The sequence below is a fragment of the Biomphalaria glabrata genome, chromosome 6, assembly GCF_947242115.1.
Source record: "Biomphalaria glabrata chromosome 6, xgBioGlab47.1, whole genome shotgun sequence".
In the NCBI taxonomy this organism is placed as follows: domain Eukaryota; kingdom Metazoa; phylum Mollusca; class Gastropoda; family Planorbidae; genus Biomphalaria; species Biomphalaria glabrata.
In genome coordinates this window covers 3,495,721-3,556,668 of record NC_074716.1, presented here as the reverse complement: position 1 = coordinate 3,556,668, position 60,948 = coordinate 3,495,721, and the positions used below count along the sequence as shown (strand labels likewise).

The following is a 60,948-nucleotide window of genomic DNA, read 5'->3' as shown; positions in this document are numbered from 1 at the left end:
TCTATAAGACAGCTACAATTTCTATAAAAGTATGAAATAAAAGAAACTTTTTTGGTCATTGTAAGCAATTTATTCAAATATAAAAAAAGCAAAATATTATGTAAAAAAATGTAGAAACAATTATGCTTAGATGAAAACCAACATTATGGTTGAATCAAATGATGTCATGTACAGGATGTTTCACATGAAATCAAAATCATCGTAATCCATGTATGTAAAGCACTAGCCAATATATTCAAATCAAATTTAAAAAGTTTTGTTTTAGAAGTTAAAACTGAAAGCAACTTGAGCTATTTGTATGAACTTTGTGTTTGAAATCGCAAAAGTTTTTTTTTAACATTATCTCTCATTTTTGTTTTCCTTTTGTAAATGCTAATAATAATAGAATCATAATCCAAATTAAAAAAAAAAACATTACTCAAAACAATTTTTAAAAAGGCACAATCTGCAACAACATTGTGATATTGAAAAAGTGTATAATTGATCATGTAACTGCTCTTCGACAAAAAAAAAAAAGAAAGACAAATTGCCAACTTCAATTTGACTTAGAAGAACAGCTGCACACTTCCTATTCATATTAAAAAGAAATTCTGTTATCAAGAAACATATTTATTCGCTTACCAAAGAATAAAACATTGTTTTAAAACAAAACATTCAGAATTTCAAACTCATTTAGCACCTGGCCAAAAGGAATGCTGGAGAATAACGAAACATTAACATGGCTACATTTTGAGACCCAAAGAGAGAATTCTTTCAAAGACAGACAACCCAAAGAAAGAATTCTTTCAAAGACAGACAAAGATGATGAAAAAATGACATAAATTGATCTCCATTGAACTCTAAAAAAAACAATTATAAAAGATGATGTACAACAATTGATCTATGTAGAATGTGGTAAGATATGTAGGTCACTAAAGGGTCCTTACAGCTAGATACAATTAAACAATCTTCTTTGATCTTCAGACTTAAAGATAGCGCAAATGATAACAAGTACAAAAAACTTCACTACAACTTTTGTGACTGAAGTCCTCAGGCTGCAAGCACGATGACACTGTAAGTTTAGGAATGGACATTAAGGTAACATTAATATTATGAATAACTTTTTAGATGCACAAGACAAACTCCAGTATAACTGGCCATTTATCTGCTGGTAGTACCAAGGGTATTATCAAGAATACAGGTAGGTCACGGCTCATGTTTACAGTTGAAGACATTCCTTCAGATATGAAGATGAATACACCCAAGCCCAAACCTACTGCAGGCAAACTGGATGACAGTGGGCAGGTTTTATATTCAGAAAAGAAAACAGTAGAATTGTTTTACTCAAGACATCACTTAAACTTTAATTGTATGAAAATATTATTGCAACAATAGTGCCTACATTTATCTTTAACTTGGCCTAATGTTGACTTAAAGTGCCTTAGAATGTGGAAATAACCAGCCTATAGGGAATGAGCTATTTAAAAAATAAATAATACAGAAAATACAATATCGTGCTTGTCTTTTAAAGTCTAAAACAAAAAAATAAAGTCCCCAGATACCCTTAAACAAATGAAAACTATGTACTTTAAAAAGGTAAAAAGAAGTCTGTAATGAAAATGAACAGCAAGAACTGACTTTATAAAAAGCAATGCATAATGTCCTCTTTCCTTTCACACTCTTTACTCTGCAGCCGCCTCATCAAGACAACGAAGGAACAGAAAGTTCATTTACCAAAGCAGCTTGTTGTTCAATATACTGAATATCAGTTTCGACATCCTGTAGCCCATCACTACATGATATTTTAGGAGCTTGTATGGTGGTGTTTGTTGTTTTTTACCTTCCCAAAGTGTTGCTAAGTTATCTGGACTGCTGGAATTTAGAGTGTTTTCAGGACTCTAGTGTACATTTAACAATTTATTTTTAAAATTTAGATAAACTTGTTTTTTTCTCAATGTCTTAAAGATACTTAATTAATAATAAGCAGGTAAAAAGCAGAAACAATTTTAAAAGAAATAAACAAAATGGCCCTAATAAAAAGGAGAAAAAAAAATGCACCAACAACATAACGATATTTGTAGGAGATCTGGTGGCTGAATTGTAGAGCACTAGGCACTCACCCATAATAATTGGTTTGGAATCTTGATGTAGACTGAAGTTGAAGTTATTTCAGCTTTATTGGGTGCCTGACATCTTTGGGGGAAAGTAAAACAGATCGATTATTGTGCTGGTCACATAATACCCTAGTAAACTGTTGGCCAAAAAAACTGATAAACTCCCCATAGACTAGTACATTGTAATGAGAAAATTACTAAGCAGGAACCATTGTATTATTATTTTTGCTAGCGTGATGTCCAAAATATGGCCTGTGGGCAGCATCCGGCCCACGACATGGTGCTATCTGGCCTGTTGAAACATCATTTCATATCTTTCTCTAGGGATCTAATTCTTCTTCAATTGATTTCTTTCTATGGCATTCTATATTTCATATTAATTTCTTTGTTCTTGTAAGAAAAAAAACGTTTACGATTTCGGTGAAATGAATTAACATATTATTTTTAATTGATGGAAATTTCCCCTGTGGTTTTAAGTACATGGGTTTCTAATAAAAGTGCTTTATAATCTATTTAATCTTTTTGTATTATTTCGGTAATATGGATTGGAAGACAAATGTCGGAAATAAAAATAACCTGAAAGTCTAATAAGGTTAGTTTTTTTACAATTGTGCATAGATATCGACAATAATTAACCGTAATAAAATACTATACAAAATACAATAAGAAAACACGTTAAAAAAAATTTCACATAGAAAATATTGTTGTGAAATAAAATATAGGAAGAAATGTCACTGGATTGTGAGACAAATGTCTTAAAATATGTAGAAATATTGAATCGTAAATAATATATCACAGGTAATGGCACTTATGATTTAGAAATTAAGCATGAAAGTACAATAACAAAGACTAGATTGGTTTAGCCAAGTAACTAATACTAAATTACAAAACAAAACTTATCTCTGGCTCTATTTCCTTCAGAGTGTGAAACGTTACATGGTTTCATTAAGATGCTGTATAGTTTTTATAAGCTTTCTTTACTTAACTGAAAAACTAATTTACAAGTACTAGCAAAATTTACTAGAGAATTGATATCAATGGGAATAAAAGGTTTTTAAAAATTAGACGAAGAATCATCATTTGGCTAGAAGAAGTCACTTTCCAATTTTCTTGTCATTTTTTCCTGCCAGGTTTCTGAAAAAAAAAAAGTGAAAAGTGATTACTTCTACTAGAATTATAAAAATATAAAATTTGACCAACAAAAGAATTTTGAATCATCTCATTTCTTTGCTCTTTTACAACCTTTTTTCCAAACAAAATTTTGTTTTTTCTAAATTTTTAAATTGTATATAAGATATAAACAATGCAAATTAATTATTAATTATATTTAGAAGGGTAAAAGCTCAAACCTGTAATCCCATTCACTAATGCCCCACCCCTTCACACCATTCACAGAATAGTTGCAGAATCTCTCGTAAATTTTGGCATCCCAATCTTTTCCCATGTAAAATACTGGACATTGAATCTTGTCAGACATCATATAGTAGGACTTCTCACCTTCAAGAAAGAATTTAATAACTATTCTAGGTCATACATTCAATGACATTTAGAGATAGCTTAAAAAAAAACAAAGTCCATGGCCTAATTGGTTTTGTTGGCTGTGTTCAGTCATAACCATCACTTTGGTTTATCTCCCATAGACAAGTATATTGTAAAGAGAAATTTGTCTTACTTAGCAGTCATTATTGTATTGTTATTTTCATTAGTGTGTTGCTCTTTCTGCCATGAATTCCATTCTAATACTTCTATTATTCATATTGATTTTTGTATTCTTATAAGAAAAAAAAACATGAATGTTTTTGATGACATGAACTGATATGGTAAAAGCCAGAGCATTGATCAGAATGTAGCTTTCTCTCTCTCTCAGCAGATTGCCCTGTTTCACACAGCAGTGGGCTCCAAAGGAACCATAACTCTTTCAATACAGGTTCTGCTAGGACATAGCACTAAGAATCACTGGCTCCTGTTTTTTTCTTCAAGGATGACTCCTAAAGTATTTCCCATGTTCGATACAGCTGAAAATCAGCGGAAGTTGGAATCAAGTTTTTCTCTTCCTAATCAGATAACCAGCCAAGGCTAATGAGCCCCTCCTGCTCAAAATTACTACTTTAGGCTCGAGTTTCTTGCTATCACCTCTTCTCCGATCAGTGATAACTGTCCTGCCAGGATTGGTATCTGAGCCACATGAAAGCCAGGAGGTGTGCTTGTCCGAGGCTATATGAGACGCATGCCATTAAAAGCATTTTATATGTAATGGAATGCTTATAGCCACAAACATATTTGTCAACAAGTTCAATAGAAGACAACATTAGTATATTTAATAGCATTACAAGTTTAATCTTTAACTTAATACAACTTTATAAACAACATTTTTTTTAAACTTTTTTCTTCAATATATAATATTAACTTTAAACAAAATCTTATTTTAAATTTTATTCAATTATTCAGTTTTTTTATGAGTTACCTGCAGTAAAGTTCAGCACCAGTTTATCAGGTGGTTCACCTTCATCCCCCCAGTTGTAAAACTCAAAGTCTGTACTGCTGACAGGATCCATTGAGCCATCTGGGTGAAACACATAGCCTACGACCAGCCTGAAATATTAATACAAGTATATGTTGTGCTGTATTATGTATTTAGTATAAGCATAGGGCCATCAAAAACACAGAATTGAAACATTTCTAGCAAGAAGCCATGCACAATTAATGAAAAGAAGATAGCTTCACAGTAAAAGAAACCCTGTGTTTATGTTTGATATATGTTTCAATGCCAGATGACAACAATGTCTTCATGTTATGAGGAGATTGTGTTCATTAAACAATGCATTTCTAATGTTCTAATTTTGTACAGTTCTCCTCTATTAGACAATTTAATAATTCATAGTATAAACTTAACACTGAACTCTTCTTTAATAAATATAAAGCTTTTATTCTGGAACTAGGAATCCCTTTAATATTATACACACTACATCAGTATATAATACAATTTAAATTCTTTTATTATAGTCATCCTCTTGCAAAACTGAATATGCCAGTCTTTAAATACTACATCTTGCCCACTTCTAGCAACATCCAATCTATTTTTAAAGCTTACTGAAAAACCATCATTGTTTTTGAATAAACTTGTCATTATTTGTTAACAACATAACAACCATGACCTTGTGCTGCAAATCTAAAAATAAACTTAATGCAATAGCTGCTTTATGTTACTGACACCCTGCTAGGTCATGAGATTCAACCCTTACCATCTCAATAATCTACCATCCTGAAGGAAATGTCCTGTCAGGATTGCTTATCATCCCCCAATAGTGTAAAAGGCAACAAGACTTGGCAACAACAAGACACGACTAGTGAGGACAATGTTATATCTGAGGATGATGGAGTCTTAGGTTTTGTTTAAGCAGAATAATGTTTCTGTGTTATGATAGCCACCATATTTATTTCAAATACTTTTATAACACACTAGACCAGTGATGCCCAAAATACGGCCCCTTATCCGGCCAGCGACATGCTTCCACCCGACCTGCCGAATCGTCGGCACAAAAGATAGAAACCCCCCCTCCCCCATCTTAAACAATGTTCAAAATGTATCTTTACCTACATTAGGGCCTTCACTTTTTTCTAATGGATTACTACCAAGGCATTTAACATTTGTGCATTCATAAAATAGGACTATAGAATCTACTAGGAAAAGTGAACGGATCTTTTCTTTTTTTTTTTTTGTAGAACATGATACCATTGCTAGCCAACATGTTTGTTTTTATGAAGAAAGTGTGAATGTTTTTAAATAACAAGAACAACACAATATAAACAGAACTTACGCCATTTTTTGAAGTGTAAAGAGAAAATTCAAATATCCCAATAAGTCAATGTAAGTACTAGATCCTCGGGTTTAAAATAAAATAGTTTCAGGTCAATTTCATTAAGTTTTTGTATCTTTTTCATCATGTGGCCCGCGACACGAGTGTTGGAAAATAAAATGGCTCGCAGATTGAATTAGGTTGGGCATCACTGTACTAGACTAAAACTACTTGTATAACACATTAGACAAAATAATTAATCACCAACAATTAGTTATCTAATTTTTTATTTTTTTTAATGTCTTGTCAGGTTTAATGAATATTTGTGCAAAGTTTTAACTTGATCCAAGAATGTGAAAAGGGAGAAAATCATGTTCAAACTTTTTACCAGACAGACAGACAAAGTGAGTTGATATAAGCTTTGTAATAAAAAAATGAAAGCTAACTAAATAAAGAATCACCCTTTGTGTCAGGATTTTGTGATTTTACCATCACAAAAAAGATACAAGACACTGATAGCAAAGAAAAACAGACACAAACACTCTTTTGTTACCCTGGCAATCAAATCATTAAATAAGAACAATCTGGTATAAACTTTGTCACATGTAAATTATGAGTGAGTCTGGTGTGAATGTACACTTTGGTTTCTTACAGTTATAATGTTTTTTGTTTGGTGTAATGCACAAATTGTTAGACAAATTTCCATACGGACAATAAAGATTATTATTATTATTATTATTAAATAATTCTTGAGCCTACCTTGAGAGAGTTACTGGCATAGAGATAGCTCCAACACAAATGGCTGTGCCATCATCAAGATGGACATAGTTAAGAACATAACGGTGAAACAACTTCCAATCACGAATAGCACCTGAGGAGAATCCAGTACCAGGTTATGGACTTTTATGGAAAATATTAGATTTGTGATAAGTAATCTTTTATAATACCTAATAAAAGAGTTTTAGTTTAATCCTAATAAAAGAGTTTTAGTTTAATAAAAAAAAGTGTGAAGATTTAAATTATTACAAAATAAAAATGTATATCATCCTCGATGAGGATTTACAATATTTGTATGCAAAATGTAGAGTAAAGCAGTTCAGAGGAGTGTGGCTCAGAAAGAGAGTACAATTCATTGCTACATTTGATTCTAAGCAGATTTAGAGACACCTAAAGATAAACAATGAGTGAGTTGTTAGGGCAAATGATATAATAAAACTCAAAAGCTCAAGGGAAAGAACTTAGCTTTCTGGGAAAAAATAATTCAATTGGCTGACAAAGAAGAGCGCTTGAAGTGTGAGTTGTTGTTTTTTTTAAATGGGACATATCAGCCCAAGTGGTAGAGCCTGAGTAGAATGACCAGCATATACAACCATCTAACGTTTTTAATTATACAAATATTTTCTTTAAACTCTTGCAATAGATTTCATTGAAGATATTGTCTAGACAATAAGCTTAATATTTATGTCACAGTCTTATATACCTGATGATAAAAAAGTTCCCCTTTCAGACCTTGCGATTCAAAGGGCATTTGATGTAAAGGTTATCTGTTTCTGTGGTTAACAAAGGTGTCATGTAGCCAGCACAATGACCAACTGCCATTACATTTCCTCGAACTAATGTCTAATATAGGCTGGGTGGATTAAGATTACCAATTATACCGAAATTAAAAATCCCAGCCTTCCCCAGGATTTGAACCCAGGACCTCCGATTTGGAAGCCAAGCACTTTAAAATTCAGCTACCACACTTCCCATATACCTGGTACTTCTGGTGAAATGTTACAAACCAAATGAAATTTAGAGTAAACTTTACCATAAGAATGATCCCGAACTCCTTGGATCATAATATTTTGGTCATCGTATCCAGTGACATGTACTGTGCCTTGTATATTTCCAAACTGTTCATAATGGGTCTGATGAACTCTGGTGAAATGTAAAATATTTATGCTAAATTTTCTATGTTTTTAATAACAAGACAGATGTCATTTTGTTTATAATAAAAAAGTAAAGTAATGTTACCCTTTCAGACCTTGTGATCTATGGGCAGATGATGTAAAGGTCATGTTTCATTGCCCACAATTAATAAGAAAGGTGTCATGCAGCCAGCAAAATGACCAACTGTCTTTACTATCCCCAACTAAAGTCAGGTACCTATTAGAGTTGGGTGAAATCAAGGGCACCCTTAAAATCCCAAAATTCAAAATCCCAGTGTTAACCAAGATTCGAAACAGGACCTCTCGGTTCAGAAGCCATGTGCTTTATCACTCAGCCACCACTGTTATAAAATAATGAATCTTAACTCATTTAAATTTGTAAAAACAAAAATTATTTCATTTCCAAGATTAAGTTCAAAATACCTTTTAAGATTATTAAAATATTTTCTTGACCATTTTTCCCTGGCAATTCCATCAGCCATTACATGAGGATGTAAATCTGTATCAAAGTCAAATGGTTTGGTGTAAGCTTTCCACAAAAGGTCAAAGTTCACTTCCACTTGCTTTCCTGTTTCTGCCAACCTGTAGAAAAAAAAGTTCATTCAGAGTAAAATGGGTAAGATTAGGAGTGTAATTCTACAGAGCAATATTTATACGTTGTTTCAAGAAATCATTTCTCTTCTCACAATGGATGGATGGTTATTTGCCTTCTTTGTTACTAAATCAAACAGGACATTTCTTTTACAATATATGATAGATATCAGATACAGAAATGGTTAACACCTTTTTACATTTGCTTGAGACTTAATAAGAAAACTTTGTTTCATTGACAATTATTTCTTTATAGTTACCTGGTATTATTTACAAAATAAAAAACCCCTGATAGCCCTAATAAATTGTAGAATAGCTTCACAGACAATTATTTTTTAGTGACGATATTTGGGTTAGAATCAAAATGATATGTGCAATAAGCTTATCTTACTTAGCTTAATAGTTTTTAATGTGAAATTTACTAGGGAAATGGTGTCAGGATTGGGTTATGCTGCCTGACCACTACAACCTGCAACAGATTAACGAAATAAATAACCTCAATAATGTTAAAAAAAGAAAAATTCACTAAAAATAATCAAGGAGTCAAACACTTAAACCTTGTAGTTTCAGTATAAAATGATAAATCTGCCCCAAACAGACCTAAAAGTAACTTGTGTGGGATATTGCTAGAGATTACCTGAGTAAGCCATCAAATTTAATTGACCATGTGTCCATGACTTTGACAGGTTTTATGATCAAACCTCCAGCTGAATAGGAGGTGAAGCTGTCAGAACTTGTCAACCATGTATCTGGCAGAGATGGGAGTTCTAAAAGTCCAATAGATGGAATCTGCAAACAGAAGAAGATCAAAATTGTTATTAAGATTCCATTTTTCTATATGAAAGCTTTACAGTTTTAGCTCAAGCAACAGAAAAGAAACATTATTCAGTGTTACTATGTTGTTTCAGCTGCACATAGCAAGGATAACTGCAAGTCAAAGAGAAAAGAACAAGGCTGAATGCAAGTCAAAGAGAAAAGATAAATGCATGTCAAAAAGAAAAGAACAAAGCTGAATGCATGTCAAAAAGAAAAGAACAAGGCTGATTGCAAGTCAAAGAGAAAAGATAAATGCATGTCAAAAAGAAAAGAACAAAGCTGAATGCATGTCAAAGAGAAAAGAACAAAGCTGAATGCATGTCAAAGAGAAAAGATAAATGCATGTCAAAAAGAAAAGAACAAAGCTGAATGCATGTCAAAGAGAAAAGATAAATGCATGTCAAAAAGAAAAGAACAAAGCTGAATGCATGTCAAAGAGGAAAGAACAAAGCTGAATGCATGTCAAAGAGAAAAGATAAATGCATGTCAAAAAGAAAAGAACAAAGCTGAATGCATGTCAAAGAGAAAAGAACAAAGCTGAATGCATGTCAAAGAGAAAAGATAAATGCATGTCAAAAAGAAAAGAACAAAGCTGAATGCATGTCAAAGAGAAAAGATAAATGCATGTCAAAGAGAAAAGAACAAGGCTGAATGCATGTCAAAGAGAAAAGAACAAGGCTGAATGCATGTCAAAGAGAAAAGAACAAGGCCTTAATGCATGTCAAAGAGAAAAGCACAATGATGTGCTCAGATGAAGTGTGTTAAAGACCTACTCAGACATTAGATTACTTTTACAGACAAGGCAAGGGCATTGGCAACAACTTTTAAAAGTCTTACAATGACTGTAGCACTAAGCAATGAGACACATAGAAAAGCTACCAACAGAGAAAGGAAAAGACAACAAAAGGAGAACTTAAAATGACTTCCCCCCCCCCCCCCCCCGCCCCAGTTGATGATGACTTCCTCTGTGTATAGAAAAGAACTCAACCATCTGGGGGTATTGAGGTGGTGTGCCCATTAAAGGCAGGGAAATCTCTTAACAAAAATGTCTATAATATTGGTTATGTTCACCAGTCACCCTTTTTTATAACCAACAATGTAAGACTAACACAATAACCAACTTTTTTTTCTTTTGTATAGTACATCTTCAAATTCAGTGTGCTCAAATCTCTTTTGTAGACATGAAAAAAAAAGGGGGGGGGGGGGAGGAACTTGGAGAATTAAGGTTTCTTTGCTGCCATATATTAACTCTTTCAGTGCGGCATTACTCTCAGCAAGTAAATCCTGGAAAGCTTCATTTTTTTCTATTAAAATAATTCGCACTGAAAGAGTTAAACCAAATCCCACTTTGAAATTCCTTGCCTACACCAGGATTTAGGCTACCTTTGTTAGGTAGCCACTCTAACACTCATCCAGCTTTTACTATCCCCCAGCTGAAACTAAAATTTTTTACTTTCGGGATCTTTAGGGTGCCTCTTGAGTTCACAAATGTCTAATAGGTACCTGACATTAGTTGGGAAAAAATAAAGACGGTTGGTCATTGTGCAGGCCACATGAAACCCTTGTTAACCATGGGCCACAGAAACAGATGACCTTTACATCATCTGCCCTGATGACCTTTACATCACCTGCCCTGATGACCTTTACATCATCTGCCCTGATGACCTTTACATCATCTGCCCTGATGACCTTTACATCATCTGCCCCATAGATGGCAAGGTCTGAAAGGGGAAATTATTTTTGTTGACAACTGAAACACAGTAGATGTTTTGATTTGAGGGAATTCTGACACTTCTCATCTGACTTTTAACATTGTGGTACTGACTACATGATACCCTCATTAAACTTTGACCACATATGCAGGCAAACTTTATATGAACAACTAAACTATCTCTTAATATCACCCAGCAATCTTAATTTACATTATTAAATATACTTCAGTATTTGTGTAATTTACGTAATGATTATAAATGCAATCTTCATAATACAAGAAACTAACCAGAAGCTCTGAACCTTCAATGTTTAGCAATATCTTAATGGCCTTGACATTTGGTTTCAAGAGGATTAAACTAAAGTAATTCTCAAAAAAAAAAATAAAGTAATTCTAAAAAGAAAAACTAAAGTAATTCTTAAACAAAATAAAGTAATTCTTAAACAAACTAAAGTAATTCTAAAACAAACTACAGTAAAGTAGTTCTCAAACAAACTAAAATAATTCTCAAACAAACTAAAGAAATTCTCAAACAAATTTAAGTAAAGTAATTCTCAAACAAACTAAGTAATTCTATAAAAAACTACAGTACTTCTATAATAAACTACATTAATTCTCAAACAAACTACAGTAATTCTCAAACAAACTAAAGTAAAGTAATTCTCAAACAATCATAATTAAAAGCTCACCCTTAAATATAAAATTGTTTGAACCACGTTGTTGTGCCGCCGTGCTGTTGCTGCCACCATAAACACACCTTGTGCATTTCCTCCATTAAAGTAAACTGCATCTACAGCCTGAACGTTAAAATGGAATATGGAAAAAATGGAACAAAATATTTTCTAATTCTTCTCGCTATGTACACTTACTAAGTATATTAACTGGTGAGATCTGTCCTTTAGGATTTTAGAAAAATATTAAGAGTAACATTTCATGAAATAATTCTTCTGTCTGAGAAGATAAAAAAGTAGCTTATATATAAAGGCTACAATGAATATTGTATGACAGTGAAAAAAGGGATCTTTTTATCTTATCTTATAAAATACAGATGTTACTTCATTCCATGCTCTAATAGCACTAGGGAAGGAGCATTTGTACAAATTTGTCCTAGCATATAGAACGAGGAATGTGCCTTTATCTTTGTGTCTTCTGAGTATTTTATTAGATTTTGTTTTTGAAGATTATGGTTCAGTGTTTTATGTATAATTGCTACTTTACTTTTGAGTCTTCTAACCTGAAGGCTTTCTAAATTTAGTGATTTTACTAAAGGTGTTACTCTAGTCAAATGTGAATATTCGTTTGTTATGAATCTCACTGCTCTATTTTGTGTCTGTTCCAGTTTCTTAATGTTTTCTTGAGTTGAGGGGTCCCAAACAGAGGATGCATATTCTATTATTGGCCTTACTTAAGCTCTCCAAAGACTGGCTCAGTTGTTAGTTTATATTTTACTCTAACTGAAATATAGAACATCTCAAGCCAACTGGCTTACAAAAGGGAAGCTGGAGAATCTTTAAAAACACTGTGCCATAAACTTTGTCACCCAAGAATAAGCTACAGTGGAAAAATGATGCCAACATCAAAGAAGAATTGAAATCAAACACAATCAGAAAACAACTTTATCTTATCTTATAAATTATCTTATCTGGTATATAAATTACAGCCAGATCTTTCTAGAGTGAAAGTACTATACAACTTTACAGGTACTCTTCAATATCTTTAAACTTTAAAACAAATGTAGTTTTACTAATTTGAATATTTTTTTGTTTTACTTTATTCTTAGGGAAATCCAAAATTACTTCATTTGGAGGGGTTTTTTTTTTTTGGACATCAAAATTACAATGTAGATTAAACAAAATTTGTAAATGTTTAATTACAAGATGAAATGATAAAATTAGATTTGTCAGCAAGTAGGTAAGTTATCAACTGTCAGACTTTGTATGTCATTGGTTTAGATGGTGTGTATTGTACCATTAAAAGAACACCACCCAGAAGACATCAGATCTCACTTCTTTAGTTTTTTAAATAAGTTCAGTCTCTGTTTTCTTTAAATTTTCTCTAACAGAAAGAATTGTGCCTCCCAAGGATAGCAACAACAATGAGATGAATACAAGGAATATGCAAACAGAGACCTCCTTGTATGACCTGACATGGCACATTCATGGAATACCTCAGGACAGTGAACATCAGCTGGGAAGAGATTGCAGTTATTCTTAGAGTCTGATTTCTATAGAGATAGCCAGCACCCCCCACACACACCTTAATGCGCTGATCTGCGAGGGATGATTGAAATCTAGGTTAGTCTTTGTTTTAAACATGTCGGATGTTCCTTCAGAATGGAAGATTATTACATCCTATCCCAAACCTCCCACAAGATGGCAGTGGGCAAGGTTCAAACCCAGGACCATCAATATGACATACCATATGACCTGGCAGATCTGATAATTTGATTCTAAAATTAGAAACCATCTCAAGTCTATGGGTTGAGTAACGCAACATATTATATGATATCAGGTCCTAAAATAGAGATGTGGAAAATAATGTTTTTTAAATTCCTATTACAATGTATAATTTCACTAACTCACATACTCACTTATACTGATTACAATATATTGATTTTTATCAAGCAATTAAGTTAGTTGATAAATAAAGTCTATTTAAGACAGCACGACCTTAACTGAAATCTAAGGTCTAGATTTATATTTTGCAAGTTATAGATCTAGATCTAGACTGGAAACATTCCTAACATTGACGACATTGTATATGATGCATGAAGCGAAATTACAGCGGACGGGCCTAAGTCTTAAGTCTAAATTGTTATTTAGATCTCTAATTTGTCATTTCAGAATTAGATGGGGAAAAGGTTTATTTTATTTGAAAATGATTAAAACTAAAAACATATGCATACAATTCATAGATCTAGATTTACCTCTGGTTGATCTTCAGGAAGCTCTTGGAGTTTATCCATTTCATCTGGTGAGTTTCTAGAGCGTACTCCATATCCTGAATCTGTGGAAGAAGCGAGTTTATTTCTTTGCTTTTCTTCATTTTGACGTTTTCGCAGCCAAAGTATTAGCCGAAACAAACGATATTTCAGTGGGTAAAATAACCCCGGCTGGCGATATATTTTGGGGATGTGTATATGCCTGACTTCCAAGTTACGAATCACCCATTCAATAAATAACCAAATATACAATGCCGCCACAGCCGAAAGACCAAATAGTAAAAGAGGCGTCATGTTGCTGTTATGATACCTTTGACCTTTGGCACAGGGAAGTTCGGCTGTACAGGTTCTTTCTGATCTCACGACCTAATACAAGATTATGTCATGTAGACCTAGATTTATGTGGTCATCAGTTTCAACGAATGATAATGATAAAATCGATTAGCTTACATTAAAGAATTAAATATAAAGGAACAGATTAGTATAGAATAAAAAAAAAATAAAGGGGCGGGTTAAAACATCAATGTTGTTTGTAAAACAATTATTGCTCCGGACAAAATAAAAGGACCAGCGAACAACCTGACTTACAAGGTTTTTAGCGATTTACGTTTTGGGACTGAAATGTAAACCCATTTACCCCTCCCCCTTTCCCTCCCCGCTTCTTTTTGGATTTAGTTTTATGATCTTTTATCTGATAAGAACCAACGCCTTACTAAACAGTCTAGTTTTACAATTGAACAAAACGCTGGGTAGCCCTATTCAGTAGGCCTAACCAAACTTTGGACTAGGTCTAAGATACTAGGCTACTTGATTCTTAAGTTACCAACGCTGTACGTGATAGACCATATCACAATAATGTACCCGTAGATGTAATAATTGCGCATGTCTTTGATCTCGAAGACGGAGTTCAACTATATGCCTTTCTTATATTATATAGAGCCCATATGATCAACATTATTTTGTATTCTTTCAACCTCTAAAGTTTAACTAGATCTATATCTATAGGGGTAGGCCTACGTATGTTCTAGCCTATGCTCTGATACTTTCTCAAAAGTTTTCAAGTTGTATTTTGGAAGCCAATTTAAGCTATGTGAGTAGCCTTTTAACAAAGCCGACGCTTAAACTGAGCGTCTGATGCTGTTCTACATCAGATTCCCCATAAATGTGCACTCTACAGATCTATATTTTTTTATGAAAACAGTTACCGCAGCCATCAGAGCCTGATAGGCCTACACATGACAATGTAAAGAATGTTTCTGTAACTTGCAAAAACTAGATAAAAGATTCCTTATTGTTACGTACAGCGATAATGGAATCGACCTGCGTATCGCCAGGGCCAGTGCATCCTATATGGCAGACTGTATAAAAACGTCTGGAACAAACGAGGTATCACCACAAATACAAAGCTATAGGGGGTCTATCGAGCTGTCATCCTCCCTACATTGCTCTATGCATCAGAAACGTGTACAGTGTACAGAAAACATGCAAAGAAACTGAATCACTTCCGCATGACCTGTCTCAGAAAAAATACTGAATGTCAAATGGCAAGAAAAAATACCAGATACTGAAGTACTTCAAAGAGCGGGTCTGCAAAGCATCCACACAATCCTGATGCAGTCTCAACTGCGATGGGCAGGACACATCTGCAGAATGGAAGACCGACGCATCCCTAAACGACTCCTGTATGGCCAATTAAGTGAAGGAAAGCGCTGACAATGCGGACAAAGAAAACGCTTTATATTAGGGACACCCTCAAAGCTTCTCTGAAAGTGTTCAGCATAAACACAGCCACCTGGGAGACAGAGGCACATGACAGAGCATCGTGGCGTCCCGCTGTGAAAACTGGCGCACAGGTTGCTGAGGAAAAGAGAACAACGCTGGCAGAAGAAAAACGCCAGAGAAGAAAAGCAAGGCCCACGACACTAGCTCCAGCTGGAATAAGCTGCCCAGTGTGCAGCCGAACATTCCGGGCTCACATATGTCTCACCAGCCACATGATGAGTCACAAAACCCCATTGCAAAGTCCCCGGCCCCCTGGATGACAAAAGTGGTCATCATCGAACCACGGATGGACGAACTATATATAATGTACTGCTGTCACAATGAGACCCGTCAATTAGCTTTGGACCAGTTATGCACATTGAACTACATTTCTTTAATGGTGAATGACAACAATAACAAATTCTTCTCTTGGCATCTCAATTGCGTTATAGACCCAGAAGCCATGTAATAAATTTATATTATAGCTTTTATATAGCGCTACTTTCATGCTTTTGGTCCAATCTCATTTGTGGACCAGTTGGGGGGGGGGGTATCTAGGAGTTGGTTTTCCGTGCTGCCTTTAGGCGCTCAGTAAATACGACTCTGCCCGAGTCGGGTGTCGAACCTCGAGCCCCCTTCTAGGTAGCCAAGCCAAGCAAAGTTCAAGCGACCACGCTTCCCACCAATCCCAAATTCAATCTCTTTTACAGACAGTTAATGTAGTTGAGTCAGAGTCGAACACTTTAACATTTCTTTTACTGGCTTTAATAGTTTTATAAGTTTTAGCTTGTAATTGTTTAGAGTTATTTATCTGGAAAGACAAAGCCATAGTCCTCGACACTAAAATCCAACTGATGGGCTGTGCACAGCACTAGATAAATTCAACACTCAACAAAAAACAAAAGGAATATTTTTAAAATGTAGTTTACATAAAGAAAAGGGCGCAGTACTTGAATTTGAGGGCTCAAGCCAATACACTAACCACTGTGCCAGCAAAGTGTTTATGAAAATAGAAGGTTTCATAGCTATCTATTGTTGTTTCAAACTTTTAAGCGATGACCTAATTCTCTACTCAAGGTAGAAAGATAATTAATTCAACTTATACTGCAACATGTCAAGTACAATTTCTTTCCTTGTTCAAAACAAACAAAATAATTAATTACCAATAGTTGGTAAGCTAAGTGGAAATTTTTAAAAATTGATTCTTGTTTTGTCAGGTACTTTAATATTGCGCAAAATTTCAAAACGGTACGAGGGTAGGGTATGGGAGAAATAAAGTACGAAAACTTAAAGCAGCGGAGCAATGACGTTAGATGTAAGTGATTTACCTATTACTTGTGGTTTCGATGTATGTAAATGTTTTTGTTAGGGTACAATCATATGCAAACTCAGTTAACCCTATATAAATTTAAATTGCATTACATATATATTCCAAATTATTCCCACACAATGGGAAAAAAATTCAAAAGATGGCTTTGTCAATGTCAATACTTTTGAAATGATACATACTGATGTCAACTATTAAACTATGTTCCCTTTCAGACCTTTTGGTCTATAGGGCAAATGATGTAAAGGTCATCTGTTTCGAACCCCAGACCCTAGTTCAGAAGCCAAGCGCTTTACCGCTCAGCCACCGCACCACCTATTCAACTATGCACAACACATTTCTAAGTCTAAATGTCTGATCTGCTTTGTTTTATGTCGAGGATAAAATATTCATTAGAAAGATGTTCATAAATTTGAAACTATTCACTTACGGTGAACATTGACTTTTTATTAATTTCAATTTTACACACTAAATAGTTTCAATTTTTGTAACAGATCCATGTTAGACAGGGATTGGATAGTTAATCATTCTCGACAAGTCAGACACTGGGCAGTTCAATATTAAATGCAATTGCCAATTACACATTGTTAAATAACAAAATTCGATCAAATAAATGTAAGCAATTTTATTTTTAAAACAGTGTATAAATGAACACATCAACAAGGCTTTAAATCTGGCCAAATAAGAAAACAAAATGCTTTTTCAAATCAAACCAAAAATATCAGTAAAAAAAAAAAAGCTTTTTAAAAAGATATAAAATGGTAAGAAAGCCAAATCTTAATTGTATGTCTCCTAAAGACTATCAGGTCTTATACAATACAATGTGTTGGTGGCATATAGAATGTGTTGGTGACCTATAGAATGTGTTGGTGACCTATAGAATGTGTTGGTGACCTGTAGAATGTAGAAATGAGGGAAATAGAAGATGAGTTTAAAAATGCCTTATTGAAGGCCAATAACTCTAAAATTGTTGAAAACATAATATAGGAATAAGTTCAGTAAATTTTCTATAAAGAAAAAAAAACAAAAACTGATAAATACATTTTGTAAAAAAAAAAGTACTTGTAACAAATATTTCTTTGATTTCTTAAATTTTATCTAGTAAAGATATTGTCTACAATAATTCAAGAAAGTTTCATGTTTACATTATTTGCTGAGAAAGGAAGACGTCTGTAACAGTGCAATAAGAAAAAACATTCAATAGAGCGTTAAAGAAAAAACATCAACATAAAGCAAGAACTTAAAAGCCAGAAAAATAATTAAAAAACAAAATCTGTCATAAATTAGCGCACCATACATAATACTGAAAATGAAATTTTTAACTGAAAAGTTAAATAGCATAAAAATTCATTACAATACTTCTATTATAAGAAACTTGTGTAAAGATCCTAAATAGGAACGCCATTATTACACAAAAAAGGATATTTTATTTTGTAATTTAGATTCACAAAATTAGCATTCAAAGGTTATAAGGTTCTTTGAAAAAACTAGAATGTAGTTAAAAATATTGCTGAACAAATTTGATCAAGAAAAAGAAACATTGACATGAAATGTATATTCACTAATCTCAACAATGACATTGATTCCAAGAATGCAAATCACCCTCTGACAAACTTTGGCATCGGGATGGTTGGTCTGTAGGGTTGGAGCTGATGCAACATCACAGCCTGGAAACAAAAACAGCAGAAAGGATATCAGTCATTTCATCTCCTTTTAAATCAATAAACATACTGGCTTCTACTAATAAAAAGAAAAAGATTTGAAGATTTTTTTGTCACTCTGGCTTCAAGATAGTGTTGAAGGTGTGCACTATCAATTGAAGGTGTGCACTATCATTGTGCATAGGACTAGAACAGAATATTTGTTTGGAAATAACACAGTTCTGCCCAAGTATGGAAGACTATTAGAGTTTTGTGGAGGAGATGTGTTTTTCTAATCATTATTTAATTAAAATCTTCCTCTTATATCAGGGATGCCCAAATTACAGCCAGTAGGCCACACCCGACCTGCAAGGTAAGACTCTCCAGTCCTTCAAAACTTGTCCAGGAAACAATAAATTGATTTGGGAAAATAAAGGGAGGGGGAGAAAATCTGGTAGTGTTGGGGCACCTCTCTAGTGATCTTAATAGATTCTTTTTGTGATATTCTGTACAATCATTTCTTTTTTTTTCTGAGACAACTATTTTTAGTTATTGCTATCTTGGTAGCTTGCCATTTCTGTCAAACTAATTACTATAGAATTACTGTTGTTCTAATCTAAGCGGTGTCTGTTCTATTTCTATTCTATTTATGAGATGATACGGCCCACTAAACAATTGTGGGGAATTTATTTTGCCATAGGGCTGAAGAAGGTTGGGCATCAAAGTCTTATCTTATTCCCTTTTGGTGAGTTGCTTCCCCTAGATTTACAATAATTTTTTTATAATATAATATTTTATGGGACGTAATCATCTTCTTTTTTGAAGTAATGTCTGTATTATATAAGATAAGCTAAAATGAGATTTGAGTAGACAGAAATGGAAACTTCATAAGCTTGCATTCATTCTGGAGTAACAAGACAATGACTATTTCCTTAATTTGTTCTTTTTAACTGTATTATATTATAGGCCTTCGTTTTAGCTGCACTGCTCTCTGACACTAGAATACAAAATCTGATGTGAAAGCTTTGAATTTTAAAGGAAATAATTTTAATAAATGAAAAAAAAGATACGGGCCTATGTAGTCTAAATGTTTCTACTTACGGGACTCTCACAACTTACCATCACTGTCCACATTCTGTTCTCTGCTTCCTGCCAGACCAAAGATTCTTCCCCATAGAATATATCGTCTGTCACTTCTTCTTGCTTGCGGGGCAGACAATGCAAAAATACCCAGTTGCCTCCTGCTTCTTTTAACATCTGATAAAAATTATAAAATAATAATTGAAGAGTATGAATATGGTTGGCCTCCTGCAGTCCTAGAAAGACTATGGAGATGAAAGCCTGGGCATTATTTATGATCTGAATGATGTTGCTACTCCCCCCTCTCCACACAGCTGATGTGTCCAATACAGTTTGGGATCAGCAGCATCACATGTTCTTCCAGTATGTGGCACCAGCTTAGAGTTGTTTCCCTAAGCCTTTCCAATGTTTACGTATAGGCAGCAGAGGTTTGGATTCAGAGTTTTCCTAATCCTAGGTGGGTGGTCAACCAAGGCTAATGAGCCCCTCCTGCCCAAAGCTTACTGGTTTAGGTGCCAGTTGCTTGCCCCCTTTCCTCATAGTGGTTATAGTTTCGCATGGCTCAAAATCTCAGCTGCATGTGAAGACCAGGAGTTGGACTGGTTGTCAGAGGCTATTAGAGACGACATTGGAAGCATTTTACAGATAAAACGGTACACTTGAAACCATTACCATCTCCACTGATAACAGCCTTGAGAAGAGAAGAGAATGTATAATATAATTTAACTCTTTCTCTACGTAATTATTTACCTCATTCTGGTGGAATCAACGTTGGTATCGTCAGTTAGGAGAGAAAGAGTTAAAATGCCCTTTTGTTTTGGAGTTTGTTTGGGACTTCTGAACTCTACTCAAGTCAAACAAAGGCAAAAGTTCACACTGGCCAAGGTATGCAGCAAATACACCAAAAATAAAAAAACTGTACATATTTTAGAAACAAAAATTAACCTTTCTGTTGATCTGGTACCCTGTGAAGTCTTTTAATCTTTTTTGTTTCTCTTCTTCTTGACCCATGCTGACCCAAGTGTCTGTTATAATGGCATCAGCTCTATACGCAGCAGCTACAGGATCATTGCCAAAGTTGAAAGATGCTCCAGTCTTAATAAAAAGGATTTAAACAATCAGCTCTCTTAAATATTTCCTAAGGAAATGATGACAGGAAATATAAGTCCTTCTACATCAATAAGTAAAGTTCCCCTTTCAGACCTTGTGGTCTATAGGGCAGATGATGTAAAGGTCATCTGTTTCTGTGGCCTACGGTTAACGAGGGTGTCATGTGGCCAGCACAACGACCAACCGCCTTTACTTTTCCCCAACTAATGTCAGGTAACCATTAGAGCTGGGTGGACTCAGAGGCGCCCCAAGATACCGAAATTAAAAATCCCAATCCTCACCAGGATTTAAACCCCGGTCTCCGGTTCGGAAGCTAAGCGCTTTAGCGCTCAGCCATTGTGCCTCCTCTACATCAATACTGATATATATATATATATATATATATATATCAGTATATATATAAATATAAATACAATTACTGGCATTATAACAGAACAACTTTACACTTTAAATTTTTTTTTAGTCCAAACCATTTGCAGGATGACAGCAGGGGATGGCAGTGGGCAGGGTATGAACCTGGAACCATTGAGATGACTGAACAACAGTCCAGTGTGCATACCACATGACCAGGCAGCCAACAGGAATCCCAATGCTAATAATAATAATAATAATTATAGCTTTTATAAAGCGCTACTTTCATGCTTATAGCATGCTCAGAGCGCTTAGGCCCAATCTCATTTGTAGACCAGTGGGGGGGGGGGGGGGGGGGGGGGGTATCTAGGAGTTGGTTTTCCGTGCTGCCTTTAGGTGCTCAGTAAACGCAACTCTGCCTGACTCAGGTGTCGAACCTCGAGACCCCTTCTAGGTAGCCAAGACAAGCCAAGTTCAAGCGCCTTGGCCTCTCGACCATGCTTCCCACTATTGAAATGCTTCCTTCACAAGAATTTGGGAAAGTGCAACAGATGCTCATGCTAGTAACATGTACTTCCTTAACCTTTGGAAAAGTAAGTTTGACTAATATGACATTACCTTGCCTGCTATTTTCATAGCCTCCACCGTAATAGCGTGATTAGGTTCATAGGACTGAAATTGTAGAGCTAGAGTTTAGGTCAAAGTCAAATGCATACATTTTTTATAGACACACAAATAAATATTAGTATTTAACATTTTATGAAGATCTATTTGGTCTGTTGCTGCTGTTGTGTCATTTTGTATGTCAATTAAACCTCAGGTGAAATTTGTTTATTTATATGTAGTCAACATTTTAAAATTAAGTAGAGAAGACCTGATTTATTATTTGTGTGTTTTAAATTTCTAAATTGATGCAGAATTGTTTTTTAAATTATATATCTTTTTTTTTAAATGTTTTTTCATCAGAAAAGTGTACATTTTAAATTAAACATTTTAAAAGTTTGAACATTCAAAATTTTATGAGACAGTTTATGTTTTTAAAATTTCCTGGTAAGTAAAAAAAAATAAATAAACTTAATTTACTTGTTCCTCTACAAAACAAATTAATAAATATATAACTTGCAATGATCTATTGTTACTAGCCTTTCTACAACATCAAATGAAATCCTTCCCATTTTTTTAATAAAATTTTTTATGTCAGTGCCAGTAGCTATATGGACATCAATGCCAGGATGCCAGAGGAGTGGGCAGGGGGAAAGAGCGCCGAACCAACAAAAAAAGCTGAGAGAAGAAGCAGGCCTATCTGTAACTGACCAAATCTACCCATACCATGTATGCGGCCTGCTTTTTAAAGCAAGGATTGGATTTTACAGTCACCTTCAAGTCTATAGGAAATGAGAAATGTGCTCGTCTTCGACCACGAAGGAGGAGCTATATATATATGGACATCAATGCATGTCGTAAGGCATTTAAAAAAAAAATTCTTTCTAGAAGATTTACTTCAAATGAGAATAAATTCACTTTGAAAATAAAAAGTTGAATAGTGGACAACTATGATCTGCAAAATGTCATCTGATAAAATTGACCAAAAACAGTTGATAAAAATGTAAATTATAGCCTACAATTAGATATTTTAGTCACTACTCCTTACCGCTGGTGTTGCAACATTTAAATCTACACCAAGCTTGGCACAGCCATACATCAGAGAATGACAAATGTTATTTCCATCACCAATCCAGGCTATTTTGACCCCTCTGATATAACCAAAGTTTTCCTGGGTCGGACAGTAAAATAATAATAAAAATGCAATGAACGTCATTAATACTTGATGATTTCCAAACAATACAAATAACTATTATTATTATTATTATCATAAAAAACTTACGCATAAAACAAAGACATTAATTTACATACTTGCAGAGTCATAAAGTTAGCTAGAAAATATCTACTTACCTGTAGAGTCATAAAGTCTGCTAAGATTTGGAGAGGGTGCAACAAATCAGATAAACCATTAATGACTGGAACTTTGGCTTCGTCTGCCAAAATTTCCAGAAAGTCATGGCCAAAAACTCTGGCTAGAATAATGTCTGCCATTCCTGCAAGAACTCTTAAAGGTGGGAGATAGAAAAAAAACAACAACACTATTATTGAAACTATTGATTTTAAAATTTGGCATTCACAATAGATAAAATTGTAGTAACTTTCGTCACTAATTAGTTTATATTTCTAGATCTGTTATGGTGTCAATTGTTTTTTAGCCTATATTATGTTTGTTAAAAATACTACAGAAAAAATGTTACTGAAATTATATTCTTTACATGAGTTCATAATTTAAAAATTAGCTTTATTTGAAAAGCAACAAAATAATTTTCCTGTGTTAACTTTTTTAGTAATAAATAGCATTAAAGATAAATTAACGAAACAAATCACAATCATCAAGTATTAAAATAGTCTTTTCCCTTTGTCACAGTCTTAGTTGACATTGCATGATCTAAAGTTCACGTCATGTTAAGAGTTTAAAAGACAAGTGGAATTCCTGATGTAGAAAACAGGAAGTAGAATGAATAAAGTTAGACTTAGAGTCAGTCAGTGAAGTCAAGCAGAAGTGAAGTCAAGTTAGTAAAGTCAAGTGTATTCTTTGGACCGAGTGGTCAAGTATATTTTGGTCCGGGATGGACAGTAGCGACTTAGAAAAGTCGGTAGTAATTTCAGTTAGAAAGTAACTTGTGGGCAGTTGTTGCCAGTGGTCTTTTGAGACATGTATTAGTTGATCTATATTTCTACACAGTGTTACCCGCTGAGATGCGGTCGTGATTTGTAACTAACATATATTGGATACTTTTGATACCGCTGTTATGCGGATAGGATTGTTTATTATTTCTTGACTTGTAGCACTAACAAGGAGTGCAGTGTATTATTATTGTAGTAAAATAAACTTCATGTTTGTCAGCTGAAACTGACTTAGGTCAGTTTATAGTATTTGTCTTGTCACGTGTCAAGAGTACCTCAGGAAGCAAGAACTCAGTATTACACGACATTCGCATTCTGCAACCTTTCATTCACACACTTATGAGAAATAAATGATACAAACAGAATTCAGATAACTAACAGAAATAACAATTTTCTAATTGTTTAATGATACAAGCTAGGAATTCTTCTTACAATAATGGACTTTGTAAGCATTTAACCATCCACAGTATCAAATGACATGCTATGCAGAATATTCTTGATTTAGCAATCAAGATTACCCTATTGTAAGCTACCCATACTCAAATACCCCTAGATGTTGAGACCTAGCAGTTCATTGTACACATGACGTTAAAATGTTGTTTTTTTCACATATCTAGATATAAGCCAGCACAATAATTGATAGGCTTTTCTTTTCCCAATTGAAGTCAAGAACTTAATTTGAATCAGATAAATTCATGATGCTGTGACTGGGATTTGAAAACATACTCAACTAAAGTATGTTCAGTCATGTGATGCCCATGGATAAAACAACAAAAAATAGGGTCACGTGGTTGTAAGTTGGAAGCATGTGACTCAAAGGTGTTTGTTTACGATTGGTGAATCTGGACAAAAAAAATCTATATTTTTCACTTAGGCCATATTAACTATGACACATAATGATATTAATATATTAAAAAGGCCATATTAACCATATACAGGCAAAAACCAAAAGGCAGGCGACCCAAAGGCAGACCCCGAATGCGATGGATAGATGACGTGGAAGCAGATCTGAAGCAGCTTGAGGTTAGGGCGTGGAGACGAAAGGCCCAGGAGAGATCTGAATGGAAGGATGTGTTAAAGCAGGCCAGAGCCCTCCATGGACTGTAGCGCCACTGGGATGGATGGATGGATATTAACTATGACACATAATGATATTAATATATTAAAAAAAAAAAAAGAAAGGATAACTATATATATGTAATAGGTCTATATACCAGAAGATTATTATTTAAACCTCATAGCTAGAGATAAACACTATAATTTTAGGTCAGTGCTACATTTCTGTTTAATTTTACAATCATTGTAGGCACTATGTGAAGATGACTATTGCTTCTTTTGAATATATTTTAACATATCATAGTTCAATGGGTGATAGTAATATGACTATGAGGTCTACAGACATCTCACAACTACCTGGCTGAGTCCTTAACACTTTCATTGACGCCAAGATGTATATCATCGGGACCCAGAAAACAAGCATGGCCTCCAAGTTTAGCCAGGCCTGTATGATAATATAGTTATAGCAGTTTAAAAATATATTTAAAACAAACAAAAGTATTATCAAGTATCCAATGAAAATAAGACTTGAATACAAACTTACCTAGTTCTGTAGATAATCTTGTACGAGTACTCCGCTTCTGAAATATCAAAGCAGCTGTCTTACCTTTCAGAGGTTGAAAAACCTGAAATTGGTGTTTTTATTGAAGAATATTAATAGAAACATGGAGAAAAAAATTGAAAAGCGTCAAAACAGGACTGAAAGGGGATAAAGAGATGTAAGTGTGATGCTTCCTTACAGACTCAAAGGTGATAAATAGATGAAACTGTATTGCTTTATCACAGACTCAAAGGGAAAAACTAGATGAAACTGGATTGCTTTATAACAGACTCAAAGGGGATAAATAGATGAAACTGTATTGCTTTCTCATAGACTTGATGCGTTGATGTGGTTGGTTGATTAATATTATAAATATAGTTGAGTGTAGATGTTAAATGCGAGCTCTTTTAAAACGAATTCCAACAGAACAAAGTAAAGAATATATTGAATGAATCCAGATAATAACTGTAACAATAAATTTATTAAAAAATAAGGGCTCAGCCTAACATCATATCTCTAACCTTCAAGCCTGTTTCTTCATCTGTTGATTATCTTTTTATTTTCGTTCTAACTTTTTAAACAATCTGTCGCGTCACTACGGAAATATCTGATCAAACCCCAACTTCTAGGCGTCCTGCTATTCTGTTGATGCGTTGATTCTCTTTTATTTCAGTTCTAACTTTTAAATGATCTGTCGCATCACTACGGAAATACCTGATTAAGTTTGAGTTTAGGCACATCGGCACAATTTAGGCCATGTCGTAGAAATACCTGATGAAACCCCAACTTCTAGGCGTCTTGCTATTGTGTCATTACAGACTCAAGGGGATAAATAGATGAAACACTGTATTGCTTTCTCATAGACTCAAGGGGATAAAGAGATGAGACTCTATAGATTTCTCACAGACGGTGCAGGATCTATGTGTAGGCTACACAGGCTATAGTTTATGGCTACCACTTTCTTAAGGGTTGTTAATATAATTGTTCATGTGAGGTTGTTATAAATTATAATTTTAAGTTAAAGTTGTATGATTTCATTATCTATATACTTCTTGATTGTATACCAGTTTAGAACCCTCTAGGTATCCAAAAATCATTTTTGGTACTCACAAATGATATTTGGACTTAACAGCTTATGGCCTAAGATCAAGTCTAAATCTGATCCTGCTCAGAGAAAAGAAAAACAACAGAAAAAAGACATACATAAAAATTGAAATGTGAAGTCATGAAACAAAGATTGCTATATTGTTTATGAAGTAGGCTATTTAAAACTTAGCTAAGATGAACATCTAAAAATGACTCTGATTTCCAAAGGAAGGGAAAAATGACTCTGATTTCCAAAGGAAGGGAAAAATAAATGTCCCATATGAAGAAGAGTTGTTTTTTTTCAATGGCCAACACAATAACTAAGCAACCATAACAATTATTGTGGTATACAATCAAGACTTAAGTAACCTTTCTACTTCGTGTTATTTTTTATCATTTATTTTGCTGCATTTTAAAAAAAATTTACTTTATTACTTTAATTACCATATATTTTTTTTCTCTTTAGGTTTGTAAACATCCCAAGTAACCCTCAACGCTATTGTACTTACTTCTCCATTTTCCTTTATTCTAGTCTTCAGGTCAATCGCTGTCCACAAAAGCTGTTTGATGTCATCACTGCTGAAATTTTTTAGGCTCAGAAAGTCTCTCCCCACCAGACGATTATCACTTTATAAGAAAATAAAAAAATATGAGCATATTATAATGGCATACTTCAAGGTACAGTGGTGGGAGCTTGAAGAAAGGGTTGTCTAAATAAAGGCTGGTTAAACTAAATGAAAGAATAGACAAGCTTCTCTTTTGATGTTTGTTTGTAAAATGTTTTACATGTTTCGGATGTTCCTTCAGAGTTGAAGATAATTACTTCCTAGTCCAAACCTCCCGCAGGACGACGGAGGATGGGAGCGGGCAGGGTTTGAACCCGGGACCATCGATAAATCTGAACGACAGTCCAGCGCACAAACCGCACGACCAGGCAGCCATCCTGATAAAAGAGAACAGTTGCTGACTGGGAAAAGTGGAGGGACTTCGAACTGTCACATCACGTCTTCAGAAAAAGTTGCAAGGACTGATGAGATGAGAGATGAGATATTGACATGATTGGCTAATATGATTATTACTTTTTAAGTAAAATAAAATCATTAAAATAGGAAATTATTAGCATAACATAATGGCATTTTTAGCCAATATGTTTAGGGCCTTTTTTTTGTTTCGTCTCTAGTCTCTATCCTGATGTGTATCTTCACACGTGATTCCTTCTTTTCTTTGACCTCTATAATGATCAAGTTGTAAGCAAAATAACAATAAAAAACAACATCAAATGTCTTATTTGTGTGCTTTCATTGAATTACAATGTAGAATAATCTTTACTGATGTGCAAGAAAATGTCAAAATATGTTTTTTTTAGGAATCTTGTCAAAATTAAAAACAGTTTTATTTTTCTTTGCAATTATTTAATATAGAACCATAGTTTTATACTTTGTTTTTCTCGCCTCTCAACATGATTTTTTTAATGTTTTCAGTAATTCAGAAAAGGAAATCATTTTATGCAAAATTTGTATATAACAAAATTGCATTCCATAGCATAGTAATATGTGGGCAGTCACGGTGCAAGGATACAAGTTTAGAGTTTTCCTGACCTCTGCATTCTAGTTTAAAGTACTTATAAGTTATAATATACTGAAATCTAGAATAGATCTAGATTTTTTAAAGTGAACATCTTACTTGCCATCAGCCTGTTGTGTAGATGACTTTTCCTTTTCTGTAACTTGACTAGGTCCTCTTCTCTCGGGGATTTGTGATGAATAATTTGTCTTTTGAAATAAGGATCGACCATTTTTAAGTTCGATTCGATTTAACTGTCTAATTTCGTTTAAAAGTTTATTCCAATGTTTACATATACTCATTGTGACAAGTAAATGCGTTAAAAATAAAGTTTCTTTAGATCTATGTTAAATTGATCTAAGAAAACTCAAGACTGTCGATAGAACTAGATTCAGGTTGTTTGTCACAACCAATATGTTACACTTTTATTTTATCTGGTAATGATTGTGTTTGTTGTTTTTATGTAGCATTGGCCTGCACATCAACACACGTTTAAGTTCATGCTCTTTGACCCGGTTCAACCCCATTGTGAAGAAAGGGATTCAAGTTGACCAAACTTTTTTTTGAATTTAATTCATCTAGATCTAGTCTAGTATGCATTTAAAAAAAGAAAAAGAAAAAAAAATTAGAATAACTAGACTAGCCTTAATATCGTATATCTAATAAATTAAATCTAAATAAATTATCGAAAAACTGGACAAGTAGGCTATAATACTGTGTTTGTTTGTCGCAGGGCCCTACACATTTCCTATTATTAACGTTAATTACGATCTGCATAACGGCATGTCTTTGTTTTGACCTAAACCTTGTTGGATTGATTTCATTGATTAGTTATAATAAAAAATGTCGCCGTCTCTGAAAAGTTTAATAAGATGTTTCATCAAATACATTGCTCGTTTTTAAAGTTAACTTTGTCTCGATTTGTGAGTGTGTGTGTCCTTTTTATCCTCCTTAGGCGTGCAGATGTCTGGTAACACTATGTAAATAATTAGAATGATAGGGTTCCGCCCTTGATTTCGCCCCCGTCCACCAAATAGTTCAAAACATTCCATCCTTCGGATTTGAATCATTCTGAACTAAGTTTTAAGCGCGTTTGAACCCTCCCCCCACTTCCGCCAGCTACGCCTTTACATTATCTCTACGATCTCAATAGGCTCCCATGACTTATTCCATAAGAAGCTTTACGCAGTTGTCAATACTTTGCTTTTCTTCTCGGTAATTCGTAAACAAAACCTAATATCATTGTTGTCACTCGGTATTTGAGGTTATCTTTCGTAAACAAGCATTTTAAAATAGGTTTACAGGCTCTAGAAGTAGGGCACCGTTCTTAGGCTGCAATAAAAACATGAAATGGAAATTCTGTCAATTTTTTTTTTTAAACAACTAGATCTAGATCTAAAATAGAATAAAAAAAAAAAAACATTAAAAAAACAAAACAAACAGAGCTTATATTGAGTGGAATTGTAACTTTTGTTTCAATTAGTTTGAATCAATCATGTAGGCCTAGATCTAATTCATTTGTGTAGATCTAGAATCTAGACTAACAATAGGGCCCATTATTATGATTATAGGCCTATACCGGCAGATCTAATACAGGGGTCGGCAACCTTTTGAGTCGGAAGAGCCAAAAATTACAATTTAATAAATTTCAAAGTTTTTAAAGAGCCACAAAGTTTTTTCTTGCCAACCATAAATAGTACTCGGATAAATAAAATTGTTTGATGAATAAAAACGAATTTATTTATTCATATGGGAAAAAAACCTACTTATTTATATATGACTAGCATTTTTCAAAACAAATTAGATAATATATATATGAGATTATTAGATAATTACTTATTATGAATGTAAATAAATTAAGATAATTAAACATTTACATACAACACTAACTTGTACTTCAATAACCTGGTCGTGAGGTTTGCGCGCTGGACTGTCGTTCGGATTTATCGACGGTCGAGGGTTCAAACCCTGCCCGCTCCCATCCCCCGTCGTCCTGCGGGAGGTCTGGACTAGGAAGTAAACTATCTTCAACTCTGAAGGAACATCCGAAACATGTAAAACATTTTTTTTTTTACAATGGAGCCAACAAATTCAGTGGGAGCGACGGCTTTGCATGGTTTTAGAAAGTTTGGATACGTTTGGCTCATAACTTGTTGTTTTTAGTTTCAAACATGACTCTAAATTTTCAATTGTTTGTTAACTAATGTCAGGTAATTATTAAAGAGATAAAAAATTCCCAGTCTTCACCACGATTTTAACTCGGGACCCCGGTTCGGAAGCAAAGCTCTTTACTGCTCAGCCACCGCTCTTATCTTCTACCAAAACATCGGCTGGGTTTTCATTTTCTTGTAGCTTTAGATTCATCCCATTTACTTTTCCTGATATATCCATCATAAAGTAACATTTTAGCAAACCATTTGTCGTTCTCTAATTCAGGGTGATTAATACCATCCTCATTTAGGAATGTATATATTTCATTCAAGCACAAACCTGGAAGTTTCAACACCATACCTGTAGAAAGCCATCGCACTTTATTGGGAAGAAGAAGGTCGGAATACTGACTCTCCATTTCGTTAAAGAATTCTTTAAACTGACGATTATAGAGTGCTATTGACCAGCACTTCTTGCTGGAGTAGGCAGTGAAACGTAAGAAACATGTGATGACTCGAAGATTCTCTTTTATTTTTTCCTGTCATACTTCTGGCTCCATCAGTCGCTATTGAAACAAGTTTATTTAAATCGATCTTATTGTTTTCAAATCATTTTTGCACGGCATTCGCTAAATCTTCTCCCTAGTTTGTCACGAGAGCGCTAGCAATCCTTGGGAAGACATAAACCTGACAGAAATCCAACTTGTGCCGTGTCTTTTATGTCGCAAGACGTATCTATATCATCGATAAGGAAGAAGAAAGTTGAGTTCTTCCAACTGCAAATATGTTACATTTGAAGACATGGGGAGGGGTGCTGTGAAAATCAAGTAAAAGTGGCTGAGAGATTATTCGGTGACCAATTTTAGTTAATCAATTCATTTTTTTTCGATAAAATAAATAATATTTAAGTATGGAACTAAAGAGCCGCAGCTTCCAAAGAGCCGCATGTGGCTCGCGAGCCGCAGGTTACCGACTCCTGATCTAATACATTTGCGCGATTGAAAATATTTTTATTAGGCTTTTCAAGCTTATAATAATATAGAATCTAGCTTGCTTAGTGCGCTATGGTGCAATCAGTTTTGTGGACCAGTTGTGTGGGGGTATCTGGAAGAGGATTTCCGGGTGCCCTTCAAATTCGAACATTTTCTTAAAAGTTGATTGAGTTTGAATTCGAAATCGAGCTTCTACGATAAAGGCCGACTTTTTATTATAGCCACTGAGCAATCCAAGTAGGCTATACTTATAAAAGTAGGTTTATTTTAGTTTAAAAATTTTTGCGAACGAGGCTTATACCGACTTAGTTTGGTAGTCGCTAAATTATCTCTATTTAAAACAAAATCAATTACAGCTAACTGATTTACTAATTGTTTTTAATTCGTGTGGTGTCATCGACCTTGAATAATTGTGCAAAGTTCCAACTTGATCCGAGATTGGAAAGTGGCAGAAATAACGTGAACAAAATTCCGCCCAGACAGACAAGTATCGTTAAAAAAACAACAACTGTAGAATCCTGCTTAAAAAAAAAAAGTTAAAAAGAATATAAAAAAATCCCGCTTATATTAAGTAAAATTGCATCAATTATTTTGTATCAATCGTAACTACACAATACACAATCGCATCAGTTATAGGCCTACTCTCCTGGTCTTGCGATTTGTACGCCTCTTCTTATCTTATAAAATACAGACGCTACTTCATGCTATCTCGCATGTTGACAATACTTCCACTCGGAGGGGGGAAGGAAGCATTCTTTTTTTTTTTTTTAAATTGATGTGTTATCATGGACAATGTACAAAGTTCCAACTCGGATTCGAAAATGGGACAAACCAGACAGAGCGATTTGATATAGGCAAAAAAAAAAAATAAATTACAAGAACTATATTTCTTTCCTCTATGTATTTACCTTCCTACATGGATCTTTAGTAAAGCTTTCGAAAATTTATAAGGGGCCTCCTCATAGTTAAATCCTGTGTAAAGATCATCTGTTTCTGTGGCCCATCTGGCAAACTAATAAACTGTCAATACCTTACAGTAGCCTACTGGGAGGCGCGGTGGCCGAGCGGTGAAACGTTTGGCTTCCAAGGGTCCCGGGTTCGAATCCTGGGATTTTTTAAATTTCGGGATCTTTGGGCACATTTGAGTCAACCCAGCTCTAGTTCGGGAAAAGTAAAGGCTGTTGGTCGTTGTGCTGGCCACATGAAACCCTCGTCAACCATAGAAACAGATGCCCTAATAGATCGCAAGTACTAGACTGTTAGATGCATGTAGACTTATTTATAAAAAATATACTAATGGATACAAACATATCTCTTCTATTCACCTAAAATAAAAATGAAACTGCAAGGCTTTATAGAATGTCTAAAAAAATATTTATTTCTAATGTTTTCTTTTTGTTTGCCATGGCCAGTCATTCAAAACAAAACAAGGAATGATTCAAATTTATATAGTACGAGCGAAACAATATCATTAAATAAATTTATCTTGGTAATTAGATTTACCATTTTACTCTTTCTCTCCTAATCGACGATACCATCGTTGATTTTGACATTAAATTAAAGTTTAATTCTTTAAACTTGACTTTGAATTAGATAAAATGAGCATACATTTCCCTTTTAATTCTATACCAAATAGAACATTTTCTGATAACAAACAACAAAGCTATTGAAGCCCAATCATAACAGGGTAGTGAAATATTAATGAGCTAATGAAGAATTCCTTCAAAACGTGGGAAAATAATTACGGAGAGAAAGAGTTAAACAACTGAAACAGTGCCAGTAGCAGCAGGATTATTGCTTATTCACACAAGTCTGAGAGCCAAGTTTATTGCCAGTACCAGTATACACACAAGTCTGAGAGCCAAGTTTATTGCCAGTACCAGTATACACACAAGTCTGAGAGCCAAGTTTATTGCCAGTACCAGTAAACACACAAGTCTGAGAGCCAAGTTTATTGCCAGTACCAGTATACACACAAGTCTGAGAGCCAAGTTTATTGCCAGTACCAGTACACACAAGTCTGAGAGCCAAGTTTATTGCCAGTACCAGTATACACACAAGTCTGAGAGCCAAGTTTATTGCCAGTACCAGTAAACACACAAGTCTGAGAGCCAAGTTTATTCCAGTACCAGTATACACACAAGTCTGAGAGCCAAGTTTATTGCCAGTACCAGTATACACACAAGTCTGAGAGCCAAGTTTATTGCCAGTACCAGTATTCACACAAGTCTGAGAGCCAAGTTTATTGCCAGTACCAGTAAACACACAAGTCTGAGAGCCAAGTTTATTGCCAGTACCAGTATTCACACAAGTCTGAGAGCCAAGTTTATTGCCAGTACCAGTATTCACACAAGTCTGAGAGCCAAGTTTATTGCCAGTACCAGTATACACACAAGTCTGAGAGCCAAGTTTATTGCCAGTACCAGTATACACACAAGTCTGAGAGCCAAGTTTATTGCCAGTACCAGTAAACACACAAGTCTGAGAGCCAAGTTTATTGCCAGTACCAGTAAACACACAAGTCTGAGAGCCAAGTTTATTGCCAGTACCAGTAAACACACAAGTCTGAGAGCCAAGTTTATTGCCAGTACCAGTATACACACAAGTCTGAGAGCCAAGTTTATTCCAGTACCAGTATACACACAAGTCTGAGAGCCAAGTTTATTGCCAGTACCAGTATACACACAAGTCTGAGAGCCAAGTTTATTGCCAGTACCAGTATACACACAAGTCTGAGAGCCAAGTTTATTGCCAGTACCAGTATACACACAAGTCTGAGAGCCAAGTTTATTGCCAGTACCAGTAAACACACAAGTCTGAGAGCCAAGTTTATTGCCAGTACCAGTATACACACAAGTCTGAGAGCCAAGTTTATTGCCAGTACCAGTACACACAAGTCTGAGAGCCAAGTTTATTGCCAGTACCAGTATACACACAAGTCTGAGAGCCAAGTTTATTGCCAGTACCAGTAAACACACAAGTCTGAGAGCCAAGTTTATTCCAGTACCAGTATACACACAAGTCTGAGAGCCAAGTTTATTGCCAGTACCAGTATACACACAAGTCTGAGAGCCAAGTTTATTGCCAGTACCAGTATTCACACAAGTCTGAGAGCCAAGTTTATTGCCAGTACCAGTAAACACACAAGTCTGAGAGCCAAGTTTATTGCCAGTACCAGTATACACACAAGTCTGAGAGCCAAGTTTATTCCAGTACCAGTATACACACAAGTCTGAGAGCCAAGTTTATTCCAGTACCAGTATACACACAAGTCTGAGAGCCAAGTTTATTGCCAGTACCAGTATACACACAAGTCTGAGAGCCAAGTTTATTGCCAGTACCAGTATACACACAAGTCTGAGAGCCAAGTTTATTGCCAGTACCAGTAAACACACAAGTCTGAGAGCCAAGTTTATTGCCAGTACCAGTAAACACACAAGTCTGAGAGCCAAGTTTATTGCCAGTACCAGTAAACACACAAGTCTGAGAGCCAAGTTTATTGCCAGTACCAGTATACACACAAGTCTGAGAGCCAAGTTTATTCCAGTACCAGTATACACACAAGTCTGAGAGCCAAGTTTATTGCCAGTACCAGTATACACACAAGTCTGAGAGCCAAGTTTATTGCCAGTACCAGTACACACAAGTCTGAGAGCCAAGTTTATTGCCAGTACCAGTATACACACAAGTCTGAGAGCCAAGTTTATTGCCAGTACCAGTAAACACACAAGTCTGAGAGCCAAGTTTATTCCAGTACCAGTATACACACAAGTCTGAGAGCCAAGTTTATTGCCAGTACCAGTATACACACAAGTCTGAGAGCCAAGTTTATTGCCAGTACCAGTATTCACACAAGTCTGAGAGCCAAGTTTATTGCCAGTACCAGTAAACACACAAGTCTGAGAGCCAAGTTTATTGCCAGTACCAGTATTCACACAAGTCTGAGAGCCAAGTTTATTGCCAGTACCAGTATTCACACAAGTCTGAGAGCCAAGTTTATTGCCAGTACCAGTATACACACAAGTCTGAGAGCCAAGTTTATTGCCAGTACCAGTATACACACAAGTCTGAGAGCCAAGTTTATTGCCAGTACCAGTAAACACACAAGTCTGAGAGCCAAGTTTATTGCCAGTACCAGTAAACACACAAGTCTGAGAGCCAAGTTTATTGCCAGTACCAGTAAACACACAAGTCTGAGAGCCAAGTTTATTGCCAGTACCAGTATACACACAAGTCTGAGAGCCAAGTTTATTCCAGTACCAGTATACACACAAGTCTGAGAGCCAAGTTTATTGCCAGTACCAGTATACACACAAGTCTGAGAGCCAAGTTTATTGCCAGTACCAGTATACACACAAGTCTGAGAGCCAAGTTTATTGCCAGTACCAGTATACACACAAGTCTGAGAGCCAAGTTTATTGCCAGTACCAGTAAACACACAAGTCTGAGAGCCAAGTTTATTGCCAGTACCAGTATACACACAAGTCTGAGAGCCAAGTTTATTGCCAGTACCAGTACACACAAGTCTGAGAGCCAAGTTTATTGCCAGTACCAGTATACACACAAGTCTGAGAGCCAAGTTTATTGCCAGTACCAGTAAACACACAAGTCTGAGAGCCAAGTTTATTCCAGTACCAGTATACACACAAGTCTGAGAGCCAAGTTTATTGCCAGTACCAGTATACACACAAGTCTGAGAGCCAAGTTTATTGCCAGTACCAGTATTCACACAAGTCTGAAAGCCAAGTTTATTGCCAGTACCAGTAAACACACAAGTCTGAGAGCCAAGTTTATTGCCAGTACCAGTATACACACAAGTCTGAGAGCCAAGTTTATTCCAGTACCAGTATACACACAAGTCTGAGAGCCAAGTTTATTCCAGTACCAGTATACACACAAGTCTGAGAGCCAAGTTTATTGCCAGTACCAGTATACACACAAGTCTGAGAGCCAAGTTTATTGCCAGTACCAGTATACACACAAGTCTGAGAGCCAAGTTTATTGCCAGTACCAGTATACACACAAGTCTGAGAGCCAAGTTTATTGCCAGTACCAGTAAACACACAAGTCTGAGAGCCAAGTTTATTCCAGTACCAGTATACACACAAGTCTGAGAGCCAAGTTTATTGCTGATAAAACCAGTCCATACGAAAAGCAAACATTCCGTTCTAAAAACAAGTGTAAAATGGAAAACTAACCCCCCCCCCCCAAAAAAAAAAAAAAAAAAAAACACACCAATTTAGTGTTCCTTTTCTTCCCAAGAATATGTGTACCGGCAGTTGTCTAACAATGAAAGCCTCAAACTGAAGTATTATTGTTTCACTGTCCATTCGGATATACAAGTAGCATAAGACTAGGCTATAGATTACAAGAATTTAATTAATGGTGGATAACTAAGCTAATCCACAAACAAATGGTCCAATTATTTTTTGGTCAATATGAATTAGAATGTATTAGGTATGTAATATTCATTTTTTGTAATATATCACCAACAATAGTGTTATTTTATTATATTTATTAATATATATTATTTATTTATATTTAATAATACTTGATAAAGTAATGGAGTAGGCAGAACTGTTGAGAATACTTGATACAAATATTTGTATCTGTCAAGACAACTTGTTACAAATGTTTTGAAAACTCAAGAAATATTTGCTCTATATGTTGATGTGACAGTTTGTCTGTTTCTGTAGCAGTAAGCTGTAATAGTGCATAATAATACCATAATATCTCTAGACTTTATTAGGACCATCAATAATTTTGATCATGAAAAAATTTACTGATATTCTGGGTGAACCTTTGCATTTTGTACAAATATTCCTTCTTCCCTAGAAGAGCATCAAATGGGTTGCCTGAATCAGCCAGGAAAACCAACAAATTGGCAGAGTTTAAGTCATTGATTAACATGCATGATTAGATTGACCTATGGGCAGCATAGGACGGTAATCATCTTTTTTTTTGAAGTCATTGGTATTTATATAAGATAAAAGTTATAAGATAAAAGCTTTACAAACTACAGAGCATACAAAACTGTACTTATGGTTTACTTTAGAATAAACCGCACAACTAAAACAAAGGAAATAAAACATACTTTAGGCAGAGAGCCCTTATCACATGAAAACTATTTAATGCAGAACAGAGCCTACAGCAATTTATCAGTTAGGACAGACCTCATAAAAATACTTAATGAAAGCTGTGAATAACAAAAAATTAATTGCAACAAATTTTAAAAAAATTTTTAAAGACAATACCTCCTTCATACAACTTATTTTGCTCAATAACTTAATGAATGTTGGACTTTTAAACAAAAAATAATAATTTTTACACTGCTACATCCACCCCTCCCACAAGAAAAAAAAATCCTGGCTAAGCAAATCTATAAATCTACTTGACTTTATATTAAATTCTTGAATTAATAGGGCCTAAATGAGGAAATACCTGAAGACGTATAGTCTGTTCAAGATAAATATTATCTAGTTCTCTATCCGAATCAAAATTAATTTCTTTGTATACTTTAAAAATGAAAATGATCAAACTAAAAGTTTTCCCAGTGTGGCCAGCGAGCTGGTCATTCTTTTCCTAATGATATACAGCAACTGTCAAATTTCTAGGAAAATTGTTACAGCCATTTTTGAGAACCGTGTGATGTGTGATTTGAATAGAGGAATTGTAAAAAAGTGTTGTTTTTTTTCTGCCCTGTGGGGATTTTGAGTGCCAAGTTATTAGAAACTATTTCTGATTTCCACCAAATAAAAAAAACAACAAACTTGTTTGTACGTTCAGTAGGAAGATCATATTATCAAGGTGTGAGACATTTGAGAACAGTTCAGTTTGACTTGTTACAGCAATGTCCTTTTCATTGTGAACTTTCTAATGTGACACCTAAATCTTTTGTGCCAAAATCCTGAAATACATATTTGTACAAGAGACAGAGACAGATCACTTTTTAGCTTTAAAAAAAATTGCTTTCATAGCAACCAATAAATAGACATTTAGTGGTTAAAAAAAATAATTAAAAAATGCAGTTGTCAGGACATAATTTAAAAACTGTACAGCAGTTTCACAAGTGACAATGTGGTGAGGAGTGTGAAGAATGTTTCTGGTTGAATGCTGATCAGGAAAGCTGCAACATTTTCTTTCTTTGATTATAAGATAACACAAAGATGTGAACATTTAACACTGGGACATACACCACACAAAGTAATATCATCCAAAGATAGTATGAGCTTGAAATGGAGCTACAGCACACAAAGTAATATCATCCAAAGATAGTATGAGCTTAAAATGGGGCTGTGATACTTAAACACAATGTGAAAAATAGACATACTGTTTGATCAACATGTGTACAGATATACACACAAAAAATATCTAGGCGGATGTATGTACACCATACACAGGCAGCGGATGTATGTACACCATACACAGGCAATGTCCAAAACATTGTAGTACCAAAGGTGAAACAATGATGCAAGAGCACTTTCAGAAATGGAATCATTAAAAGACAATGTACAAGATAAACTATGCTAGAAAAATAGATTTCCTCTGAACCAGAGATAGGTACTAGGCATAGATACTATGCAAAGAATGACTGAGATAGCCATAATGCATCAAACAGATGGCAAAGGCTGTCCAGCACAATTACCAACCGCCTTAACTTTTTCCCCCAACTAATGTCAGGTACCCATTAGAGCTGGATGGTCCTAAAGATCCCAGAATTAAAAATTCCAGAATTAGAACACAGAATCAGAAGCCAAGTGCTCACCACGCCTCCTAGTACCTCATGAAATCAAAGACTATTTGCATTGACTAAATACATGAACAAAATGTATATCTATAAATAGTTATCTCCCTTTTTATCAATTCATTCCACTTTTGGACTAAATCGATTGATTCAGATAATTGTTCTGATCACAAATGGCTGGTTTTAAAATTGAGATGAGAATCGCTTATTGAGACTATTCATTTCTAATGGGGCACATGAATTTCTCAAGTCTTTCATATATATATATATATACATTGCTCTAATTACCAACTATAACATAAAACACTCACTTAAAGCATGCATGTGTAGCTCGATTAATTTGGCTGGTTGAAATAGTGATGTTATTGAATTGTTATGAAATAGACAAAACCAGTTCAACACGGTGTCTGTCTGTCAGCTCTATGTCTTGAGACTAAGTGTGTGATAAGCTAGATAAAAACACAGACTAGGGCCTAGGCTACTTTCTTTCCCACCATACTAAACTAATTTGTGATGAAGAACTTCATTATTTACTATTGCAAAGCTCTTGACACAACACAACAAATAAGAAAATAATCGTTTTTCATCAAATTTCTGCAAAGTGTATTGATAGATTAGAATCATTCATTTTTTTAATACCTGATATAATCTTGTATATAGTCAAAAACAAACAACAGCTATGAGAGTTGTACCTCACAGCAATCAATGTACACAAGAGCTGACAGTGTGGACCATGTCCACTTAGTACATATTATTATATTATTATATAACTTATTACTTTTAAGATCAAAATGCAGGTTCAAAAATAAATGACACAATTTGTACAAATTCAAACTAAAAAAAAAAAATAAAAAAATAAATAAACCAGATTAAACTGAAATTAACAATCCTTAATCTAAATTTTTCATAAGTTTAGTCAATAATTGTTTCAAAAGGCACGGGGGACAGCAATGTCTAAACAAATAAGTTTGGGATAAACTAATGAAGACAACAAAATGTGTTAACTGGCTACCGGTATCTAAAAAAATGAATGCAGAAAACAACGGTATGATTAGCTACCAAAAGTGGACAAACAATATTTCAGAAGCATAGTACATTTGAAACAAAACAAGTGTACGCATGAAGTTTACAGACTCCACATTAAACCTTTTGTCAAACCTGTACATGTACACTCGAAAGTACATGGAACAACCCAACAAAGGTCAAAGGGCAAACAAGATTTTTTCGCGCCGGGGGGGGGGGGGGGGGAGAGATTTGTGCTTGTCAAGTGATGAAAAGGAAATGGAAGTAAAGAAACATTCTACACCAGTCATGTCTACTCAATGGCTAGTTTACTGAACAATAAAGCTGCATTCACCTAACGTTTTGTTGGCTGAGGTCACTACTAGCTTATCCCTGAGAATAGAAGACATCTTAGCTAATGAACTACATGCCAAATGTTTTCAATCCTGTTGTACTTTGAAAATAAAAAACAATGATGTTGAAAACAGTTGAAAACTGTTTTAGCCTCACGTTCAAGCATTGCCCTTTTCTTAAATAACAAATATTGTTTTGTAGTATCCATATAAAAACAAATCTCACAAAATTTTGTAAACTTCTAACAATAAAATAATAAGAAATCAAATATATAGACGAATGAATCCATTATACGCTATATCACATTAGCTCATATATTTGTTGTTGTTTTTTTTTGGAAAAGGCGAATTATTAGTAGTATACCACTTTTATTTTAAAAAAATTTAGCAACTCTTTTTATGACTTGCCAATACATGACAATGACATAAATCCTGTAGAAAAAAATAGTTGTAGAAATTTAAAGAAAAACCAAGACCAATCAACATACAAGGCCTGAACACTTGACTTGCAATGTTGCAACCTGTGGGTAGTGGAGACCAATAGCGTGTTGCCACGTTGTACAGATTTGTGATCTGGCAACGAGGTATTGGTCTCCACTGCCCACAGGTTGCGACGTTGTAGGTCTGGGTTGAGGCCTTCTATAACAAATGGTCCTGAGAAAAAAACAAAGTAATATCAGTAATCTAAAATGACAAAGCCATTAATATACCGTTGAGCTCTTTGGCACAAGCAAACAGATGTGCTGTTAACAAAATCAGTGAGATTATAGTCTACACACAGACCACACATGAGTGCACACACAAACACACGTGTGAGAAATGTGCTGAGCATTGTCAATAGAAAAAGTGAGATTACTTGGGGGACCTACACATCACATCCGCACACTCAGGCAATAAACTTAATGATATGTCAAGCATTGCTACCAAACGGTAGGAACAAATATAGATACAATTAAAAAATCAATGAAATATCAGTCTCACTCCAGAGAAAAAATATGAAAAAAAAAAAATCTATACTTCTTGTGTCTAATTCAGAAAAAACATAATTCTATACAGGGTACCGGTACTTGATCTAATTTAGAGAAAACACAATTAATTCTATACTTGATCTAATTCAAAGAAAACATAATTGAGGTTAAGCTTACCATTAATACTTAGCTTCCATTACATTAGCAACATAAAACCATTTAAAAGTCTTTTCTTATGATCAAACAATGTTTACATAATAGCAATACTGAATGAAATGTTCAAACTGTCCATTTGTTTTGAAATTACTATCTTGTGGTTGTTTTTATATTAACTCTTTCTCTCCTAACTGACGATACCAGCGCTGATTCCACCAGAATGTGGGAAATAATTACGGAGAGAAAGAGTTAATGATTTCAGGTTGTTTCATATCAATTTGTTTACATATCTCATCGACCTTTCTCATTTACATTATTTAAATCTTCTCTGTTGTATCCATACCATGTTTATTACAGAGCAGTTAAAAAAAAAAAAAAAAGATTATTGATGTTCAAGGGCAGATCTAGCCTAAATAATGATCTTTACATTTTGTAAAAAGACAGTGTTAATTGTGCTTCAGTATTTTTCATAAATGTTTTATATCTGATCAAACATGGATGAAAATTGCGCCATTAAATGCTTACACATTACCAACATTAATATAGTGTGGCTGCGTGCTTTGAATGATATAAATAGCTTTTTTTGAACAGATCATTATTATTTATAGTGAAATACAAGTTTATTCTGTGTTGGTTCAAACTTTCCTCCATACATATTCACAGTTCAAATCAAGATACTGCTCTGACATAAACCCAGCATTCTTTCTTCTGATTATTTTATTCCTTTCTAATTAGTTCATGTCTTTCATAACTTCAAATCAAGATACTGCTCTGACATAAACCCAGCATTCTTTCTTCTGATTATTTTATTCCTTTCTAATTAGTTCATGTCTTTCATAACTTCAAATCAAGATACTGCTCTGATATAAACCCAGCATTCTTGTACACAATTTCTTTAACACTACAAGCTGCTAAACATTCATTGGATGAGTTTTCCTCAACAAAACCCAGGGTTCAAAAGTGCAATGGTACATTTGAAGAGAACATCCTGGAATGATATGTATAATTAAGTTCCAAGTAGAGAGAAGAAAACAACACTCATTCAAGACTGCATTCTACATTTGCTGCTGTTGAATTTCCTTAAGAATAACGCAGGCACTGAGACACTAACTTCTACAGCTCATTTGGCTATATTACAATCTAGAATAATTGTTTTCAAAGACTATCCTCGCAAGTTCAACAAGTCCTGGTCCCTGACAAACTAACAAAAAAAAAAAAAAAAAAAAAAGTTTTAATAGCCTACCTATCACTGATAGAGAGTTCAATGTTGGGCTTAGGAACACAGTCCAGAATTCACAAGTCACCATTTTTACTAACATTTTTTTAATTGGAAAAAAAAAAAACACCATGAACATGCACAGCCACATACCAGTAGAGTCTCTTTCAAGCAAACATTTTCGTGAAACAATAAAGTGAATGTCCCCTGATTTGGATTTCTGTTTCTACAAGTGAACACAAGCCTAACTTCAACATGGTGACCCTGTTGGTCCAACAAACAGTGGCTGTAGATAACAAGATCCAGTGTGAACAAAGAAAGTGTGACAGCAACACACCAAAACAAACAGAAAATGCTGAGAATTAGCTGGCCTTTCTTATTGCTAGCACACAATCACAAGATGTCGGAACACAGGTGCTATCTAACACATAGAAATCCCCGGACGTTGTTGAGAAAGACATCAAAGTTTGTTCTGAAGGTTATCTTATTGGGGCGAGTAACACTGAGCTGCAAAGTTGGGGGTGTCAGCTCATTGAAGGCTTGCAGAAGGCGATTCTTATACTCTTCTGGCTGCACTTGTATCAACTGGTTCACCAGATCTTTGTACAGGTCCTGAAAATAAACATTATAGGCGAAAGTAAGATAGGGGCATACTGAAAGTAAACATAAGAGGCTACAGTAAGATAGGGGCATACTGAAAGTAAACATTAGAGGCTACAGTAAGATAGGGGCATACTGAAAGTAAACATTAGAGGCTACAGTAAGATAGGGGCATAATGAAAGTAAACATAAGAGGCTACAGTAAGATAGGGGCATACTGAAAGTAAACATTAGAGGCTAAAGTAAGATAGGGGCATACTGAAAGTAAACAGAGGCTTAAGTAAGATAGGGGCATACTGAAAGTAAACATTAGAGGCTAAAGTAAGATAGGGGCATACTGAAAGTAAACATTAGAGGCTAGAGTATGACAGGTGCAGTGTGAGCCACAGGGTTAATACATGAGATCAGCATGAAATGTAAATGGCATATTGTGCAACGGAAGAGAAAATGGTTATGTAGTGTGAGGGAGTGGTGCCAACTGTCAGAGAATTGTAGACTTGAATAAGAAACTAGTAAGTATATATATTTTTGGAGTAAATAGAGAATAATAAAGTTTACTAATAAATGACACCTCACTTAAAAAAAAAGATTTTTACTAGAAATTTTTTTTGTAGTAATAAAATATGTGTATGTATGTATATATATATGTATTTAATGTTACAAAAATATTCTCCATTTTCTTTTTTTTTTATTTATTCCATCCTTTCATTAGCACTCTAAGTTTTCATTGTACAAAACACATTTTTACAATATTGTTTATATATCACAGACTGGTGTGGATGGCACACACAGAAAAACAAATTGCAGCTTTCGGGTCAGGTAAAAACATCGTAAGAATCACCTGATTACAGCAAATCAAGCAAAACAATGTGGTGGAACCCACTTCCTGTAACTGGAGATCAAAGTTATCCAAGATAAGCATTTTGAACAGAACCTGCAAGTAGGCACGAAATATGAACATTAGAATTACACACACAAACTCAATCAGAAACTTAGAGAATAAAGGCTGATTCTTAACTAATTTTATCTTTTGAAACAAACCAAAGGATTATATTTCTTTGATCAAATCATTTTGCTTAACAAACCCCAAGCATGATCATTGTGCTTGCTATATGAGCAATGTTATGTAAAAAAAAATAGAGAGACGGCTAGAACTACCTCGGGTGAGACATAATGGAATCAACAGAAAAAAAAAAGGCGTAACACTATGTAAAAGACTTCATTTAAATTTTCTTGACAAAAAAGTGGCCAAACTCTTCTACCACCCACAATTTTTGGGTTACTAACAAACTTTTCACTTTTACTAATTCAGCGAAGAAATAAATTAATCCATATCAATTATCCAAATTAGTATTTCATTTGAGTTTACAAATGAACTGTATTGATGTCCTAGTCCTCTTCTAAACTATATTTTAGTTTTAGATGCATCTCTTCTTACTAACGTATAAATGTCTTATAAAGACAAAATGTGCAGAGACGTAGAGGTGAAAAACCTAGAATGACATTTCAACAATCACTGATTTCTAAAGGTTTAACCTGACTAGTCAATAACTTTGGTAATCAATTTTAAAGTAATGACACAAATACAAATGAATGCAATTTAGGGCTTGGCTACTCAGAAATGAATCAATACATCTGTAGGAAATGTTTTACCTTCAGGAAGTGTCCCAGTGTTGACTGTAAATTTGGTTGGACCTGAGGATTCTGAAAATAATGAGTAGCTATGGCAAGAAGGGATTCTAAAAGCATTCGAATCACATCTGTACCAGAACTACAGGCTCAGTCAAGGTTAACATTCACAAAATATACTAGGAATAATTAGATTGGCTTATCCATGTGGAAGCTTTACTAAAAATTAAACCTTATCTAATTGAAATCTTTTTTGCTTAAAATACAGAAAATTACTGGCTAATCCTAATGGAATCTAGAATCAATTATAAATTATTAAAAGCTTAAGTTGGTTATAGAACAGGGTAATGTTGACGTAACAACTAAATTAATACAATTAACCAACTTAATATTCTAGAAAACTATCTAGGTCTACAGTTATTTCAACAAAAATTCGGAACACATTAAGAAAAAACTTATAACGAAGAACTTTGTTAGGTAAAGAACTCCAGTTTTTTGTTAGTTTGTTAACTTCAACTCAAATGTTAAGTTTAACTTCAACAAAACTGTGAAACTGAATATGAGAACAAAGATTGACGGAACATTTTACCAAAGAAGCTAAAGAGATTTTGAGGAAGTATTCCGCAAGATTGTTAATGGTTTGAAAGCAGTGTTCTACAGTTTCTTTAGCATAGCTACAAATCATCTAGCTCAGGAAAATAAATGCACAAACAACACAACATTTTTTGTTCATGTTTCATTTTGAAAATAGTGGCAGAATTAATGTCTCTTAATGGAACAAAACCAAATGGAATATAAATGCAAAGAAGTGTTCTTAGGTTCGGATACAAAAAATGAGATAGGTGAGTTTCTTTTTAAATCAGCAGTTGGGACTTTTCTTTTTTTCTAACAACTGCTGAGCTTAATGAGACTATCAAGCCAGAGTCTTTGAGTTTAAAGAGTCTAGAGTTTACTGGATTGGTTTGTTGATTAAAATGTTTTCTTGAGTATAAGGGGTTAGGGAAAACAGTTTGCTGTCTAGTAGACCACACAATGTGTAATTAATATTAGGACAGACTAAATAGTCAAGTTTAATTTATGGTTCCCTAAAACTATTGACATAAATTTTGAAATCATTTCCTTTAGTTCAGAAACAATTTAAATGTACCCCAACCAATCCAAAATGAAGATGAATTAGGTCATAGAATGTATTTATTTAAATCCCAACCTGTCAACTAGCCAAAATGGAGATGAATTAGGTCATAGAATGTATTTATTTAAATCTCAACCTGTCAGCTAGCCAAAATGGAGATGAATTAGGTCATAGAATGTACATATTTAAATCCTAACCTGTCAACTAGCACTGTTAGGCGCTTCCGTGATGTGTCTGATGCAGATAATCAAATGGAGGTAACACTCATAAATAATGAAATCCAATAACACAGGCGAAAGGTAGCGAATGTCAAATAAGTTTAATAATAACAAAGGTCGAATGTCGTCAAATTAAATCTCTACATTCATAAAAAGCTCTGCTCTCTAAAGCCGTCAAAAGTCATCTGTTTACATTTGTTTATATTTCATTCTCCTTCCTCAAAAACCTCGTCTAGTTTTTACTAGTCATGTCATTGTCTCTAAGTCTTTCCCTTTGTCTGAAACAAAATAACTAATTCCTAATCGTGCCATAACAGCACAAAATATAAAGCCATAAAATCTCAAGGATACCAATTGAAGCCCAATTCTATGGAAGCCATGATACTGTTGAAAAGCTGATGTGGAAGTTGACAAAATTTCTCAGAGTACAAGTCAGCCAGGTAGGAGATAAGCTGGAAGTAACAGCTGCACAGGACTGGGAACTAGAGGATGAAGAGAAATATTTATTTGATGGCAATGTTTCTTAAACTACAACCATTCTTTACACAAATGTAACAATTAAGGAAAGAATTTTAAGCTAGCTATAATTTGGGAGAGACTATTAAGCTAGCTATAATTTGGGAGAGACTTATAAGCTAGCTATAATTTGGGAGAGACTTTTAAGCTAGCTATAATTTGGGAGAGACTTTTAAGCTAGCTAAAATTTGGGAGAGACTTTTAAGCTAGCTACAATTTCGGAGAGACTTTTAAGCTAGCTATAATTAGGGAGAGACTTTTAAGGTAGCTGTAATTTGGGAGAGACTTTTAAGCTAGCTATAATTAGGGATAGACTTTTAAGCTAGCTATAATTAGGGAAACACTTTAATGCTAGTCTAAAAGCCCACAATTAAATCCTAAGAGGATTATTATTAATCTACTGAGCCTGTAAAAACTCTTTTATCATGGAATGTTTGCGTCTAAGAAAGGATGTTGGTTCTAATGAGTTTCCTTTTTGATTTAAAACTTTAAGAAAATCAAAAGGCAATTTTTAATACATAAGCTCCTGCTGCTGGTTTAAAACATTCACTATGTATGTAAATATTACATCTGGACTTAAGAGCCAATTTTCTTATACAAAAAAAAATTTAATGTTCATATTTCACTAGTCGAAAATGAACTAGACAAAATAATTCAGTGAACTCACTCATAACAGTTTATGTGTTAATTTATATTTGCCTAGTGATATGATGCTGGGTCTGAGCATCGCAAAAACACTACAACTTGGCTGTGGAGTCACCAGTCAATGATGAAACTACTTTCTTATAAAATGATAATTTGAAAATGTAATGAAAGTAAAGTCAAGAAGAGTTGAACCTGTTCTTCTATCATTTTATTTCACAGTAACTGCTAGACTTTCAATTAAAATGTCTAGCTACGAGTCGCCGCATAAAACCATTGTTGGTGTACTGTGCTTACCTTCAACATTTCTGCACTCATCAGCGGCACAATGAGTTCAAGGCCATACACAACAACTGTTGCCCCATCTATGCAATGATCTCCGATAGTTTCTTGGTCATCTAAATATAATCAACAATAGGAATCACAAGAAAGCAACATTTTTTTACAGTTCAAAATACAATGAATAGAGCTCACAGTAAAAAAACAAATTACCTTTTTTAAAATTCAGCATGTCTTTAGACATGAGATTGGTCAACATCTCCATAATTAAAATGATGTCTTTAAACTTGGTCTCTTGCTCATCATCAGCACTAATACATTGTCGACCTGAAACACAGCGCACACATAAAAAAGAACTCTTTTTTATTCTACTTACACACAGCAATGAATCTATACCTTTTTACAAAATCCTAAACACAGCAATGAATCTATACCTTTTTACAAAATCCTAAACACAGCAATAAATCTATACCTTTTTACAAAATCCTAAACACAGCAATAAATCTATACCTTTTTTAAAAAATCCTAAACACAGCAATAAATCTATACCTTTTTAAAAAATCCTAAACACAGCAATAAATCTATACCTTTTTAAAAATCCCAAACACAGCAATTAAAATTATACCTTTTTAAAAAATCCTAAAAACAGCATCTATACCTTTTTTAAAAAATTCTTATTCCATAATTACAAAACATATGACCAAGAAGCCATTCCAAAACTGTCAAAATACTTATACAGCCATTATGACTCTGATGTATGACAGTTCAGACACTATTGATATGAGACTACTGATACCTACCTAAGTTATGTCTTGCATATGTCTGTATGGCAGATAAACACAATTGATACAAAGTATTGGAATCAGCCTAAAAATGAAAGAAAAAATGCTGCAATTACTTTAAAAAAAAAACTAACACCCAACAAATTGGTTACCAAGACTTGAGATGTAGCCTTTACCCCATTGGATGATAGCCTAGAATTATTCTATTTAACTTAGTAATAATCTGAGTTATTCCAAAGTGAGTTTAGCTTTAGTAAATAAACATTTATTACATAACTTGTCTACACATCAATTATAGCAACCAGTGGAATGAATAAATTTATATTTGTTTAAATGAGCTCCAAGAATATTTTTAAAAATGTGAACATGTCATTAATGGTGGTAAAGCATAGAAAGTTGTAACTATAAATTCAAAGTCAATCAGTATATTGTAAATAAACTCACAGTTTTAAGATATGGCAACATTTTTGAAACAACTTCAGAAAACAGTTCAAAACTGGTAGTTATGATATCTTCATAGTTGTGATGAATGTCTACAGCTTTGATCACATGATTTAGCAGTGGAGCCATAAACTGTCAGGAGAATACATGAATAGATAAGAGTTGAAACTAACAGAAGTAGCTCTTAATTTCAATGTCTTACCAGATGTCAGGTTTCAATTAGAACTAGGCTGATTCATCCTCAGTTTCTTGTAAAAAATTTGTATGCCATAAATAATTATTAGAAACCAAAATGAATAACACTACCATTGATATATATTTCATTTTGGCCATGTTACAATGTTAGGCTGTTGTGGTTTTTTTTTTTACATAGCTTATTATATAATGTAAATGCTAAACCTATGAAAATAAGATAGTTGAATGAAAATGTATTTTAAAACCATCCTTTCTCCTGAATGATCAGAAACTCACCTGAAACATTTCTTTAGCTATAGTATTTTGGGTCGCTGTGGCCACTCCTATAAGGGTTTCCAGATGATACAAAAACTGTTGCCGGCTTAACTCTTTACCAGCTATGTAATCTGGAGACTCCACTAACATTAAGAATCGCTCATGATTAGACCGAAGAAGCTGAAACATTTGGAATTCATTAATTTTTTTTTACTTTAAACAAAACAAAAAAGTTGCAATGAAACTACTTAAAGTTTTAACCATCTCAAGGGCTCTAAAAAAAAAAAAAAAAGACATCCGTAAAGGTTGATTTTTTAAATTTTTATACAATAATTTTAACATAAATGATTTATAGGAGCCCAATCTTAATAACTAAAAAAAAAAAAAAAAATCAATTAGGACAATTTTCTAGAAGCAATCTTTAATGCACTAATTAGAGCTGAATACCTAGTGTAGCTAAGGCATTTCCATCCATTCCCCAAATTAAGGATGAGTGCACTAGTTCAAGTGACCATGCTAACCCAGTAGCCACCAGCTTAAGTAACGCAGGTTTGGTGAAACTAAGGCATCCAGCCTACGCTACATATTTTTATAGTGAAAAAGAGATTGTATAGACCAAAACCACCATTTAGGCAAAATGTTGGCCACAGTGGTTCAGTTGTCTGAGCTGCTGTAAGTTTTTTAATGGTATGGCTAAGGTGGTAATAACAGTAGTGGTGGATAGTGATTTATTATCTTTAAGAAAATATTCATTTTCTCCTTCCAAATTGTATTTTTTAAAAGGCTGCTTCCACATTACCAGTTTCCAATACTGTTCCTCTCTATTTGAGTCTTTGATTCCACATCCAGCTAGAATCATGGCTTTCATAAATTGTCTTCTGGCCAGTGGAGATAATGTGGATACTGGATGTTCTTGATTGGATTCTAAGGTGGCTAGTTTCCAAAGTACTTCTGACTGGGAGACATATACAGCCCTGTGAAGCCAAACAGAACAAAGAATGTACAGATGTACTTGTCTGATATGCACATTTTTTTACAATAAGTAAACACTTCTGACAGACAGAATCTAGAACATATATTTCTGGAAAATATCATATTCACAGAAGGCAAAAACAATAACTGTCATCTAACAGAATGGAGTACATAGACTTTTGCCATTAAGACAATGAAAAACATACTTCTTTCGTCATTCAAACATTTGAGATTCAATTGCTCACAGAACTATCAGTACCTTGACCGTTGCTCAGCCATGTCTATAAGCAGCTCCAGCGTGTCACTAATAAGTTGAGGTTCAGATCCCCACACAGATAATGTGGCCACAATTTTTTGTAGAATAAAATTCACCGTCCACTTGACGCCATCTGTGTCCATTCCAAATGATGCAGCGAGGGCTAAACTCATCTAAACCAAACAAGACATATTACATTTGTGACAGATTCATTCTTTTGTGAGCACACAATTTAAATATTCCAAACAATGAAATAAAAAGTGGAAACATGACAAGGCTTAAAATAAATTGTGCTTAATAAACAAAAAAAATTATCACTATTCATCTGTTTACACATAAGCTATTTCCTCCAAAGCATGGGCTTTCAAAAGAACAATAAATATGTCTCTCAATGAGATTGTTTGTAACTAAGTTAATATGTGACAGCGTGATAAAACATTCGTGACTAAGTTAATATGTGACAGCGTGATAAAACATTCGTGACTAAGTTAATATGTGACAGCATGATAAAACATTCGTGGCTAAGTTAATATGTGACAGCGCGATAAAACATTCATGACTAAGTTAATATGTGACAGCGTGATAAAACATTCGTGACTAAGTTAATATGTGACAGCATGATAAAACATTCGTGACTAAGTTAATATGTGACAGCGTGATAAAACATTTGTGACTAAGTTAATATGTGACAGCATGATAAAACATTCGGGACTAAGTTAATATGTGACATCGTGATAAAATATTCGTGACTAAGTTAATATGTGACAGCATGATAAAATATTCGTGACTAAGTTAATATGTGACAGCATGACAAAACATTCGGGTCTAAGTTAATATGTGACAGCGTGATAAAATATTCGTGGCTAAGTTAATATGTGACTGTGTCATAAAACTTTGTGACTAAGTTAATATGTGACAGCATGATAAAACATTCGGGACTAAGTTAATATGTGACATCGTGATAAAATATTCGTGACTAAGTTAATATGTGACAGCATGATAAAATATTCGTGACTAAGTTAATATGTGACAGCATGATAAAACTTTCGGGTCTAAGTTAATATGTGACAGCGTGATAAAATATTCGTGGCTAAGTTAATATGTGACTGTGTCATAAAACTTTGTGACTAAGTTAATATGTGACAGCGTGATAAAACATTCGTGGCTAAGTTAATATGTGACTGTGTCATAAAACATTCGTGGCTAAGTTAATATGCGACAGCGTGATCAAACATTCGTGACTAAGTTAATATGTGACAGCGTGATCAAACATTCATGACTAAGTTAATATGTGACTGTGTCATAAAACATTCGTGACTAAGTTAATATGTGACAGCGTGATCAAACATTCGTGACTAAGTTAATATGTGACAGCGTGATAAAACATTCTACCTACAAGCCATACAACAGAGACTGATTCTTGTTATAACTGCTATGACCACAGTTTAACAAGATGTTATGCATTAATATACTAGGTTAACAAGATGTTATACATTAACCCTTAAGGCGCGTGTGGTAGTTTAGCCTCCACTTTTTATGCTGTCATTGTAAAACAGCTCAGCACTATAAGGGTTAATATAGCCGGTTCATAGAACTCGAACTTAACTATGGATGGATGATGTGAAAACTGGGGGTATCTACTAAGTAATGAAAAGAATGCCATTGTAAGAAGTGCATGTGTACCTCTGTGTACTCCATCTCATCATGTAGAAGGTAAGCATCACTCCATCTCTCCAGGTACCACATGATGGTGCTACTGACTTGAGGACTCAAGAATTCATTCAGTTTGGCCTCTATTGCCTGGTTCTCTACTTCACACATGCGAAAGATGGCTGCTATAAGCCTGAAGTGTCGGAAAGAAAAACAAGTCAGGGTTAGCTTCCCTTTCCAAGTACAACTTTTCCCTAGAAAGCAGGCAATCAATGCTGAGAATCTCAGACAAATTCATACATTTTTATTTACTCTAGTGAAGTCCATACTTGTTTAACACAAACAAACGTATACATGCATAGGAACAATATATTGAAAATAAAATTTAAAAAAAAAAAAAATAAATGAAATAAAAAGGACATTGAAGTCTAAACAACAATGAGAAAACATATTTTACGTGTATTATAAAGAGAATAAAGAAATGATTTCTTAAAATGTGCACATTAATATGTGAAAAATAAAATTAAAAAATTAGCAAACTGGAAATGAAAATGTTTCAACAAACCTAATGACTGGATCTACATTAATCTTATTTTTCGAATAACCTAATGACTGGATCTACAATAATCTTATGTTTCAACTGACCTAATGACTGGATCTACATTCATCTCATGTGCAGGATCCAGTTTGTGTCCAGGAGATGAAAGAATCTTGAGGGTCAAGTTGAGGTCAATATATTTTGACTGACTAATGGAATACTTCATGATGCTGGATGGAATGGAGGGTGTTTCTCCATCATCACCATCTGCCAACAAATTACCTGCCAGAGACCAAAGACAGTGCATTCAAATATACTGAAGCTAACAAAAGAAAAATGAAACATGCAAGGAAATATAACCCTTGAAATATTTTTTGTTTTGTTTTCATATTTGGTATTTAAAGAAATAAACTACTTCTGACTTTTTGTAACAAGCAATTTAACAGTTGGACCAGGACTGATATAACTGAGGCTTCCTTTCATTAGATGATTTAATTATTAGTTTCAACTAATCTCCAATTATTCAGCAGTCACTCGAGGCCCCAAAAAAAAAAAATCACTATTAACACGTGACACCCAACTCACTAATCTTCAAATTTTTTGTTGATCTTATAGAATTTTGCACAATTCATTTATTTTTTAATTAAATGCTATGATATAAAAATTCTTAAAAAAAAAGCATGACTAGAATAGAAATATTTGGTCGATAGATTTACATTCACATGCAATCAAAGGAGCATACAACAGTTACATTCACACCATGGACACAGTGTGAATATTACTGCAATGCTCAATATCACTGGCTAATGGATTTGTTTCTAAGCTTATCAATTTCTAGGGTCTCTAAGTCAGTAGATTGGCTAAAAAGGAAATTAAAACTGGCTCCCATTAGGTTACAACAGTGTTTGAAAAATACTATTTTGTTCCTCAAGGCTGTCCTATGACCCAGGGTGGTAACTGAAAGATCTGTGAGATCTGAGGCACTTGGCTTAAGAGTGTGAACCAAACCCAGAATGGTCTTGATCACAGGGGCATAAACTTTCCAGCAAGCAAATATTGATCCCATGTGGACTTCAGTTTAGGATCCAAGTTGCAAACCACATTGTAGGAAATATTTTGGGATGGATGGATTATACTGGAAAACTTGTGCTAATAAAACTGTATTTATTTTTAGCTATTCACCTGCAACTAGAATGGACCAATGGATATCTTCTTGTAATGAATGAAGTCCACTTATGTCCACAGTGGTCTCATGACTACTGACCATTTCCCTGTGCTGCTGGAGGCGGTGAAGGTGGCTACTGATCTGTGAAACTCTGTCTTCAAGGATTCTGATAAAACAAATGAAAATATTTTATGGTCACAAATAAATGACATATGATCTTCCTACTTCTAGCAATGGGTCACTCATGACAATGGAGTTAATGCATTAATCTGTCACCATGCCAAACTAATACAACAGTTTTGTTCTAATGAGTAGAGCTGGTTGTCTTTTTTGTTTGATTTGAAGAGCTTACATTTTACAATGAAGCTACTTTCTTTAAACAGTTCACAACTACCATCTGGTACTGGTAGACAACTAGAGTCGCCGGGAGTTGCCATCAATTAACAATTTTTGGTTGTTTCGTTTACACACGCACTGCTAGTTTTTAAACAACAATTTATACCTTTACAAACTCTGACCTGATAGAGCAATAGAGATGCTACTTTTAAGTGTTTATTTCATATCTGCAGCATGTCGGAATGTATTATATGATTTTTTGAGAATTACATTGTTTTTTTTTTTGCTAGGTTACAAAAAAAAAAAACAGAACATATTTAGGCTAATGTGTAAGCTTTAATTGAATAAGATTTTAATGGGAATATTAGTGTTTCAGCTGTAGAATAAGGAAATAATGATTGTGGTAAGTGATTTAGAGCCATTTGAGACAGATAGTAATGAAAATGAAGAAAAAATGGATGCTAGATCCAGGATTGATTTTTAGATCTAGTCAAACTTTATTACTTTTTTCTGTGAATTTAGTAACTAAAAATTATTTTTTTTAATTTGCTGCTACAGAGTTATATTCCTTTTCATAGGGATGGGGGAGATCTGACAACTGCTTAGTGGCTATATGGTTAATTAAACAAATATTCTTTCTTCTCATTGTTAATATGGAGGGTTTAGACAACCAATCCTAAATCTGAGATAAACTGGTCATATTCTAATATCTAACATTTATGATAGATATTCATTATAGATATCTAGCAACCTACTTTGATAACAATGGAACAGAATGTTCTGGAACAATACGCCCAAGAGATCCAATACTCCACAACTGATCAGAAAATTTGTATCTATCATCTTCCTCTAATTCATCTATATCCTCCTCAGAATTGTCTGCATTCTGAAATAAGGAGAGAGGTTTAAAAATTAATACATTTCTTTGTCTTCTCCAAAAACAATATTTTTGTTCAAAGTGTTTGTATACAACTAGTTTTAAACTTTGTTGTTCAAGCAATACATTTTTTGTTATTATGTATATCCTAGTATTGGAAGTAATTAGCAGATGTTGCAAATTGGAATAGTATGTCTTGATAATTATTTTGCAAAGAAAAAAATGCTAGCTGAAAAATCTTAAGGAGATAAACTGAGCTTGTCAGTGGAAAAGGGGGGGGGGGGGGGGGGAGAAAAGTTCAAGAGCAGACTTAACTGTTACAAAACAAGACTAAGCTCCTGATCACCCAAGAGAATGGATGGATAAAAAGAAAAGTAAAGTTTCCACTTTAAGACCTTGTGATCTATAAAGCAGATGATGTGAAGGTCATCTGTTTCTGTGGCCCATGGTTAACAAAGGTGTCATGTGTCCAGCACAACAGCCTTTACATGTCAGGTACCCATTAGAGTTAGGTGGACCCTGAAATTAAAAATCCCAGTTTTTGCCATGATATAAACCCAAGACCCTTCAGTTTGGAAGCCAAAAGCTTTACCACAGCCACAGTGCTCTCCCCTACCACACCATAGGATGAAACTTACCAATTGTTACAAAATGTGCTGCATTAAGTATGGATACTAACAAAAACTAAAACTAAATTGCTATCTGGCTTACAACTGGACGCGTGCCATCAGGTGGAGCTAAATGACACTGCATGTAAGAATTGAAAATCTGAGTGGCGGGCACCACAAGGCATCCAGGAGGTAGAGAGTTCACTTCTATGGTAAGACGTGTCCAGGATTCTAGAAGCTTCTCATAAGACTCCATGTAGATTGTGTTATCTTTGTGCATCTGTAACACAAAGAAATGTCTTTCTGACATTAGCCCAAAATATATTAATGTTTATTAATATGTAAGTCTGTAGCCTATAGGCATTACCAATTTATTCATTAACATTATAAAAAACTAGAAAAAGTAAAGTTCCCTTTCAGGCCTTGCAATCTATATTGCAGATGATGTTAATGTGTCATCTGTTTCTTTCTTGTAGCCAGCACAACGCACGACCACCTTTAATTTCCTAACTCAAGTCAGGTATCCATTAGTTGGATGGACTCAGAGGCACCCTAAAAATATCAAAATTCCATTCTTCACTGAGATTCAAACCCAGGACCCCAGGTCGGAAGCCAAGCACTTAACCACACTGATGATTTTAATTTTAATCCAGTTGCTGTTGGATGCGTCTTTAAGGGTATTAGCCTTATGCTGTAGAATGTGGTAGTGTGTGTTGGGATGCTGTTATTATTCTTTTAAAACTTTCCTAAAGGAGAGGATGCGATGTCTCGTTCAGAAGAAGAACAAGACACTGAAAGTGTACACTATTTAAAGTAGACATACTTTTCAATATTTTAGTTATTTATTAACTATTGTTCTGTATTACAGTTACCATATTTTTAAAACAAAAAACTTATTTTTCTCATATATATATATATATATATATATATATTTGGGGGGGGGGGGGGTTTAAGAGTAATTTCCCTTTAGATAGGCAAATTAGAAGATTTTTTTCAAAGTGGAAATAGGTGCTATTGGGTTAACTTTTAAGTATTTTAGAATCATGTTTAATACATTTGGGAGTTTGAAAAAATTTCAGTATAATGAAGATAATTTGACTTAAACATATTCCAATGAAATTTGGGGAAGGGGAAATAGGAAAGGCATGACTTTAAATTTGACTTGAAGAGATTGCAGCAAATGCAGCTCTTGGAATTCAATCAATAACAAAATACTAAAGAGGTTCTCACAGACTCTTCTTGAGCAGCGAGTCGCCCAATGTTACACGTGAGTGTTGTGAGGGTTTGGATGAAAGATTTAAACAAGATGACATCCAGGCTGTTGATATGTTGAATGGTGAACACCAGAAGCAAGTTTTTGAAGATACAAGCCACCCCAAAGTTTTCATACTCTTGGAGTTCTATCCTGAAAGAAACAATCATATGCGCTACTAGTCAAACCAAAACAATATGTTATAATATATATATATATATTAAAAAAAAAGATAAACATTTTTATGTGCATGAAATATGCATACTAACTTTCAAACGAAAAGGGCATGCTACCACAAGTAACTGTTACACTAATGAGCAGATTGTCAGCATACTTTAACCCAGTAGCTACAATTTCCAGCTGTAAAACGTCATGTCTAACTTCTCAGCTAAGAGGTAAAAAATAGTCTCTGTTCTCCAATATTTTTTTTTTTATCAGTTGCTGTTTAAAACAAGGCAAAAGACGGAGGAATGGAGAAAGACGGTCGACAAATCTTGCTTGGTGCGCCAACGGTCCAAAAGACTAAGGGATAGGTATGGTAAGATAGGTATGACTCTAAATTATAAAGCTAATCAAAGAATGGGAGTGTAAAGAGACTTCTAAAACAAAAGTTTATTAGATTTTATAACCATTTTATGTTGTTCAACTGGCAATGTGCACAGTGAAACAACTAGGTCAGCGGTTCTCAACCTTTTAAGCTCGGCGACCCTTTTTACGATTCCTAAATTTGCCGCGACTCCTCTGGGGCCCCTCCCCACTTACACACACACAGCAATAGAAGAGTAGACAATAACAATCCATATTTTCGATGGTTTTAGACGACCCCTGGCAAATCGTCAATTGACCCCCAAAGGGGTCGTGACCTACAGGTTGAGAACCCCTGAACTAGGTGATACAAGTACAGATCCTATTATTGAAATGTGAGTTAAAATATTTTTGTCCATTTCAACTATTAGAAATTACACATACTGTGAAAGCATTTGTAAAAATCCATCAATATACTGGGCCAGATATTGTTGGCAAGTTTCTTCAGTGAAGATGACTCCATTGAGAGATGCAAGTTGAACAAGGCACTGGAGAGAATGATGGGCCATTTCATTGTTGAATCTGGCCTTCTGATGAATCTGTAATTCACCAAATATGTGAGACTAGTGACATAAGACCTCTACAGTCAAAAGCAATACAAATAAATGTATAAAAGGACAAAAAAATATGGCATGTGACTTACCCTGAAAAACAATGACAAAGTATTTTTATCTAAGAGAATATCCCTCCAGCCTGATGGTGGTTTCAGAGAAGCATTAGGATTGGAAGAATATGCGTGATTGATACTTCCTAGATATAACAAAATGTTTAGCAACATTAAAAACGTAAAAAATAATCACCTTTCAAATGTCTATGTTTATGGTATGACCCTAAATCACAATTTATCATTTTAAATTAAGCAATGAGAATTATATTATGGTAGGAATGAAAAAGTAAAACCTCCTCGTGTCGTGAATTCCCAACTCAACACTTGTTCAGCGATAGACAAAATGCGATTCAAAAATGCAGTGGCCTCTCTGCTTAATGGACTAGGCTGAACCTCAATTTCATTCAAGACTTTCAAAGTAAACATAAAGACACGTTTCAGATCAGATTGCTGTAGAGAAAATAAAAAATTTTCTTTGAATACAGACTCCTATTGAGAAAATAAAAGACCTATCTTTGTTTACAGACTGCTGTAAAGAAAATAAAAGTTTTTCTTTATAAACAGATTGCTGTAGAGAAAATAAAAGATTTTCTTCGTATACAGATGTACTGATTAATATCCAGCTAATAGAATCTAAATATTTTCGTATCTATATCGGGACATTATAGCTAATCTTATGCACAACGGATAAGCTGGTCCTCTAGTGTCTCTATTGCAGTGGACTTTAAGGACAGTTTACCAACAATTTAAAGAGGATTAAGCAAACGTCATCAAACTAAAAGAACAATATATTTAGAATGTGATGCACCAAAGTGTATACCTCTCGAATAGTTCTCTTTTATTTCCCAATCTACTTCAAATCAAGAAATTACCTCAAATGCCCGTTTACACTTCATATGAAACTCCCATGTCAAGCCCACAGTACTTGTTCTGTTTGTGTAGGAATATTCATTTAGCAAAGAAGTCAGCATAGAACAAGCAACTAGTTGCTGTATAAAAAAAAAACATTATGACAAAAGTGATATATAAGTAATATAAGTGTAGTATTTAAATGAAGAAAAAAACAATACATTTATACAAATGTGATGAATAAAATAAAACATTTACTCAATAAACGTATTAGACAAAGTTTGAAAGTTGCCCATTAATGTCAAGTTACAGGTTAGATTTTGATGGTTACAAATCAATGAAAAGAGAAAAAAAAATGTACCATTGTAATGTTTCCACTACTGATAAGCGCAGTGACATCCTCAAACAGACCATCACAACTCTTGCCCTTCTTATCCAGAGTAGCTCTTTTTAAAATCACAGCCACTGTCTGTAAAATCTGTTCTCTGACATAGCTCTGAGGAACAAGAGACGATTCTTAATAACATCGTCACATCTCATCAGACACAATAGATAGTAAGTCTTTCAAAGCCAGTTTATTAGGAAGGTCTTCTAGCAGTGACAAAGTTCTATAAGGATCTCTGCTGAGTCAACTAATTCTTGTGTGTGAAACTTCACTGGGGTTTAATGTACAACCTTTGTGTGCACTTATATTTTGAATGCTATCTGTATTTGTGTGTGTATGCTGTGAAGCAAGCTGTAAAATACTGTTTTGTCAATATTGTTTTTTAAGCTCTGTACCATGTTTAAATCTAAGCTCTGTACCAAAAAGAAAATTTTCTTCACCAAAATCAAAACCTAAATTTGTTTCTTTTATTTCTAAAATAGTGAAAAGAACAGTGACATTGAAGAGGAACAAAATATATGACGGCTATAAAAAAAAATATACAAACATTCAATGGGATACTAGAATTCACAGGGGTAGTAGCATTATAAAGCAGGTCATTCCTTTAGAGTATTCAATAAATCTAATATATACAATTCAGGGTTCATAGTTAATTTCAATTATATTTTCAAGATTTTCAAATATAAAAATTAAGAATCTCAAGGTAATACACAACACCACAAATAGGATTAAGAGATAAAATACAAGCAAATATAGAATATCTAGATCAAATTATTCACTACAAGAAAAAAATATAGACTATATAATGAAAGAGAAGTATTTTAATCATTATATCAGGGTTCATAGCCTATCTCAATATTTTTTCAAAGCTTTTTTTTCCTGGTTTCAAGGTGACTATGAACGCTGTTATATATATCAGACCTGCCTACCAAAAAAAATCCAAATGCGTAACGCTGATGGTCAAAATGCGTATTTTGGAACCAGAATGCGTAACACTTACGAGATCCACTACTTTGTCATATATATATATAATATTAGATCTAGATGTCATGTTTAAATCTACAATCTAAATCTAGATCAATACGACAATAGAGATGATATCTAGACTAGATCTATGTCTATATAATGAATATAATCTACTCCAGACCTAGATCTGGGCTCAAGAGTGTTACCGATGCCGTGGATCCGCTACAAACGTAGGTCTACTCCAAACTTTCGTAAGCCTACCTTCATCCTTGATCTATTCTATACTAAGACTAAGAATCTAGTCTAGATCCAGACTAGATGGTAGTAGATGTTATTGATCTAGATCTAATCAATCTAAATCACACTACAACTAAATTGGATCTAGATTGTTGAGTAATGTAGAGAATCATGACTAACGTAATGACTAGCTAGATCTATTCCTGTATAACAAGCTTTCTAGATCTAGAATCCAGATATAGACTAGATATCTACAATGTCACTCAATGT

At 34.3% G+C, this 60,948-nt stretch overlaps 3 protein-coding genes across 4 annotated transcripts in view; all 3 read right to left on the bottom strand.

Annotated features, from left to right (window-relative positions):
* Nucleotides 1-504: 504 nt before the first annotated feature.
* Nucleotides 505-14,279, bottom strand: LOC106061739 (uncharacterized). Its single transcript, XM_056033402.1, has 9 exons — nt 13,866-14,279; nt 11,629-11,736; nt 9,050-9,201; nt 8,245-8,403; nt 7,701-7,810; nt 6,650-6,761; nt 4,558-4,685; nt 3,443-3,590; nt 505-3,227 (listed from the first exon to the last, which is right to left on the bottom strand). The coding sequence occupies exons 1-9, from the start codon at nt 14,172-14,174 to the stop codon at nt 3,188-3,190; spliced, it is 1,266 nt and encodes a 421-aa protein (XP_055889377.1). The 5' UTR covers nt 14,175-14,279; the 3' UTR covers nt 505-3,187.
* Nucleotides 14,280-17,578: 3,299 nt separating this feature from the next.
* LOC106077223 (ornithine transcarbamylase, mitochondrial-like) lies at nt 17,579-28,589 on the bottom strand. Its single transcript, XM_056033403.1, has 10 exons — nt 28,246-28,589; nt 27,072-27,189; nt 25,480-25,561; nt 25,293-25,380; nt 23,103-23,256; nt 22,801-22,923; nt 21,768-21,821; nt 20,634-20,783; nt 19,728-19,865; nt 17,579-18,635 (listed from the first exon to the last, which is right to left on the bottom strand). Exons 1-10 carry the CDS (start codon nt 28,425-28,427, stop codon nt 18,567-18,569), a joined length of 1,158 nt encoding a protein of 385 aa, XP_055889378.1. The 5' UTR covers nt 28,428-28,589; the 3' UTR covers nt 17,579-18,566.
* An 11,001-nt stretch (nt 28,590-39,590) lies between these two features.
* The window catches only part of LOC106053009 (exportin-4-like), a 24,391-nt gene continuing 3,033 nt past the window's right edge, over nt 39,591-60,948 (bottom strand). Inside the window, exons 4-26 of one of the 2 annotated variants that reach the window (XM_056033011.1) lie at nt 59,452-59,586; nt 59,114-59,230; nt 58,535-58,691; nt 58,278-58,384; nt 58,019-58,173; nt 57,028-57,202; nt 55,901-56,077; nt 55,068-55,198; nt 53,994-54,142; nt 52,919-53,093; nt 52,307-52,466; nt 50,627-50,796; nt 50,195-50,369; nt 49,417-49,575; nt 48,949-49,077; nt 48,523-48,589; nt 47,936-48,049; nt 47,741-47,841; nt 46,637-46,767; nt 45,525-45,609; nt 44,960-45,010; nt 44,148-44,240; nt 39,591-43,318 (exon numbers count right to left, since the gene is read on the bottom strand). In XM_056033011.1, coding sequence (XP_055888986.1) covers nt 43,124-43,318; nt 44,148-44,240; nt 44,960-45,010; nt 45,525-45,609; nt 46,637-46,767; nt 47,741-47,841; nt 47,936-48,049; nt 48,523-48,589; nt 48,949-49,077; nt 49,417-49,575; nt 50,195-50,369; nt 50,627-50,796; nt 52,307-52,466; nt 52,919-53,093; nt 53,994-54,142; nt 55,068-55,198; nt 55,901-56,077; nt 57,028-57,202; nt 58,019-58,173; nt 58,278-58,384; nt 58,535-58,691; nt 59,114-59,230; nt 59,452-59,586 — 3,108 coding nt within the window. In that variant the 3' untranslated portion in view covers nt 39,591-43,123. Of the gene's footprint in view, nt 43,319-44,147; nt 44,241-44,959; nt 45,078-45,524; nt 45,610-46,636; nt 46,768-47,740; nt 47,842-47,935; nt 48,050-48,522; nt 48,590-48,948; nt 49,078-49,416; nt 49,576-50,194; nt 50,370-50,626; nt 50,797-52,306; nt 52,467-52,918; nt 53,094-53,993; nt 54,143-55,067; nt 55,199-55,900; nt 56,078-57,027; nt 57,203-58,018; nt 58,174-58,277; nt 58,385-58,534; nt 58,692-59,113; nt 59,231-59,451; nt 59,587-60,948 lie in introns of both variants that reach the window. The other variant, XM_056033012.1, reaches the window with a different exon arrangement.

Excerpts from the sequence above, each read along its gene's own strand:
- LOC106061739 (XM_056033402.1), bottom strand. The coding sequence starts at position 14,174 with ATGACGCCTCTTTTACTATTTGGTCTTTCGGCTGTGGCGGCATTGTAT. Across the intron at positions 6,762-7,700 it reads AGTTCGGGATCATTCTTATG|GTGCTATTCGTGATTGGAAG; the intron begins GTAAAGTTTACT and ends GATTCTCCTCAG. Across the intron at positions 4,686-6,649 it reads ATGCCAGTAACTCTCTCAAG|GCTGGTCGTAGGCTATGTGT; the intron begins GTAGGCTCAAGA and ends TTAATATTTCAG.
- LOC106077223 (XM_056033403.1), bottom strand. The coding sequence starts at position 28,427 with ATGAGTATATGTAAACATTGGAATAAACTTTTAAACGAAATTAGACAG. Across the intron at positions 19,866-20,633 it reads GGTACCAGATCAACAGAAAG|ATGTTAAAAGAAGCAGGAGG; the intron begins GTTAATTTTTGT and ends AATTTTTATCAG. Across the intron at positions 18,636-19,727 it reads ACAGAATGTGGACAGTGATG|GCTGTGATGTTGCATCAGCT; the intron begins GTAAGTTGTGAG and ends TTTTGTTTCCAG.